General features: G+C 41.0%; 5 protein-coding genes and 1 pseudogene across 10 annotated transcripts in view; all 6 read right to left on the reverse strand.

Annotated features, from left to right (window-relative positions):
- Positions 1–15,529: 15,529 nt before the first annotated feature.
- LOC306798724 (trace amine-associated receptor 2-like) lies at positions 15,530–16,471 on the reverse strand (the record flags this gene model as incomplete). The annotated part of the gene is made up of 1 exon (XM_079298925.1): positions 15,530–16,471. One exon carries the CDS (start codon positions 16,469–16,471, stop codon positions 15,530–15,532), a length of 942 nt encoding a protein of 313 aa, XP_079155051.1.
- Positions 16,472–22,146: 5,675 nt separating this feature from the next.
- TAAR1 (trace amine associated receptor 1) lies at positions 22,147–31,293 on the reverse strand. 2 transcript variants are annotated; one of them, XM_079325310.1, is made up of 3 exons: positions 30,531–31,293; positions 26,694–26,828; positions 22,147–24,521 (listed from the first exon to the last, which is right to left on the reverse strand). In XM_079325310.1, exon 3 carries the CDS (start codon positions 24,415–24,417, stop codon positions 23,416–23,418), a length of 1,002 nt encoding a protein of 333 aa, XP_079181436.1. In that variant the 5' UTR covers positions 24,418–24,521; positions 26,694–26,828; positions 30,531–31,293; the 3' UTR covers positions 22,147–23,415. The 2 variants fall into 2 exon arrangements, with proteins under 2 accessions (XP_079181436.1, XP_079181437.1); XM_079325311.1 differs by lacking the exon at positions 30,531–31,293 and adding an exon at positions 30,400–30,513.
- Positions 31,294–37,323: 6,030 nt separating this feature from the next.
- LOC306811465 (pantetheine hydrolase VNN2-like) lies at positions 37,324–45,235 on the reverse strand. Of its 2 annotated transcripts, none has more exons than XM_079325192.1 (8): positions 45,094–45,235; positions 43,011–43,242; positions 42,776–42,906; positions 41,561–41,753; positions 40,676–40,967; positions 39,424–39,797; positions 39,100–39,270; positions 37,324–37,747 (listed from the first exon to the last, which is right to left on the reverse strand). In XM_079325192.1, exons 2-8 carry the CDS (start codon positions 43,221–43,223, stop codon positions 37,616–37,618), a joined length of 1,506 nt encoding a protein of 501 aa, XP_079181318.1. In that variant the 5' UTR covers positions 43,224–43,242; positions 45,094–45,235; the 3' UTR covers positions 37,324–37,615. The 2 variants fall into 2 exon arrangements, with proteins under 2 accessions (XP_079181318.1, XP_079181319.1); XM_079325193.1 differs by lacking the exon at positions 45,094–45,235 and adding an exon at positions 44,076–44,184 and having other exon boundaries at positions 37,325–37,747.
- A 5,988-nt stretch (positions 45,236–51,223) lies between these two features.
- On the reverse strand, positions 51,224–62,476 carry LOC306811475 (pantetheinase-like). Its single transcript, XM_079325206.1, has 8 exons — positions 62,247–62,476; positions 59,886–60,127; positions 59,651–59,781; positions 57,706–57,898; positions 55,989–56,280; positions 54,470–54,843; positions 52,041–52,211; positions 51,224–51,693 (listed from the first exon to the last, which is right to left on the reverse strand). The coding sequence occupies exons 2-8, from the start codon at positions 60,096–60,098 to the stop codon at positions 51,574–51,576; spliced, it is 1,494 nt and encodes a 497-aa protein (XP_079181332.1). The 5' UTR covers positions 60,099–60,127; positions 62,247–62,476; the 3' UTR covers positions 51,224–51,573.
- Positions 62,477–65,918: 3,442 nt separating this feature from the next.
- On the reverse strand, positions 65,919–68,996 carry LOC306798725 (pantetheinase-like; annotated as a pseudogene). The gene is made up of 4 exons (XR_013777912.1): positions 68,940–68,996; positions 67,765–67,829; positions 66,957–67,149; positions 65,919–66,443 (listed from the first exon to the last, which is right to left on the reverse strand). The product of XR_013777912.1 is annotated as a pantetheinase-like (transcript).
- A 746-nt stretch (positions 68,997–69,742) lies between these two features.
- SLC18B1 (solute carrier family 18 member B1) overlaps positions 69,743–70,753 on the reverse strand; it is a 16,759-nt gene continuing 15,748 nt past the window's right edge. For 2 of the 3 annotated variants that reach the window (XM_079325225.1, XM_079325226.1), the window contains one exon: positions 69,743–70,261. In XM_079325225.1, the coding sequence (XP_079181351.1) occupies positions 70,189–70,261 (73 nt within the window). In that variant the 3' untranslated portion in view covers positions 69,743–70,188. Of the gene's footprint in view, positions 70,268–70,753 lie in introns of all 3 variants that reach the window. The other variant, XM_079325224.1, reaches the window with a different exon arrangement.

Here is a 70,753-nt window from a genome sequence, read left to right on the forward strand (position 1 = left end):
TGCCTTTAAGTATCCAGAAGCAAGTCATGGGGCTTTCCTTACGGGTTTGTTTTTTCCAAAATAAAGGTCACAGTAACAAAGCCTCTCCTAAACAATATGTGGTTTCCTTTATAAACTACCCCTCCCAGGAAAAAAGTGCAAAATTCTTCAAGCAGGGTGAAAACACAGGCAAAATTGAACTGCTGAAAAACTTGAGGAAAAATTTCAGTAAGTCACAATGCGAGCTACAGAAAAAAATACGAACCTACTACAGGTGCTACAGCACCTGAGGGATTCTCACAATTGACTCATAGCAACTGATTTAGTAAGATAGAGTTGAGCATTAAATCTGTCATTATTTTTGTTAGGGGATGAGGAAGGTTTAATTTTTTTCTAGACATACGTCTTTTTCCCTTCATATACTTAAGCTAAAATATTTAGAGATTGATATTACATTTCCCACTTTCTCCTTTTACAGCTCCTAATGTGCTGAAATCCTGGTGCATAGGCAGCCTGTAGGCCCCCATAACACAACTGTGGAGCATAACAAATATGCAAACAAAGTAGCAGTAAAATTAAATTCTTCTTGACTCTTTAAAAGAAAAGTTTCTAGACTTTTTATCCTTTAGTTTCAGGTAGAAGTCAAGCTTAAATCCATATATAGTAGGAAAAAGTAAAGTTTATTTAAAACTGCATCAACACTAAGAGATGTCAAAAGGTAACTTCCTAGCTACTCTGCACAATTCCCTTAACCTTGCCAAGTTACTGATGCTGAAACCTACCAAAACCAAGGTGGCATCACCTAACACCTCTATGTTTGTTTGGGGTTTTTTTAATAATTATTAGATTGTGCTACTGGTCAGTGTTTCAGTCATTTTTCCTAAAATTTATTCTGTTGAACAAAGATGCAATTTAAAGCAGTGGCATTTAAACTGCCCAGCATGAAAAACTAAATTACAGAAGCCTGAAATTCCATTAGGCCTAATGCATCACCAACACTTAGCATATATGGATAAAAATTAACATGCTTACAGTTGTCTGATTCATCCACACTGATATTTATGATGAACTAGCTGAAGGAAGCACACAGCTTTCACAAGCCTGAGAGAACATATTAGTGCTTGGCAAAATGCCTTAAGTAAAAGAAATACGTTTCCTAGGAGTGCACAAGACATTTAAAGGCTTTATGATGAAGCAAAGAATAAGAAAATGAACATTGGGAACTGGAACTGTGGGGGAGAGAAGGAATGGGAAGTCTGAAAATGGGCCTGAGATGACCATTTCAATGTGCCAAGTTTCTTGTGCAGCTGGTAGGCAAACATCTCATGGGAAAAAGAAGATGGATGAGCAGCCTGATATATCTGATGTGCTGTTTGTTCTCCCCCAATTGTCCCTCATGGTACACCTTGTTCACATTGAACCAAGTGCTCAGACCAAGTGCACCAAAGGAGAAGTTACCTTTGCACAAGATCTGACTGCAAAGCACACCAAGTCTCTCTGAGGCCTACCAGGGTGCTAATATACATATAGCTCATGGTCTCTCTTCTTCTCTCAAGAGTTTCACTTCAGTGTAAGCCACCAAGAAGAGTGTTACCTCGTATTCTTCCGAAGACTACAAAAGGCGTTTTCATGAAGCAAACACAGACACGGGTTATAATAATGCCACCATTTAGCACCACTTTCTTCTAATTTTAACATATTTTAACTCTTTTTTTGTCCCCTCTCCTTCTTTCCCATTAAGAGCAATTGCTCAATGCCCAGGCTCCGAGCCGAAGCGCTGCGCTGCCGGCACAGTACAAGCCGGTGTCATGCCCGTCAGGAGGGCTCCGCTCGCCCTGCTGGCACTGGCGGGGGGATCCCAGCACAGGAGCACGCTGCTTCCGGCCAAGTACAGGGATTTTATCACCGGGCTGCTTCAGCTAGGATGCGGTGCCCTGCGCTGCAAGCAAAGCGGAGTGAAACCTCCCACTGAATCGCTGAGTTTGAAGGAGCGCCCATTGCCGATGCAGCGGCGAGTGATTCACCGGGCAAACGATAGCGATAACGTCGGGCCGGGGGCCGGCGCGCCAGGCCCGGCTCACTGTTGACATCGGCCACTTTTATAATGTCCCCTCCTCCCGCTGACATGATCGCCGCGGAACCGGGAACAGCAAGGGCAGCATTTCCCCAAGCCGGGAGTGCCCGTCCTGCCCTACAGTTGACACCACCTGCCATAAAGCACCGGCTGTAGGCCCCGACCCTGCCCCTGCCCGCCAAGCCCACAGCCCAGGCACCGTGGGTGTCACGGGGAAGGGCGCGGGCCAAGGAGCTGCCGCTGACACCGCCGCGCCGCAGCACCGCGCTCCCCGCCCGGCCCCGCCGCCCCCGCCTCGCCCACAGCTCGCCCCTCGGCCGGGCACGGGGGCGAACCCGGCCCCAGGCGGCCCCTGCCCGCCCGGCCGGACACCGCCCTGTCCCTCCTGCCTGCGGCGGGCGGCACCCGCGGCGCCACAGCGGAGCTCCCGCGGCTCTTACCGGCCCCGGCGAACCCGCTCCCAGGGGTGCGGCGGGGGCGGCGGCGGGGAAGGGCGGGCCGGGCCGGGGCCTGCCCGCCCCGCCGTGACGAGGAAGGCGGGAGGAGGCGCGGCCCCGCCCGGGCGGCTGCGGGAGCGGGGCCGGGCGCTCCCTGACGGGCGGCGGCACCCCAGGGGAACGGGGCAGCCCCGGCAGCCGCCGCCCCGTGCGGATGGAAAAAGCGAGGGTGAGGGGTGGGGACAGTGTCGTCTAGGGAAACGGTGCTGTTGCATGGGCAAGGATACAATATTATTGACGTTACTATGTTAATAGCCTGCTTTGCCAGCGCTGCCGTCAGCTTGGGTCATTTATTCTCTAAAGGGGAATGGAAATTCAAAGAGAGTGAGTGGGAAAGTGTAGACCTCTTTAAAGGTGCCTTTGAATGCAAAGATACACAATATACAGCTGGGAGAGGGGGCAAGCGATGCCACGAGCAGGAAAAATGAAGAATGCATTGATATTGTTAGATTAAAGGTCTGAAATAGGCAAGACTACTCTTTACTTTACCTGAGTGGTTCTTGCTGGGTCTCACAGCATATAACTCAAGGTCTCCAAGACTTGTATGCCTACATAGAGTTCTTATGTTAATTGATGGTTGGAAGTGACAATTTTCACACTTTCATGAACCGAAGTTACTAAGGAAAAAAACCATTCTGATATGCCTTTTTGCTGCAGGAGTGCTGTATACATAGTCAATCTATTTCTACCTGGCTATTTTTATTAAGGATGATTTTAGCATAGCTCCATGTGTGAGTGTTTCCCCCATGATCCCACTAGGTGATGTACTAATGAGAGTATAATGCACATCCCTTCCAAATTAAGGGCCTGCCTTGATTACCTCTGTCATATAAACTCCATTGACTGACCCAATCACTTCTGCTTTGTAAAAGTTCACAGAGATCACTGTCAGTTTTCCTCCAGAAAACATCTTCTACTGCATGATTTCAAAAGTGTATTTCTCCTTAAAAGGACCCTTCATCAGTGAGAATACTTTTCCTGCAACTCAGTTACTTTTTTTTACCCTTAGAGGTAAAACCCAGTCATGGCCGATCGATGCTCATTCTCATCCTATGGAAAACATGGTATCCAAATGCTTTTCTAGTGAAGCTATGTGCTTTATGAAGAAAATCCTTCTTCTCACTGGCTGTTAGCTCACTTACCATAAGCACCCACCTTTTACTGATAAATATCTCAAAGTCATATGATTACTTAAAGTAACCAATTGAAGAATAATATAAGCCTGAGAGGGAAAAATGGATTATAAAACAAGCTTTTCAATGAAATGTCTGTACTATAAAAATACCTTAATAGCCTTTGTAATAGAATCATAAAATAATTATGAATGTGCAGTTACTAGACTATTGATCAGAACTGCTAAGAGCACAGTATGTCCTGAGAATATTTTTAACTCCTATAGAAAAGCTATTGGCTGGGAGAACATGCCCTGTTTCACCCTTTGGAATAAAACAGAAAGATTCCTTCAGTTTCCTATTCTAGCAGTGGTGTATGGACATTGTAAAGAAGCCATGTCTAAGTGTTAACAATGATGCTGATGCATTTGTGCCTCTAAATGCATTTCATTGGCTTCTTTCTAGAGCTCTGACGCCAGCATTACCTGAGGATTGAGTTAAGAATCATCATTCAGCTAAATGACTGAATTAAATGTGGAAAGCTCTGGGCAAAGAAAGGGGAGAATGTTGAGCACCTGCTATGCACAGTCACTGTGTACCATGGAGGATGCTCTGGATATTTACTGACTGAAGGTCAGAGTGTTTGCCATTTATATTCTTGTCATGCGTGTAACACTGAAATGAAAGGATTCCTATTTGGGAATCCATGCCCAGTATGGCATGTAACGTCTGAAAGAGATGCAAGTTAAGCCACACCAGCACAGTGTGATTTTGATAAAGCACACCTTCCTCCTAGCCCAATATCCAAATCAGGACCCACCTCCCTGACTGTATTTCTGCCTCCCACTTCCTGCTCCTGCCCTGGCCCCTAATGAGCAGGCACACACCCAGCAGCGTGGGTGGCACAAGCTCCAGGGCCTCCAGTGACACAGAAACCAGGCACTCATTGCCATGCAGCTGCCTGGGCCAGCAGAGTGCATGATGAAATGAAGGGGAGCAGCCCAGGCCTGGCCTCCCGTTCCTGATGAGTGTCCTTTTCCAAGGCATGAGCAGCACAAGTGGTAATTTACCGTATGGGCCAATTTCATTCTCTGCTGTCACATCTCACTTGAGCACCTCTAGCTTTACAGAGGAAGAGTCATGTTTTCAGGATTTGGCAGTCTGGCAGAGCTTCCCAGACATTCATTACTGATGCATTCCACCATCAGCAAGAATTCCTGCTATTATCGTTGTCATCTCTGTTTGCTAATTTAATCAAAATATCGACTCCAGAACCTGAAATGAGATTAAGTTCTTACTATACCCAGTCCTGTACATAATTATGATGGATGATGGCTTCCAGCTTAAACAAATTTAGGGGTTAAATTATACTGCAGAATGACCTGTAAAACCTCTTTATAAAAAAAAAAAAAAAAAAAAAAAAAAAAAAAAAAAAAAAAAAAAAATTGACCATTTGCATGTTAATTAGGAACTGTAATTAACATAGTAGCATATGTTTTAAATAAACAGAAAATTCTATTCCCAATATTTATAATGTTTCCTAAAATAAAGAGAAAAAATTTCACTAGCAACTTATTTTCAAATCTTTCTTTGCCTAACAGTTTATTTTTCAGATGTGTTATACTTTCATTTGCAGTAGTGAAATGAGCTGACATTATTATTTCAGGGCCCAATGTTTAATTAAAGAGTAGCTGAAGATACATAATTTGTCTAACTTCAGACAGACCACTTTGAAATAATAAACATTTATAAAAGGCATAAAATGAAACAGCATTACTTTGTTCAGCTATAGAAATACAAGCCTACAGAAGAAAAAAATATTAAAAATAGAAGAATCTATGGACTGGAAGTTCAGCAGCTAGCTATGATAGAATCCAACAAGTCTTCATTTGGAAAATTATGTCATTGCTAAGCAATCAATGTTCATTGTTTTTCAGCTCATCATCATCTTTCTTCTCCTCTTCATTTTCAATTCATAATTACCTTAATTTCTTTCTGAAACCATGCAAAATAAAAGAAGAAGGTCACACAAATCGGAATTTGTCTAGGTAAACCAAACAGGTATCAAAGGTAAGGGGACACAGGGCAGAGCTATAAAAGTGAGGAAAATGTTGTTTAATGATATTTCCAAAATGCAGTGTCAGAAAATCAGGAAATCTTGGCTACTCCCAGAATTGTAGCAGTATTTCCTCCTGCTCTGCCATTGCTACTGTATGCATCAGTACTCTGGGTTCTGCTTTTCACTTTCTCCACCATTCCAGCATGCAGTTTAGGCAAAAAGGAGATCTAGCAACAATCACAAAATATTATGGCACAATTCTCACACAGCAGGATAGATGGTGGTCACCACCAAGGGACTAAAGCTCATCCACTTCCACAGAAGAAACCTATAAAAGCAGATTATGCAAAGGAACTCAAAAAAAAAAAAAAAAAAAAAAAAAAAGGTGACTCATTGACTGCATTCATGGCATATACCCTCTGTAATCTGTTGATGATGGGTATAAAATATCTCAAAAACCAATTAGCAACTTTTTGGACTTTCCCTTTCTCAATACCCCTGGCTGCAGTGAGTTCTGAGCAAAAGCTGTCCATGTGAGTTAAAAAATGTGTCAATGTTGTTAAGCTGCCCCTAGGACATGACTCAGTTTGAGGCTTACAGATTTCTGCACACCCAAATGTCAAAACTTCTGTTATGTGCCTTTCTTAAGCCTGATGCCCCACAGAGAAACACTTAGTATCATTTTGGATGCCCAGATAGTCTCACCTGGCTGTCAGCTACTGTGTAGGCATCTCAGGTTCCCTATTACACCTTAGGGGGCACTTGTCAATGATTCAAATTTTCTGAATAACCACTGATCACTACAGCTGGAACTTTAACAGCCATTCCAACCGTAGCTATAATCAGGACTTAGACACCTACCAGAATTACAAATGCCTACTTATAAATTTAAGAGTCTTAAGCTCAAAACTCATCCCACAGTCTAAGTCTTCCAGTGTGTACCACAGCTTTCCTGTGTATTTCTGTGGTAATTTGGCACCAGAACTTTTATAAGAATTCTATTCTGTCCTTTACTCTTCAGCCCGATCCTGTGGGTTTGGGAACCTTATTATAGAAAATCTGCAACTAGATACAGTATGGGACAGGTCTTTACCTTCTGCTACAGCATGAATAGACAGAGGAACTGTAGATGCAGCTTTGGCTTCTGTTCCAAGAAACAATGAACATTAATCTAGCAAACTGGGAGGACAGTTCTGGAGAATGAATAAAGATTGAATTAAACTTCAACTCCTAAAAGTTGCAATTTAAAACCACAAAAATTTTACGATCACTCTCTATTCAGGAAATCCCAAAAATATCACATAAGCCCTCTTTCTTGTCTCCTTCCTCCAGATATTTGCTCTAATTTCAAATGTTTTGAATACCACTATTTTTTTTCTGACCAGAGTCTTAACTTAATGGACAAAACTAAAAAGGATTTGAAATAAACAGATATCAGAACAGATTACATTGTCTTAAGTTGTGACTAATTTGTACTAGGAAAGGAAACTGTTATTGACATTAAAAAATTAGTGATAAAACAGAGGGGAAAGAGTTTCACCATTTATCTTATTGCACATATTAAAATATGTAGCAGCTGCAATTACTGTATTGCATTTGATGCCTTACAGAATATCTACTGTGCTATTCCTTTTTCTAGTTCTTACACATGTAGGGCCTGATTCAATTGCCTGCTGCATATTGTGAAAAACTTACCACTTTTCAACAGGCTGTCAAACATCTGCTGATCTCTTGTTCCTCTTAGCTGCATGCTTCCTACAGCTGTTTTTTTTTCTAGTGTTTGCATTTTTTCCCCCTCTCTTCTCATCTGAGCATGGAAAAGGAGACCGGTTCACAATTTTAAAAAGGGTCAAATAATGACAATTTACATCTTTCAACTTTGGAGCAAGACATTTTTATCATATATTAACTTACAATGTTAGAATGCACAAAATTTTAAAATGCCCATCATACTGTTCCTTCTCTTTACCCCTCCTTCTTCAGATGAAATTGCTGGGTACAGTCTCAAACTGAACTTTTGCTGAATGTGCTATGCTGCCTAACAATCCACAGAAAAACCCAAAAAATAGGATATCTGATATCTGATATGGTTCAATCTGCAGTGAAGTCATGCATAGCCAACATCATTTTTTATTGAAACTGCTGCACATAACCTCTAAGATCTAAATACTCCAAGTAACCTCTGAATCTGAGTTCCTTAAAATAGAGCAAGACAATTTCAGAGGATTATCGATTTTCTAAAAGGGCCATCATCTGTGCCCCTTTGCTGTGAATTTTTTTTCCTCACAGCTACTAAAAGTGCCAATCTGGAATCTTTAAATAGGTTATAACAGCTTGAGAAGGCTATGGGCTTACTAAAATGACCTACACAGAGCTAGAACACTCACATCTCAAATCTTCCATCACGTGTATTACAGCCCATAGTGCTGGCTTTTGCTCTCCCTTAATAGTGAGCAGTGACCACCTCTGAAGAAGTTGGTTGAGTGCTTTATCATTAATGTAGAGTTTTGGGAATATTTGTAGAGTAAATACTCTCTCAGCTCTTTTTAAGATCCTGCTAGATGATCTTACAGACAGGGGGTCTCTATAGGATATGGTGTATAATTTTTCTTCATATTTCTTGCACAAATGTAAAGATTTGACCTTATGCTTTGTAGCTGGAAAATTCTAGTCTAAAGCACTTGCAATAAATCCCTCCATCTGCTGCATCCCATTTTTCTGTAACTTTTGCTTTTATGTTTTCCTGTTTTTAGCTATATTGATCTCTTCAGCTGGTCATGTAGGACACACATCTTTGATCAGCTTTAGAAGCAGTACCTCTGTAGGTTAACTGTTGCAATTTAAACCATGTTAAAAGTGAATATGGAGAGAAAAGAAATCACTGCCTTCTCCAACTGTAGCATTTTTGTCCAAATTAATCCACTGAAGAATTAGAGGAGGATTTAAAAAATGAAAATTTAGTTCAGAAAGTTGATAAAAAGAAGAAATTCAGATACTTTGTCTTTTATCTTTGAAATTAATACCTTGTATATTTACTTCACTCTAGGATTGCTAAATGCAAAAGAAAATGTTCTTTCTTTCAATTTATTTGTCTCTTTTTTCATTTATGAAAAAATTTGAAGATAATAATCTCCTAATAAGGTGAAAAATACCAATAGCTCTTCATATTCAAAACATGCTACTTCATGATTTTTATCTGTCCAAGCTTTTTTCTGATTGTGATCTCAAGGTACAGATATTTAGTGATTCTTGATGAAGTAGAGGAATTGCAAAATATTGACAGAAAACATTGAAATGCACATAGAAAAGAGTTGAATAGTGAATGTGACAGTTTTTGGATCAATAGTTTCCTGCAGAAGAATTAATTAATAACATGTGTTAAAAATAATCCCTAAACTGAACAAGAATTCTGCAGGTGCAACCAGTACAGCCCTTCTCCAGAGTTCCCAATTCCCTTTGCTGTTGTTTGCAGTGAGCAAAACACAAGTCATCCAGGAATAATCTAACCAAAACAAGCAAGGTGTCAACAAGACTTGTTAATTCACATTTCAGAAGAAAAATTAGAAAATTAGGCTATTTTAAGCTGATAGAAAATGAAGGGAGAGGAGAAGATAGAGTGGTGTGCTTCACAGCACTGGCAGAACAAAATTAATGAAGAATTAGTATACTGAGATACAAGCCACCAAGTAGTCCAGCCTGTGGAAAGCACCAGATAGCCTTCAGCCACCTGGATGTGGCCCATGCAAAGCTGCCCTTTTACACTGAGCAATATTATAGTGGTTGAAAAAGGGCAGATGTGGTTGACTGGCATGGACAAGAGTTAGGAGACAGCAAGGCAGGTTGAAGCAGACCTCCCCATCCCCAAAATTCTGATGGTTCCAGGCACCTGTGCAGCCCTGACCTGCAGCCAGACTGCTGGTCCCAGGCTGTGCAGATAACACTCCCTGCAATTTCCACCAAAGGAAGCTGAAATGGCCAACATCATTGCCTGCAGTTCCCTCCTTTCCTGTCCAGTGGTGAATCTGTGGGATTAGAGGTGATGTTCTGGTCCAGGACAGTTCCATAGAATGTAAACATAATTTTCAAACTCTGTAGAAGCACATTTTCTTCCTCCCAACAGTGAACCATGAACAGTGAGCCACTGAATGAGATATTGATTTCTGCTAAATTGTCACAGCAAGAAATAAAAATCATTATCACTATTATTATGTGCTGATAAAACAATTGATCAGCCCATAATATTAGAAAAGCCAGGGGCATTAGAAAGTCTTGCATCACCAAATAGGGTCATCTTCCTTCTGTACTCTGCTAAAATAGCTGCAGAGCAGCACCCATCCATCACTTTGGTGTCCTGTCGGTGGGAAAGGGGTGCAGTGCAGTAACCACCGGGGAGACAGAGCTGAAGCTTTGCCCATGCAACCCTTGACAAATATGATAGGACTTCTATTTATATTTCATTTATTCTCTTTTTGAAAATCTGAGGGAATGTAACCACCTTCCAAAATGATAACTTATTTTCATAAGGAATGCAGTATAGCACATGGAAAGGCAGGCAGTTTTTCCAACAGTAGACCATCATACCGTAAATCAACCCACATTTAAAATATTTTTCAGCTACAGAATTAAAAATTACATTTATAAAAGCAGGCTGAGTTTGGTTTACCGTGTCTACAGTCCTGTGAGTAGGCAAAGATGATTGGAGTGTTTTCAGTTAGAAAAAATTTTGGCTCCATTCTCATCTCCTAGCTCATTTGGAGAGATTGATCTAACTAGGGTCCTAATTTTCAGTCAATGATATCTAAATAACTACTTCCACTGACTCATGGATACAATGGTTCTTCATGTAACTTGTGAGTGTGTACACACAGCAGAGAATCTGGATAATGTATCATTTACTTGTTTCAGTGTTCTGGGTCATTTCCTAGAATCCAGCACAACATTTCTTAGATTATTGTATTATCTTGCTGCATCTAAGTCCACTCAGATATTACCTGTTACTATATATAAAAGTAAATGCAAATACTGAAAAGATAAAGGAACATATTTGCAAAGTTTCTGAGAGGAGTTCCTGGAGTTGCTAATTAATTTTTAAAGAATAGAACAGGAAGCAATAGAGTACACTGAAAATAGCAGTCTGAGTATTGCAACTGCAAAGACTATTTTCAAAGTGTTTTTAATCAAATGATAAAGCATAAATTATAGTCCTGCAGGCAGAGCTGAAATAATCCATCCAGAAGGTGTCATTGCAAAAGTCCTTAGGTGCTGAGAAGTTAGTAAAAATAACAAGTATTGGAGAAAGGTAGTCAAGAAAAACAAAAGTATTTAACCCTGAGAAAACCAAGCTAAAGGTGAACAAGTATAAAAAAGCTATATAAGAAAATTACTTCTTTCACAGGGATGGTGGTTTTGGTGATCTAAGGAAATGAGTGAAAGATGGTATAATTAGAATCAAGAGAGAGGAAATCCAATAGGAAGGTGAGGTGCTGCACACAACTGCATCGCAGGATGTGCAGCGTTTGCCAGTCCCAAGGAACTGGCATGATTTCATGGAGCTGGCTGTGCTGTGGGCCATGGCATGACACTGGAGAAAAGTCACTTTTGACCATGGAGCAGACCAGAATGTTGTTGGTAGAGCGGATTTCTGGAGATGATGGATGGAAAAACTCACACACATATTTCCCAGTATTTTGGATAGGATGGTTCCACATTTGTACGTGCACATAGCACAGGGGCAAAGCCCATGCTTTGCATTTCTAGGCCCTGAAATCTTAACAAAGTCACACCAATACTACACCAGCTGTGAGCTCCAGAGCCCGGATGAAGCCATGATTGAGGTATTCAACAAAATATCGCAACACCATCAGTCCTGAGGAAGAAAACCAGATAAAAACATTACTTACACATTGAAGAAGATCAGCTGGGGAAAATTTTCTAGGGAAAACGATGTTCTTTAGTACACAATCCCTTGTTTGGGTCTTTTTTCTCCATCCTGCATTTTGGTGGAAGTGGGTAATTAAAAATAAAAGTGAAAACATTCCTCCTGTCTTACAGGAGAAACTAGAATATTTTTGGTTTATATGCAGCTAAAAAATTTCATGGTTATCTTTTGAAAAACTGCACATCCTTTTTAATGTCAGTGCTTGCTGTAATGCTTCATCAATGGTCTGTTGGTGCTGCAGCCAGGAAGGCTGACACACAACTGATCTGGAAAGAAGATAATTTGATTAGGTTCTGTAAACAGAAGAATAAATAAATCACTGTAACATATTAATGTTATAGCTGTATATGCCCTTTTGTCAGGAATTTCTTGGAAGAGCTACTTTCTTTTATTTAATTTTCATTAAAGGTGATTAAAATGTTGTAATGTTTTTTTGTTAAAAAACATTGTAGCTGAGAAATGGATGCTATTAAGCCCTAATTTACCTGAACTTATCTGACTTCTTTAGCATATTTTAGTTTTGAGTGGAAAAATTAATGCCTGTAAACCAAAATTTGTAATTTGAATCTTGAAAACTTAATTTTGAAACTTCATGCTAAATATTTATTAAGTGCTCTGCAGTGTTAAGGTGTAAAATAAAAATCAACACAGATCTTGCAGAAGTAAACCAGTCTATTTCTCAAAGTTTCTAGATGATGTTTTTGCAACTCAAGGATTTAGGGATTTTTTTGTTTTGGTTTTATTTGGTTTTTTTTTTTTTTCACCCCTGTCTTAATATAAGGTGTTGCTGACCCTTTTTGTTAAAGCTGCTTTTGCCTGTGGATTCCACAAGAGGGTAGGAAATCCTTCCTCAGTGTTTAGGCTGTGACAGAAAAGACTCAAAGAATAAAATAGAATTTAACTATTCTGACCACAAGCAGGCACTGCAGAAATACCTGCAAATTCCTGAGCTGCAAATAATTTGAGGGTAAAAATATGGCATTTTTTTGAATAAAAATTGCTGTCTTTGAAGAGAACTCTGAATGTTGCTGTTTGAGGCATTGCAAGAGGGAGGCTGAGTGCAGATGTGTGGGATACTTTTAACCACATCTAACTGTTCTGCATGTTCAAACTGGGAAGGAAAAAAGGAAAAGGACCATGGAAGTGGTCTGATTGCCTGAATGTGAAAGCTTGAACTTCCTCCTGAAACCAGAATTGTCCTTCCTCTGAGGGCAACGTCAAGTCTTGCTGGAATCATGATATCCTAACCCTTCTGGCTGATTCCCTGGAGAATAATGTTTGATATAGACCATGCTAAAACAGTCCACTGTGTGGTGTGGAAAAATAGATTATTGTACAATAATGTTTTTCAGGGAAAAACCCAACCCCCTCAAAAAAATCCACCAAAATAAAACATACAAACAAAAAAAAACCCTAACACACTTATTTTCTCCTGTGTGCCAGCAGGTGTAGTCTACAGAAAAAAAAAAAAAAATCCCTTTTATTCTGATGCACTAGGTTTTGTGCCAAGCAGTGGGGTATTTCTTAGCAGCAGGTTTAGCACCAGCATCAAGCTTAACAGTAGGGAGAACAGTATGACATGTCACAAAGTCACTCAGGAGCCAAATTACTGTAAGATCTGCAAGAGTTCCTGGCCAGAAGAACTCCTAAAGACCTACTGACAGGTTCAGCAAAACTAGCTAAGTAGATACTCATTTAACATCCAAGGGCATGCACTGAACACACAGAAGGACGTGACAAACAGAGACAAAAGTTGTCACTGTAGGAGATGCGATGTACAGGGTTCACTCTAAATTATTTATGCTCTATGCTAATGAAGTAATTTTATCATTACTTAAATGTCTCCAATTGCATTGTGTGTCATCAGCTAGACATTTAATACTTAGAAGAGCTTTCAGAAATACCTAATGTGTATTTAGAGACTAGAACACCTAATTTTAATGTAGCACATTAGTTTCTTGTGAAACTAACAGAAAGGATTTAAACTCTACAAAATAGTTGAGTACTGTGGAAAATACTGCTGGCAGCAAAGATTGTGAAGACGTTTTAAAAGGTTCTGCAGTTGTCTCTGTAACTAGTGTCATATATAACTTTTTGTGATCTACCATTTGACTCATGGTCTCACTGCTGGGAGGACATCAGGACATCACAGATATATATCAATGTATAATTTGTTAACTTTCAATAAAAACCCATCACTAGATTCAACACAAAGACAAATCTGGCATGCAAATTTCTCTGAAGAAGCCAGGTTGAGCTGCATGCAGACAATACCTGGCACAGATGGCTGCAACACCATCTCTGCTGCAGAGTTTGCCTTTCCCTGCCATTGTTGACACACTACAGGCTCTATGTATCATTCCTAAAAATTGTGTATTTCACGTGGCTCAACTCCAACAGGAGAAGCAGAAAGTTCCTGGTGACATCTCAGATGGCACCTTGGCCACTAAGGTGTTGTGTGAAAGGTGTTGTATGCAAAAGTTGCCCTCTACTTCCACAGAGAGCTGGCCCCCAAGAACACACTGCAGGAGCAAAAACAGATTAAGATGGGTTTAGAAAAACTTGAGGCAACAGTATAGGCTCTGAAATCAGGGTTAGGCTGTTTTGGAGACCCAACTCTCCAGAGCTGAGTCACTGCAATCAACCTGCTGCTTAGTTTCCTTGTTCTCCCCAAGCACTGCTCTGGCTGCCCTTGTGTTTAATCCAGGGGTCTCCCTAGGCATGCATGGATAAATGGGATGGGACAACATAATATCCACCTTGCAGGTGCCTAAAGACTTGATTGCATCCAGCTCTGCTCTGTTCCCTGGTCTGGCTGTTCAGCAAGTGACAATTGTTCACAAAGAAAGAATTTGTGTCAAATTAAAGACCTTGGGGTTTATGTTTCTACTGGGAAAGGTGAGAGCCTTGCATAATATTTCAGACAAGTCTGTGACCTTGCAGATCCTTGCTGTCCTAAGTGTTTTAGGATTGACGTGAAACTGGAATTCTCCAGATCCAAAATAGCACATGTTCATGTTACCACAGATCAATTAAAAAGTTTTCAGCAAACAAAACAAGCAGCCGTCATTGGCATGGCATGCTAGTGCAGATGTGATGAGCCAAGAAGTAGATAAACGTGGATAACTTTTTGGTAGTCACTCTTTATTAAGGGTAGAATATACACTGTAGGCATAGTGGAAAAGCTAACTCAGAGGTACAATTCACAGTAAAAACACTGCAGTGCCTGCATTTAGTAAAGACAGCTCAATTAAACTTATTTTAAACATGTAACTGATGTGAATGCTGACAGTGCCTCTTTCTGATTTCAGAGAGAGGTCAGCATTAAATTAGAGATTCCAGTACAGTGTGAAGGTGCAGTGAGCTGTCAGCAAGAATATTTTATAACATCTGGAGCCTGACATCTAAGAAAAGACCAGATAAGCACAGAGCTGAGTATGAGCCATACTCTGGCTCCTGAGTACTCTTTCCCGAGTACAAAACACACAGAAGATAAGAGCTGAAATGCTGATTCTGTTGCTTTCAGGGGAAAGATTGACTTCCCATTGATACTCCCATTACATTTGCTTGAGAATAGCAAGAGACTATACATCTTGCAATACCCCCTTCACAAAGGGGTGACATATTTCTCACTATAGAAGCGTGGGATAGGTTCAGTTTAGGGTTATTAAGAGTGAACCCTAAGGAAGACTCTCTGTTTAGATAGATTAGGTGAAATACTGAGTTTATGAGCTGTATGTAAATAATTTCTGAAGTTAAAAAGAATTCTACAGGACTGACTCATACAATTCATATTGCACTCATACTGAAAGATGAATATTCAGTAATCCACTGTGTCTTCATTTCTAGAGCTACTTTCACTGGTAGAATCTATGACTGTGACTGCTCTTCAGATAAAACTTTTATTGTACGAAAATGCGGATTTAATATTTTGCCTTCTAAGATATATTTAAATGTTTTCCGAAACCATGGATAGAAAAATCCATATATTAATGGATTGCAGAAAGAATTTAGATATCCAAGCCAGTTTAGAGAATCAAACAGAGGCAAAGGATTGGAAAAATTTAAAAATGGATCAATTAAGATTGCAAAAAAACAAGGAAACCAGCATATTAAGAAACCCAGCATAACAATACTCAAAGTCTTAGCAGCTTTCCTGTCTTTATTCTTAGAAAGCTCATGTTTCTTATTATTTTTCGAGAGCCTGTGTGCCTGGCTCAACTCCAGTGTATGCTTTTGGGAGACAGTAAAAATTTTAACATAAATCCCTATCATAATGCAAGCAGGACCAAATAAACCAACTGTAAATAAAAAAGCCCCCCACAGTTTGTTGAACACAATCGGGCACAAGCCGGAGCATTTAATCAGCATTTGATATCCCTCAATTCCAGAAGCATAAGCTTCTGAGAAAACCACCCCAAAAGCAAAAGCAGCTGGCACTGACCAGCACACAGCCACGATTTGTTTTATGGCCACTGGAGTCATGGTGCTGGGGTAATGCAGAGGATGGCAGATTGCATAAAACCGATCCACAGCAATGGAACAAAGATGGAAAATGGAAACTAGACTGAGCATCAAGTCAAAACTGTAATGAATCTTGCAGAATATAATCCCAAAAACCCAGCAGTTCTCTACAGACCTCACCATGCTGTAGGGCATAATGGCAAAGCCCATCAGAAAATCTGTTACAGACATGGATAAGATGAGGAAATTGGTTGGAGAATGGAGCTGCTTGAAATACGAGATGGAAATGATTATGGCCAGGTTTCCAAAGATGGTGAGAATGAAGATTGTTGTTATGGATAAATACATTACCCCACGTATTCCTGCTGACCTAAAGTTCTCAGGACAGGATCTATTTCCAAACTCAGAGCAATCAGTCAAATCCTTTGAGATATTTGGAAAAAGCATAATCAATCCTTTACGAGACTTTTCTTTTGGAAGTGCAGTTCCATCAGCAGATTTAATTTTCGCAAGTCTCCAAAATATTCCAAATCCTAACATGAGAATACAAGGTAAAGTAAGACATGAGCTTGAACTCCATAACTAAATGAAATGCAGTAATTCAGAGGCAAATTTTCTCTTGGTTTAAATAGGGACCAATTACAACCAATTATTCTTCTGAAATGATACATGAAATTTAGTAACTGGAAGCTATTTTAAAATTAATTGCAAATCACATTTAAAAAAAACCAGTTGAAAGTTGAAAGAGTTAAGTTGAAAATTTAATTATCTTTTAAATTAACTAAATTATATGATAATATGCACTTTATTTTGTATCTGGAACATTTTGTAAAGTATGGTTCTTGTATTTTATATATATATATCATAATAACAGTAAATTTAAACTGCAGAAGAAAAACATGCATAGATAAAGAAATCCCCCAAGTCACTTCAGTCCATGTATATTTTATAGGATTTATGTTTCTTAGAATATTGGGGTTCTTTTTCTGTGGGAGAAATGTTATGGGAGTTGGTATACCTCAGCTTTCTTAAAGGCTTCAGTTAATGAGCTATTCACTCAGATGCTCATCTTAAGAGTCACAATCAGTTGCCAAATACCCACTTCCCAAATTATTTATGCTGCTAAACTCACCTGCTGTGCATCACAAAGTACCAGCAATGAACACATCTGATGGAATTAGGTCGTAAAATTGGTTTGATAAGCAATATTCTTTCCTTTCCCAACATACACACCTGTTTTCTGTCATTATAATCCCACAGACTAAAAGGGTGTGGAGACAGGTTGAAGTTTATCTCCTGTAGTAGACTGTGGTCCAGCTGCAGAAGTTATAAATGAATATACTAGTGAATAGTTTCAATGGGCAAAAAATTCCTTTAAACTTTCTGCAGAAAATCAGACCCACTTCTTCTACCTCTTTTCCTGATAACTTGTTTTGGACAAAGAGCAAATTTAGAAACAGAAGTAGAAAAAGATACTCTTCTCCACAGCAGTTTAACCCACTTAAGTTCAGACCATTGATTTCTTTTTTCCAATAGGTATCACCCTGGAATGAAAAAAATACAGAAATTTTGTATCAAAATATTAAAAACAGATATGGCAGCCAATTTTATAGGCTAATCCTCCCTTCATCTCTTAATAATGCCATAAATAAATTCTCTAAGTAGACATTTTTCTATTTTGCTATTGTCCTGCAAAACTGCAATGTGGAAAACAGGCAGATCCCCTCTGTAACCTGGCTCAGATTAATGAAAGATGGTGATTTATTTTTCTTTTACGACATTACATTTAATTCCCAGTAGATTTTGAGCTAAACACATCTATGCGATTTAGGGATTTACACCAGGAGATAAATTGTCTGTATTCCCAACATAATTATTTTTGTTTGCTGCATTAATTCCTTTACCTTCATGTATAAGGGGAGCTCTTTTGGCGACTTAAGGTAGTCACAAGTAACATTGTGTCTCATTATTTCCATGTTGGGCTTAAATGCAGATTGAAGAGTTATTTGATTATTTATTACTAACTGCTTTTATTCCTCTGGGCTACCTTCACTAAAGCAACAACAGCAAAAGACAAGCTCAAATTTTGTTGAAGAATTGTTTTCTCCTGTTGGCAACTGGAGAAGTCCAAAGGGTATGGGATGCACTCTCTTATCAGTGATTCCTCTTAACTGACAGATACCTTTTAGTTTGTATGCTATGGGCAGCCAATTTTTAAGGAGACTGACTTTTCCTATACCTATGGGAAATAAAAAGTCAAGACATCTAGGAGCAGGCTGTGGAGTTCCCATTGTCCAACTTACTTGTGGATCCAAGTCTCTTAAGAAATTGATTTGTTTTATAAAGACCGTTGCATAATCATTTCATAGAAACATTTTCAATGCAGCTAGCTAGATTTAAAGTGGCAGCATGAAGGTGAAAAGATTTTATTAAAAAACCTACAAAGTAGGAAATTAAATGTTCCTGGTTATGCAAGATAATGTAACATTATGCAAGACTCAGTAAACAGTATGAGAATTGAATTTCATAGAATCACAGTATTGTTGAGGTTGAAAGGGTACATTCTGCCCCATCATCCATATCATCAACAGGGATGTTGAACAGGACTGGACCTAGCACTAACCCTTAGGGTAGATCACTAGCTGCTGACCTTCAACTAAACTTCATGCCAATGATTAGCACCCTCTGGACCTGGCCAGTTTCCAATCCACTTCACTGTCTTCTCATCCAGCCCACACTTATTACCTTCTTTGTGAAAATCTTACAAGAGACAGTGTTGAAAGCCTTCCTGAAGACTAGGTAGACTATAACAACTGCTCTTCCTTTGTCTACCAGGCCAGTCATTTCATCATAGAAATTAATAAACTTTATGTCTAATGAAAACAGATTAGTCAAAAAGTGCTTACAGGTAGACACAGTCTTTTTCTGAATTAAGTCTTCAGGTGTGGTGTGTGGAAGTAGCATCATAGACAATGAAGATGATCAGAAAATCTGCAGAAACAGAAAAATTTCATAGAACTCTGTGTCTAGTGTTTGACTGTATCTAATATTCTCTCCCTTGTTGAATGGATTAACACATTGCAGAGGACAGAGAGTGCACAGTGTGCACTGCCTAGATGAGTTAATGATTTAAGAAAAGCCGTACACTCTGCAATATTTACACATTTTGACTGCTCATTTCTTCTGTTTGAAGACTGCACCAATGTATTTTTTTAATCTAGGAGTTTAAAATACTCCATTTTGTAGTGACTCTTTCCTTTCTGGTTTCCAGAAGGGTCCTGCTTGGACAGTTGGTGCTCTCCCTCTTTTCCCATCCTCCAGCCTCTGGTATCTGAGGGACCATGAGATTTGGACACCAGTGGCAGCACCATGCATGAGATGCTACACCAAAACATGAGGCACTAAGGCAGGACACAGGCAGCAGTTCAGGACTCTGAAAGTAGCTGTCAGTTTTGTACAAATCATGGAAAGTAGGTGACATTGCAAATGGTCTTCCCTGGTGACAAAAGGAACAGACATAAGTTTACTGGCGAAACAGAGCCCTCCATCATGCTAGATAAATTGCTTTGCACAAGTTTTTGGGGAAGTTAAAACATTTGAAATCACCCACATGGGAATATTTTGTTTTGCAAAAGGTAGCCATCTGTGAAGTGTTTAACAAAGTCACTAATTAAATGTGTTTATAAGAAATTTGGCAATACCCTTTGCACTTCATTTGCACTGTTATTCTTTGAGATTACAGTAAAGTATATTCAGCTCCACCAGACTGAACTCATAATCTGATTGGACAGCAGCATGAGACTTTTTTCTTATGCTTCCCTAATTTATTCATGTCTTAGATTCAAATAGGATCCCTGTGGCCTCATTAACATCTCTCATGTGCACATCACCCTCACAGTGGGAAACAGCCTTATGCTGTCTGTGATTAGAGCTAATGAGAGAAAGTAACCTGGGACTTCATTACAGTCACTGTGCTAGAGAAGGCTCTCTGTAAATAAAAGGCAAGGAGGCTCTTTGGGAAAGTGCCACTTTTAGGTAATAGGACACCAGAGGAAAAAGTTTTTCTGAAACTTTCTGAGTTGGGCCACACCCAAAGTGGGCTTATATTATAGTTTATTCAGAACAGGAGGACAGCCTTCCAGGTGTAGGTGAAAGTCACCAGCAACCTGTGTGTGGAAACTGGAAACCAAATAGGTTATGGTGGTCTTATGCAGGTACAATGTTTGGATCCCCTCTCTACTGGTTTTGGCTGGGAAAGGGTTAATTTTCCCTATAGAATGTTGTGTGGTGTTGTGTTTTGGATTTGTGATGAAAACAATGTTGATAATACACATACAACCCCCATTTAAGCTAAGACTGAGCAGTGCTCACACAGTATTAAGGCCTTCTCTTCAAGTAGCAAGGGCTGCTCAACAGTTTGGGTGGGGACATCTGATCCCAGCTGACCAGAGAGATGCTCCCCACTATATGATGTTGTGCTCAGCAAAACCTTGAGGGGGAGAAGGAGGAACTGAGATGATGAGAGTTACAGTGCTTGTTTTCCCAAGAAACCATTACACATGATAGAGCCCTGCTTTCCTAGAAATGGCTGAAGATCTGATTTGAAGCTGGGAAGTAGTGATGAATTCCTTAGTTTGCTTTACTTGCATGCATTGCTTAGACTGTCTTTATCAGCAATTTTTCTTGCTTCAGGAGTGTGCCTCTGGTTTCTATGGGTTTATAAGAATTATAAACCTCCTGCTTTGCAGAAGGGTCTAGGCACTGTATGCAGGGACATCCTCTATTTGAACTCCAGTCTGTCCTGTATGCAAGTTGGGATCCTAGTTGTTCACAAACTCCTCCTGCAACCAGAAAATAATGCCTGAGAGATGCCACAACAAGTTATGGAAAGAAAATTTCCAACTGCAAACTCTGGTAGAGCTGGAATTGTTTGGAAATACAGTAATGTTTTCAGATTTTCAGGGAGATAGGGCTATAAAAAGTAACACTGGTGGTGAATGGTGCTGCATCCAGCTGAGGTGGTGACCTTCATGGGTCTGTGCTGGGGTCTGTTCTGTTCAGAATTTTCACTGTTGACATGGATGAAGGCATTGAGTCCTTCATCAGTAAATTTTCAGATGACACTAAGCTGGGAGTGTGTTTCCATCTATTGGAAGGCTGGACGGCTCTGTAGAGAGACCTGGAATGGTTGGATGGATGGGCAGAGTCCAGTGGGATGAAGTTTAATAAATCCAAGTGCTGAGTCCTGCATTTTGGGCACCGTAACCCCCTGCAGTGTTACAGGCTGAGGATGGTGTGACTGGGCAGTGCTAGGGCAGAAAGAGACCTGGGGGTGCTGGTACAGCTGACTGAACCTGAGCCAGCAGTGTGCCCTGGTGGCCAAGAAGGGCAATGGCCCCTGGCCTGTGTCAGGAACAATGTGGCCAGCAGGAGCAGGGAGCTCATTCTCCCCCTGGACTCAGCACTGGTGAGGCCACACCCTGAGTGCTGTGTCCAGTTCTGGCCCCTCAGTTTAGGAAGGACATTGAGACACTTGAGCAAATCCAGAGGAAGCAACGAGGCTGGTGAGGGGCTGGAACACAAACCCTGTGAGGAATGGCTGAGGGAGCTGGGGGTGTTCAGCCTGGAGAAAAGGAGACTCAGGAGTGACCTCATCACTCTCTACAACTCTCCAAAGGTGTCTGTGGTCAGATTGGTTTCTTTCACTAGGCAGCAGCTGACAGAACGAGAGGACACAGTCTCAAGCTGTGCCAAGGGAAATATAGGCTGGATTAAAGTGCTGGAATGGTCTGCCTGGGGAGGTGCTGGAGTCACCATCCCTGGAAGTGTTTAAAAAGATTGCATGAGGCACTCAACGCCATGGTTTAGTTGAGGTGTCAGGGCATGGGTTGGACTTGATCTTGAAGGTCTCTTCCAACCTTGTGATTCTGTGAATATTAACTACAGCAGGGCCAGACCTACTGGAGATGAAGGAAGAAAATAATTACCCATCACTTATCAGAAAGACTTTGAAATCTTGCTTTATTTTTGTGAGATTAAGTATTAAAGTAGTCATATTGTCATTAGCACAGATCCACAGTAGAAGTGCTGATGTGGTATACTTTCATTGTTCCTTTTTATGTCATTTTTAGGAGGGCAAACTTTACATGACAGCAATGAAAGAGTAAAATGCACAATTTCAGATTCTGATATTTTGCCCTTCTGAAATGTATCATCATTCAACTTTTAAGCTTTTCAGCATAGGCTGCTTCAGTGCTCTACAAAGTACAGAAAACAAAGACAATATAGATACAAGGCACTCTTACAGGGAATGCTAATGGAGGACATACTGCTGAGTATAGCTCTTACTTTAGTACACAGTCATCAATTTCTCTCCATGTTCTCTTCTCAGATACGGATCATTTCCTGCCCACTCCCAGTACTGTTCCTTCATAACCCAGCTGAGTTAAACCACAGGATTTCTTCTCTGCGTGCTTTCCTAGAAAGTTCTTACAGGATTGGCATGAGATGAAATAACATGTTCAAGCTAAAAAAAGTTCTCTAAGATGCAAAGTAGCAAATAATGTTTTACATCTAAACAGATAGACATAATATTCTGGCATTCTCAGGTGCAATGCAGCTTTTTTGCAATTGCTTTTCACTTCATACTTCGTATTTTTCCTTGTCTTTGATCTTGTTAAACATGCTTTTGATCTCATCAAGCAGCAAACCCTTTAAGTGATGAACTCAGAAATGACAAGTGACTAGTTGAAATGGAAACAGAAAGAGCTTTTCTCTGCCTCACCTTCTCTCCATGGAATGTGCTGGTATAGCTAGTTATTGGCCTATTTTGAGCTCTGCACACATATGGAAGGGGAAGGACAAAACTTAGCTTTGGGTTATTAGCCAAGGATGCCAAGAAATTCAAAGGAAAAGGTTTTTCTGCTCTTTCTGGAGGAGAACACAAATGAACACAAATATTGTAATATAAAACAACTTGTTTAAGAAATTAATCTGTTGTGTCAGAATAGTTTTTTAATTATGAAATCAGGGATATAAACTGCTATAAGTTTGAAAATTGAGATCTCACTCTTCTGTGCATTGCAAATAAATAGATATAATCAAAAAACACTGCATACAAAACCCAATCTGGAATGAAAGAATATGTAAAGCACAATGATCGCTTATCTGCTTGAATTAAATTTGGTAAATAGGCAAACAAATAGGTGTTTTCTTCCTTCTCAGCTCTTACATCTGGGAGTTCAGCCTCCAAGCAAATGTTCAAAGCCATGAGTCCAACCATTTAAAACATATTAGTCTGAAAACAAATGAGTCCTGGAAGAGTCCGGTTGAAAAATTTTTCCAAACAGAATAATCTTCAATGCCCTGCGAAACCACATGTAAAAAAATGCATAAACAATTGGGTTAAGTGTGGAATTTAAATAGCCAAACCAAACCAAAGCATCAATGAGAACAGGAGGTATCACATAATTCATAAATGGATTGGTAGCCGTAAAGAAGAAGAATGGAGTCCAGCAGATGAGAAACACTCCCATTATGATGCCTAAAGTCTTAGAAGCTTTCCTTTCTCTGCAGGAAGAAATGTGGTGCTTCATTTCAAATTGCATTTTTTTCCTGCTAATTGCATCTATGGATCTTGCCTGCTTCTTGGCTACAGAGTATATTTTCCTATAGATGTACAGCATAACACATCCAGGAATGTAAAAAGACACTGTGGAGGCCACAATCCCTGAAGTTTCACTAAAAATGAGAAAGCATCCTCCAGCACAGTGGACATGATTGTAAACCTTTTCTGCCCCTCTCAAGTTTAGGTCTAGAAAGATCATCCCAAAAGCAAAAGCAGCAGGGACCATCCAGCTTATACACATCATGACCACGATGACAAAAGTATTTATCTTTGATTTGTATCTTAAAGGGTCGCACACAGCATAGTAGCGGTCGACGGAGATGAAGGAAAGATGGAAGATAGAAGCTGTGCTCAGCATGATGTCAGTGCTCGTGTGGATCTTGCAGAAGAACTCCCCAAAGTACCAGCAGTGCTCAACAGAGCGCACCATACTGCAAGGCATGACGAAGAGTCCCAGCAGGAAGTCTACGGTAGCCATTGAAAGTATCAGGAAATTTGTGGGCGTGTGGAGCTGCTTGAAATGTGATATTGAGATGATAACTGTCAGATTTCCAACCACTGTGGCCAGAATAATGCAAACCATGAAGATGTACATGGGAATACGGATATTGTTTGACCAGCTACTCCTTATGCAAGAGCCATTTACGGATTCACACCACAACTGCATCCTTACTAGAGTCTCAAATACACGTAGGTATGCAGCACAGGTACTGGTTTTCCTAATTCTAAGGTATGCTTATGACTGATTTTCCATTTTCTAGATGGGAAGAGCTGCAGAGAGGAAAACAAAAGCGCATTGTAAACATCTTCTTTTGCTTGGATGTGTAGGAAATTTGCATTCCATTATTTATGAAGGATAGAAGTATTTTGTAATTACATTTAGCAGAATAACACTTTTGTCATCTGACTTCCCTGAATCTCCTTTGATGAAATAAACTGCATAATGGAGTGTCCTTGTAGCAGGACAGCAGTGACTCTGGGAGGCCTGCACTGGGCAGTGCCTTGTCCAGTGGGCAGATGAGAAGCCCTTTTCAGTATTTCCTGTTTCTATTTTCAGCCCTAGTCTTCTTCATCAATGTTGGCTGGAGTCCTATATCTCCAATTTGCTCTTGAAAATCAGTAACTTTAAATTCTGAATCTCCCTCAGCTTCTTTTTGGATACCTAAGTCTAAAACCTGCAAGTCTAAAACTGAAGGCTAAAGCTGAGGTGTCCATGTGTGACCTCTCCTCCAGCCCCATCCTGATAGTGATGACCGGACAGATCAAGTTTTACAGGAAAATCCTTGCAAGCTCTAGCTGTAAATAGAGATGCAAGGAAAATATCTAAGAGAAGTAAAAAAACTTTTCTGCCATTTGCTGACAAAATAAAATGGAAGAATCTGACAAATCTGAAATATCACCTGATGTATAAGCAAATGTGCTTTTTTCTGTTGAGCTCTAGTTTTTGTCAGTGCTAGTAGTTTAACATTACTATGAGTATTGATTATATTAATCTGTTTTTTAGCTAAGGCACAAACATGGAGAGAAACGTTTTCAGGAAATAGCTTTAGTTTTAATCTAAGGACACAAACATCATTGTCCTCTTGTGTAGGCAGTTGCATGCCCCTTTTACAAGTTGCTTTTTTTATGAAAACCTTTTGTGAAAGTACTTAAGCACTTGACCAGCAATATTTACTTTTGAAAAATCTGTTTTTCTTTTAAATAACAGAAGGATGGTGCTATTGTGAAAAATAGAGACCATTAATATGTGGTATTCAGTAGCACTATCATTATGGTATAAAATGGTTGTCAGAAAAATACTGACATGGCAATTTGGCTAGTACTGATTTAACCCATTTGCTTTGGGATTTAGTTACCTCTGGTTATTCTTGATAGAGCACAGTAAAAAAAAACCCAATTTCTTTCCCATACAAAATCAAATGTTTTAGCAAGTACACCATGGCACAGGAAACTGAATGAACATTGACAAAAAGGTATAGCTAGCAAAACCTTGGCAGCTACAACTAGCAAACAGCCTGTGTTATACAGTGGGGTTTTGCAAGTAGGGCCAGACAGTGGCACCCAAGTGCCAGGGACAAAGTTCACCCAAAGGCACTCTCAGGAGTGGGGGACATATGGAGTCTGACTATATTTATGTACTGTTTGGGGTGCTTTTCACTTCCCTTTTTTCTGCCTGCTAATATTTAACACCATCTCTGCTCTTTTTTACCTCGTTTTAATTATCACTTCATATACCTCTTCCTTCTATTTTTGTCAGTATTTTCATGTTTCTTTTACTACCTGTCATTCCTTTTTTCAGCATGTTTACACCCAAGGCAGAGAAAGCACAGCCAGATAAATATTTATTAATTCAAATTTTCTATTTTCACAGTAGAAAGAATTTAACACCAATTTAACTGTATTTACTGGGCATCATTATAAAGATTAAAAGCTCATTAAGATTGTAAATGGGTCACATAGATTTTGAACTTCAATTTTTCTGTATAAAAGTATAAATAAATTACACAACTGTAGTAAAGCATTAAGTCTATTAAGTCAATAAAAAGAATTAACTATCTCTGGTTTTCCTTAAGATTTAAAAGATTAATAACTTCTCTGTTATTTCCTGATAAACTGTTTAGCCTAAAGAAATATCATCTGCCCTGAATACAGGTTTTCTTTAAAAAATAAAAATCAGGAAAGTTTGGTTTTTTTTTTTTACTTTATTTTTTTAATAAAAGAAGGTAGAAAACTACAGCCAAAGGATGGACCAAACTGAGATCAAGTGCATGGCTTTGTGTTACATGGAAACTAAATAAATCAAAACATATGTGGCAAACTGTTCAAGTGAGCTGAACTCTGAAGAAGATTTCAAGAAGAAAGCAGAATGTTTTCCTTCCATATATAGTTACAAAGTTTAAAATACAATAAAATGGAAATATGAAGAAGCATACTCTTACAAACCTCTTAACTTTGTCACTTCATGCTGAGTAGAAGTCTGCTCTTGACACTCATTTGTTTTCTGCTGGTTGAGTGGCACTTCTTCCTTTTAAAGACCATCTCAAAAGGCAGCTGATCCTCTTTACCACCATTACAGTTCTGGGTAACACAAATTTTGAGAGAACAGGCTTTTAATATGTGGCTAGAAGAGCCTCCAGTAATCCCCATGTATTCCTAGGGGTTGCTGGTGTGATGAACAGCAGTCTGGGCAGTTTGACTCAGTGGCAGCTGTCGATGTGAATAGCAGCTCAAACTGTTTATTTTGTCACCCACATAGAGAACAAAATCATGGCTGTAGCACTCTTTCTTGTTTAATGGGCCTTATGATTTGAAGAACATTTACTTATTTGGTTAAATGTTACAGTCATATTGTGAGCAGGCCAGTATTATCTAAGCAAAGAACAAAAGACACAATGTAGCCCACCTCCTGTAAGCTTTTTAAATATAGCAAAATACATAAGCATAGGTTGGTTACAGCAGCATGTAAGATTTCCTTGGAAAGGGATAATGTAGACAGAGTGACACATTGAGTATTTACCAGCCTAGTTATGATTACTGAACAAACAGATTTAATCTAGCAGCTCATCAGTTAACAGCTATTTGCAAGATACAGCTATTGAAAATGTGTTTTAAGTAAACACCTATTATTGGCTGTACCAGAGTCATGGATGAGGAGCATCAATTTTTTGTTCCACAAAGGACCATGCAGCCTTTTAAACCAGTGATACTGATGAATGGAAAAGAGCATTATTGTGATAACCATCAGCTAAAGCCCAGCTAAGCTGAGTGCCTCAAGGGCATATGCAACAAGGTGGGTTAGGATAGTACTTGCAAATTTTTCTGATGACAGGGGTTAGCTAATTTATTATGTTATGTGCACAAATATCAAAATGGGTGCATACAACTCAGTTATTTTAATTTTTTAGTCTGCTCTCATAAATACACTGGGGTTTTGCACTACAAGCTTCTCTTTGCTATAGCAAGAGAGAAAAAAAGCTACAGAAATAAAAAAACTGCAGAAATAGTGATCAGGCTGAGAGAGAAAACACTGGAGAGTGTCGAGAGAATATGTTGAGGAGAGGAGTCAGGTCTTTCTTCAGAGCTGTGGAAAAGTGAAAAAGCACATATTAGGTCCTAGATATTGGTCTGTGAAAGTGGCCTTCACCCTTCTGACATGCTGTGCTCTTCCTTGGAGCCAGGCATTTCTCTTTGAGGAGTGAAGGTTTAGGCTTGGTAATTACTGCCTTGAATACACATATACATTTTATAGGAAGACAAAATCTGGGGGAACAAACCCATGTTACATTACTCTGTACAACTTGTTGTTATAAAGAAGTCTGGCAGCCAGCTCATTATGGGCACTCAGCCCAAGGCCACCCATGCATGCACACAGTGCTCCCCACCACACTCTGTGCTCTCTCCCTTGAGTACCACAGGGCATTTTCTGGAATGGCAGCTCTGCTTCAAGTGTTTGCTCCAGAGGCAGCTCCCTGCAGATCTCTGAGGCAGCCCCTGGGGCTGGGGAGCCCTGCCCTGCCCTGAGCAGATCTTTCCTGCTGCATGGGCAGGCAGCAGGCAGCCATGGAGTGTGGGCTTTGCTTTGCCTCCTCTTGTGCCCAGGCTGTGCATCTGGTCAGGGAGCACTCTCCTCCCTCTCCTGGCTTGCAGTAAAATTGTACAGCAAGACCCACACGCATTTGGAAGGAGTGAACCACAGATCTAGGGAGGCTGTGAGCATGGGAATGGTGGTATTTAATGGTGTGTTGGCTGAAATGAAATAATGCAGGAGATTTTGATATATCAAGATAATTAGGTAATTAAACAGGCCAAATTGTCAACTAATTTAGAGTGAGAAGGAACACTAGTAGCAAGCATTCACTCTGTTTGTGCAGATGCTTCAAACAGGCACTTTCTTGTGCCTTAATGCTGATGTGGATCATGAAAATATTCTCAGACTTGCTACTTAAAATATCAAAGAGAAACATGCCAAACTGTTTCTGTGAGAACTCAAGGCACTTACAAACTGTCAGTGTTCAGCAGTCTTTTGAATCTGTACTAAACTTTTCTCCTTTTCTAGTTGCTGTGGCTTTTTTTTTTCCTAAAAAAATTTCTATTTCTGCAATAAGTAGTTTTCAGAGTTTTGGAAAACCATGAAGGAGAGATGTCACAATGTCCAGACTACTGTGGGTCATCTACCCTCCTTGTTTGTTACTTTAAAACATAAAGTAATTCAAATGGAGAACAGCACAGAAGAGAATGGAAATAGCACTTTTTCCAGACATCAAACCTATTTGAAAAATGTGTTGTAAAGTTATAATGTCCCTCTTACATGAAACTGTGGAAGGAACATTGGTAGTGGGGAAGAACATAAAAAGACCTAGAGAATGAGAGCTTTCACTGTGGAAAAAATGTCAGGAAAGCACTGGTTTCTACTGTGATTCATTTAGCTTGCATTTCTGTGGGTGCTGTTTGGTCAATCAGTAGAAAGTTTCTCATATTCACACAGCTCATTTTAAAAACCATTTCCCTATTAAGGGAACCATGTATTTATAAGTACTGGAGGCTGTAAGGTGACCCTGTGGATGAAGAGGAGTTTTGAAAGTAAATAACTCCACTCGCTTTTATGAAGTTCCCAGGGGGAAAAAAACCAGAGCAAAATATTTAAAAAAATAGAATCCTCCTAAGTTTCCATTCATTTGCTTGAAATCTAGAGGAAACTGGCCAAATTCCCAATAAGCTATTAGTACAAAATAACTGTTTCTTTATAGGAGTTAAACAAGAAGATCTGGCAACTACTAATCTCAATTGCCAATTCTGCAAAGTTGGTGTAATTCCACTGAAGACTGTCTGAAATTACCCCAGATTTGTACCAGAAGAATTTGGAAAATAGATTATATGATAAAACTGTAGACCTTTTCTCATGGTTTCTATTCCTAGTTTTCAGTGGAAAATATCTTTTCCTTGCCAAGTAAATCCAGCTGTTTATACAGAGTAATGCAATGTTTGTGCTCTTTCTGCAAGTATTGTGCTTAGGATAAGGACTATAAATCTAAACTCCAACATAAATGTAAATCACTGAAATGCACAGTGGAGTAAGAGATTCCAAGAAAATAGTGATTTAATAGCAAAGCAAAACACATCCATCCAAAGCCAAGAAGCTTATCTGCAAGGGTGAGGGATTCTACATATTTGGTAGTCATGTTAAGTAAGGCAATAACATGTTCCATTGTCTTCACTCTGTAGCAAATCTCCTCTCTGGGCTCCCGAGGGCAGAAGAGCCCCTTGCCTTTCACTCCAGCAGGGCAAGTGAATCCTTGCAGCTGCTGCACAGAGCAGAGGCACAGTGGGGCAGGTCCCTTGTGCCTTGCCAGTGCTTCTCTGCACCCATCAACCCAACAGGAATGAGCTGCTGCTACTGACTGTAACTGCTTTGCTAGCCTCGGAACACCCTCTCCAAAAAGAAGGCAAACACAGAGGAGGGAAGCACTGAACAGTGGAAAGGTACAATGCCATTCTGCATCCTTATGTCCCTCCAATAACTTCACAGAAAGGAAAGATCCCTACTCTGAATTCATAGCTCTGTGTGAAAAGAGCATTGCCCCCAGCTATGTTTCTCTTTCAGCCATTGGGAATGAATGGCTTCTTAAATCATACTTTAAATCATACTTACTGCTGTTGGTGCTATTGCTGTTCACTCCAGAAAGAACTGTGCAGAATAACAACTATTATCTTCACTGCTAACCGTAGGAGATTCATCTTTGAAAGAAAATTATATCCCAGACCAGCATATCAGCAGCTCACCGTATTCTGGACTGCCTGACTCGGAGATGATACAGGACAGGAGCCACTTCCCCATCACCACAGGAGCAGGCTGCAGAAACAGCGTGGTACTGACTCATCCCACACCAATTCTCCCAGCTAAGTGCTGCATGCTTGGTCTGACTGGTTCACAGCCTGCTGGGAAAATCTCATCAACAGGATGACGTACATCTTAAATATCCAGCAAACAGAAGCATGTAATAAATCTATTCTGACACAAACCCCTAGCATATGCAAAGATGAAGCAATTTGAAGTAAGCTAAAGCCAGGCTTCTTGCATAAAAAGAAGGATGCAAAATGAAGGAAATGTTTATTATGGTCAAGGAACAAATGGAGTTAATAGCACTGAGCTGTTTTTAAGATTACCCACTATTTCACTTCCTCCTTTCAGTTTTGTGTAATGTTGTGTAATGTTGTCAACATTGCAACACTTTCAGTTACCTTTAAAAATTTGATTTGCCTATCTCAGACTGTATATTTTCTAAAAACTCTAAGCACAATACTTTGACAGTGTCTGACAAAAAGATTGATTAAAAGATACTGTTTCCTCCTAACTAAAAATTTTTCTAGCTCTTTATTTATGACACTCAGGTGTTTCTATGACATGCTTTGCAGCAGGTATTTATGAGCTGTTGCTTTTCTATTTATATACTTTTGCCATACCAGAGAACCATACCTACAGCTCATTGACAGATTCCCCCATCTTCAAATAATGATTTTAATATTGTTGTGGAATCCAAGAAGGAGCATCCTTCCAGGAAAAAAGTAACCCCAGAGGAAAAAGCTGACCCACCTTGGATGAGTTTGTGTGTGTCAGTTGGTGGGCTGCATTGGTGGAGAGCCTTTCAGCTCCTGCTCCCCAGAGGTTTCTCTGAGCCTGTAGCAGGACCTGTGGGGCTCAGGCTGCAACTTCTCCCCTGGGTATTTGGGGTTGGGATAAGCTTGGGATTTAGGAAAGCATAGCACTGGCAAGGTGACACAAAGGACATTAGGCTGGACAAGAAGGACAACTGATAGTGAAATGAAAGTATTGAAATGTCACATTCTGGTCTGGAAGTGTGGCTATTCTACTGGAAGACACTGAGAGCTAAAATTGCTAATGAAGACTTATATGTCAATAAATTATGTTCTCTATCTTGCCTTCTGTTCTCTGTTCCTTTCACAAATGCTGGATTTGACTACAGAGGATATTTCCCCAGAAATATTGAATATAACTGTTTCTAGTAAACCATTTGCAAGCCCAGCAGACTGCAGATGCCAGAGCTAATGCACTGTGGGTCATTTTTAAGGGGGTAACCTGCCAGGGCCATCTCTGGCTTCTGCAGTCATTTCTTGCTGCAGGAAGCAGCAATGCTATGCATGGACATCAGTGGCATCATGACCCTGCAGATACAGCAATACAACTAGCACAGAAATTACCAGTGACAGAGGCTGTATCTTTCTTGCTGACCCTCTGCTCAGGAAGACATGCCTGGGCAGCCCATTTATTTCACCTGAAAAGCTTTATTTATCTTGTCAGTATGTGCTGTGCATCAATTGAATACTGGGTCACTGAAGAAGAGGTAAGGGTGCACTGAAGTCGATTTGAACTTGATTTATGACTTGTTATCAAGTTCTCACTGACTAGCTAGTTCCTGTCAATACGCATGACACTGAGAGGGAACAGATGGCAACAGAAGGTTCAGCTGTTTAAATGCTCCTCTACTACCTTACATAACTTTTTGTTCATGCAGGTGAGGATTGGTGAAGAGAAAGCATCTCTTCTCCTTCCTCCCTCTTTCACCCTCTGTAGTCCATTTTGTTCTTATCTGCAGTTGTTATCAATTCTTCCTTCCATTTGCAAATGTTTGTAAGTCATCAATATCTAATGATGAGCTTTGACAAATCAGGGAGGAATACAGGTCACTTCCTTAGTGACAGAAGGGACAACAATCCATAAGAAAAGGCTCAGCAGAAAACAGCTGGCATTGTAAGACTCCCTTACAATGGCAAAATACAGGTGTGGTTACATTAAATGTTATACAACCCTCAAGTACAAGAGGTTTCTGTTTGTGATTAGTCTAATGCTGAATTTGGAAGAATTCCTGCAAACAGAGGTTTATGCCAACATGCATAAACAATTAAAAGGCCTAGCATAACATTAAAGATAGTCTCATAAACTCTTCAACAAAATAAATGTTTAAGCCTGTTGCTAGGCAATGATGATTGATTAAACTTAAGCTCTTATATATACACAATCCTCATATATACAGCCATCTGATACTCTTAAGGTACAGCTAATTGACACTAGTTATGAAAAGATCACACATATTTTTTATTCACACCTGCAAAATCTGTCTATCAGCCTAGCTACCAGGAAGTACCTCATTATCTATTAATGGCTGTGTTTACACAGTTCACTCTTCCCTCCTGTATCTCAGGGTATTTAATTTCATCTTAGGCAAGAATAATTCTTCTGTTTAAAGAAAATGTTCCCATGAATGAATTACAATGTGTTTTCACCATTTGTTTATAACAGCTACTGCAGCCAATTTGGCAAAAGAGCATCTCTGGGAAAATTGGAAGCAACCACTTAACAAGAAGAGGATGGAAAGAAAATGAAGGTTTGTACATATTTTGAATCAATTTTTGTACACTTTGTCAGCTGGGTCACCAGCTAAGGCACTGGGAATTTCACAGGATCAGTGCACCTAACTTTTGTCAGGATGGGAGCTGTATCAGTCACTATCTCTGAACTCTTTGGGGCAGAGTGGATGATTTTCAATCACAACTAAACCCAGTCAAGTTGAGACCCTCCATGCAGAGGGAACTGAAAAAACCCCACAGGTTATGACTGAGCTCAAAGCTAAATGTGGAACAGCTCTGTTTCTGCAGACACACAATCAGTAGATTGTGAAATCACTGATTTCATGGTAGTACAGCAAAGTCACTGCCCCCATGTGATTTTATGGGACCTCAATGAACAGAGCATTAAGTCAAGATTTCTGGCTCCCTCCTAGTGGAGACAAAATGAAAGGGAGAGCTATAGGTTTTATATAGCAGCTCTTTGCCAGTAAGGGAATAAATGTTATATGGAAAACTTAGAAAGGTCTCTAAAAACTATGGGAGAGTGTAGTCTGTAAGTAACATGGCAATGGCACAGTCCTAGATTCACTGTATTTTCTTTGCTCAACTTAATGGAAACTGTCTGTCAACATTATATTTTGTCTAAGAATTTCATAAATGTTGTAGAATAAAGTTTTGATTTTCCAAACTCATCCATAAGTTTGACAAGAAAGTTTTGCCTGAACCACCACTCCATCCCCCCCTCAAATTAATTTTCCTTAGAGAGCCCTAAAACTAGAACTGAATAGACCTTTTTCAGTGTACAAAAATCAATCTCAGATGGCTGGAAAATACATCAAGGTCAATTGCAGAATAGAAAAATAAACATCTTATAAAAAACTGACCTTAATGTTTCCATGTATTTCACTTGATAATTTCAAGTGTGTCTCAGACTTCTAATGCTCATTTAGAAGTAAATGCCCAAAATTGCTGTTACAAAAGTCATCACTTGCTCTTGAAGACTATCTCAAAGGTATTAAAATTATTTTTTTTAGTTTTACGTTATTCAGTTTTTCATTACATAAGCTGGGTGACTAACTGTATGCAAATATACATTCCCCTTTTTTTCTGAAAGGGGATTTCCTAACATTGCCTGTATGTTTGACATTAAAATCTATCCCTACTTTGTATACCCCCTGCTAATCTTGCATCCTGACACTATCATAGCTCCCAGACTATGAGTTCATCAGTTAACTTTAACATTAAAAGCAGCAAATGAAGATGGATAGACAAAGTCAAAATCATGCAGTTACAATGCATTTCCTATACTGTACATATTTGTAGTAGAAACTCCCTGCTGCCATGAGAATATCTGAAAATTGATTATTTCCCTTGAAATTTTATAGTATTGAGTAGCTTCAGGAAGTATTTTAATACTTTCACAGCTGCTAATTTATTTCTTTTTTCCAGACTGAAAGAGGAAATAGCACAGTGTTGTCAGTATGCAAAGTTTCTGTTTCACTAATCAGCTGTGTCTGATTCACAGATAGACAACACTTGGTAGTATTGTCATGCTCATCTGTGGCTTCAGTAGGAGGTGGTGTCCACAGAGTTAAAAGGTTAATTTTTAGGTGTACTACAATTACTTCTCTGTTGAGGCTCCATGACATCTCATGGTCCATCACAAGCCACAGAGAAGCATTCCTGTATTAGCTGTGGTAATCCTTATAGCAACTGCTGCTCTCTTTATTGACCTACTCAAGTTATTTCTCTTTTTCAGCTCTGTTGCCCTGATGGTGGTCAGAGGCATTGCAAACACTGTTTGGATTAAGTGGGGTTATAATTCAATTGTGGGTTAATTTTAAATTCTGCAGTTCAGATTCAGGTCATTGTCATTCTGTCTGTCACTCACTATACCTGCACTGATTCAATGTACCCAGGAATGGTGCCCCATAGTGTCAGTAATTCACCCATGATAACATGACTTGTTCATAAACATTTAGCTTTGAATTACTTGGTCTAAAAGTCACACAACCTCTGATTGTACCTCAGTGTACCACACTGTTTAATGCATTACTTGAGTCCTAAATACATGTTCAAGGACAGGGCTGAAGAGTCCATCTCTCTTCAAAACTCCAGATTATTAAGATGTTGTTTCTCTGTTTTTTCCCAGGGCCTCCTTACTTTGATTCAGTATGTAAAATAAAGTACATTAGATTTTACTCAAAGTTTCCCCAAAATTGTTACCAGTTTTACTTAAGTTAGCTGCAAGGTTTGGATCATATTTGTTTAAATGGATTATTTTCCTACCTTCATCTGAAGTCTTGCATCAATAACATCTATTATGAACTTGTTTTTCTTTCTGTGAGGTTAGAAACACTGTGGACAGGTGGGTCTTGTTTGCTTTGGCCAGCATCAAGGTGTAAGAAAGAAATATTGATGTATGAAGAGCACACTTTTCCAGCTCAGAGAGGGATGGGTCTCATTAAGATACCATCTGTAGTAGCTTTTGGGGTGGGGTCATTGATGTGAATTACTTATAAATTAATTTGACTTTTCTACTCTGGCACATCTGTCCCAGAGTCAGTAAATACTGATGCTGTTAAAGATAAATGTCATTTGCTGTATCAGACATTCATTACCTCTCAGCTTCTCTATTCTGAATGTTTCTGTAATTTGCATAATTAGAAATTTTCTTTTATTACAAAACCTCACATTTCTTAAATGAATTTTGTCTAATCAGATGTGTCCGCCAGCCAGTAAGGTGAAGATCTGCTTGGTTTTTGCAACCCCCCCAGGAATTCCTCTCCCAAAATCAGGGTTGGTGGTTCTTGTGTATGGAAATGATGGAGCTATTCTGAGGCTGCTGCAACAGGCCACACAACTTCATCCTATGCTTGGTCAAATTCTTTCTTTGTCAACAAAAATGGGAAAGGGCTTAATAAACTCCTCAGTGGTTTATTGTATGGCACCCTTGGAACCCTCTCAGGGAGAGGAAAGTTGTGCAGAACATCTCAAAAAGTGCAGGTCAGTCGTTCTTCAAATTTGCTTTTAGTGTAATTTTCAAAGAATCCTGGATTTCTGCACTGGTAGATGAGATACGGGAGTCTTTTCTGATATCCTATATTTATCTATCAATATCTATTGCATCCTACCTGTGTCCAGCTCTGACAACTCAAGACAGTCAGCTCTGCATATAGCTGGGAAATACCCAGAACTTCACAAATGCCAGCAAGCAGTGCATGAGAGATTTTTGTGTTTGTTTGGGAGGTGTTGAACAAGGAACCAGCAAGCACAACTTAGAATCCCTGTCTGAGTAACTGCTCCCAAGTGATACAGTTCTCCCATGGAATGCAAGTTCAGCTATTTCATTTCCAGGATGAAAAACCTCCCAGAAAGAGTCCCTAAAGAGCTACAGCATGGGGAAAAATAGAAATCATGCAATTTCAACAACTTTTGGATAACATACATAGGTGTGTATGGGGTGGGAATCCACTGAGTGTTTCTTCCATGCCACATTTAGCACAGCTCAGTGCTAACTTTGGTGCAGGCTGTAAGAATGGCAATAGATGCAAAATACTATGGGATAAGGGTGGAGGCAGGGACAAAGGCATATTTGATGCAAACAAAGCTCATTTACTCCATAACATGATAGACAGAAATGAGGCCCAGGGCTGCCAAGTTTGATATATCATTGCTAGAAATCCAGAATAGTGCCCATTTCTCATGGTACAGGGTGAAATGTGTTTCAGGTGCTAAAAGATTGCCTATTTCATATGTCTTAACCATTTTGAGGAAAACATCTGTTCACCCAGGAGACAGTGTTGGAGGACTGTGTTGATATGGTAAGCTGGATATGAAGTGCACTGGACCAAACACCTATCTGCCATCTACAAAGAGGTGCAAGGTCAGAGGGACTGCAGAACTGGATGTGCTCTATGACCTTAGCCAGACCAAACACCTGGTGGGCTGTGGAGGGACAACTTTCTCTCTCTAAGATTGCACCTAAGATAATTTCAAATCTGGTTTTCTCTTTATTTTACTGTACCTTGGTCAGATTGGGGCCAAGGCTGACTGAATGTTCAGTAGATTGATTGGGCTATAAGGCTGAAAAATGTGAAAACATAATGATTATGCAGCCTGAAAATCATGAAGGGGCAAAAGGGACAGAAAGGCTTCCTTGGAGACAACTCATTTCCCAGTAAAATGACAAACCACATTTCATGAGATTTTGGTATCATTCTTTCTACTGTAATCCCAGCAAACTATATGATATCTTGGGGAAAACAAAATTTCTGATTAAAAGGTTCATGTGACAGATCATGCACACTGAAAACAATTGCACTGGCTGAAGCACTGTAAAAAAGGCATGCACAGCAGAGTGAAGACATCACTTTCTCCCAAATGAGCCCAACTGCCACGGCTGCTGAGCAGAATTGCAATACTGCAGAACAGGAATCATGCAGGGTAACTGTGACAGCTCAGGAAGAAATTCCCTTCTGTCTCTGGTGAGTCTGTAACTCCTAAGGAGAGACTTCAGGGGAAATCCGCAGAGGATGTGGCGGGTCCTTCTCATAAAGCCTCCCAAAAAGTGTCGCTGTTACGAGTGGTTTCGACGTGCCATTCTTGCTTATCAAACGCCCATCACGAAGCACCTGGTGGAAAAAGGAAAGAGTGGCACTAATAGTCAACTAACAGAGTAGCAATATTGCATAGTACAGAAAAAATAGACCTTAGATGCTGAATGTTTCGATGCAACACTTTTAAAAACAGTCATGATAGTGAAAGAATACAGAATTCTCTCTGGCTTTGCATAGCCTCCCTAGTATAGCCTTCCCACACTTCCTTGGACCCAGAAGTCCTTAAACCTTCCTCTGTATTTGGAAAAAAAATAATTTTCTGCACCTCTTAAAAAGGTGAGAGTGAAAACAACTAATTTGTTAGGTTCTTTTTAGTTACTCATACAAGACAATCAAGGTTATGTACACATCTAAGACACACTTGAAACATTTTTTGATTTGTAGACCCCAAAACAATTTTCAGATGGAGATAGAGAATTTCAAGTTACTAGCCATATGGCACTTTTCTTAGTCACTTTTTACATATCAATTTGAAATCACTGTTCACCAACTGTGAACACCCTTAATGACATTTTTTTTTTGCCTCTGTGACAAAAGGTTAATGACTTTTTTTTTTGCCTCTGTGACAAAAGGTAGGCATTTGTTAATATTAAGTAAGTATTAAGTAAGTATTTGTTAATACTTTTAGCATACCAATAAATTCGTTGATGTGTCTATTTTTCAGAAGTCTCATTCAAAAACAAGTATGAAAGATGAACAATGCTTTCCAATTTCCTACTTGTAAAAAAAATACCGTTGTTTCCCCTAAAATTTTTCAGGTCTTTCTCCCTGTCTTCATTGTCTTTTGTAAGCTGTTAAATACTTCTTCCAAATCAATTTATCTAGTCTATTTCATAAAACTAATATAATGAATAACATAAAAACTAAGAAGATCACAAAATCTATGACTAAAAACATCTTTTGGCAAAAATAAAAGATGAACTTCCAAATAAAATAAAAAAACAAAACCTCACAAACCCCTCAAATATCACTTTTAACATTCTTAACTGCATAGAATCTCTGCTATTATGCATGATGCTTCGAAGTAATTTTTCTTGTTCAGACAATTTCTCAGAGTATTTTATTCCATTTTCTCCTAAAGTGCCATAATGAGAAAATAGCTCCTTGAAAGCTGTGGTTTATTCATTTGTGATCTGAAGTGGGAAAGTGATTTGCTAAAGAAAGCACTGAAGAGATTTTTCAGCTCCAGGACTGGTATGTTCTCATCAGTAAGGATTGATTCAATGCACTTGTTTAAATCTGTCCCCTCGGGTTGCTGTCTGCAGAACCAAAGAAAGTGGTTCTTGGGTGGGACTTTGCTGCCAGATCAGTTTTCAGTGCCATAGCGTGAAAAACCTTGCAACAATCAGTTCCAGGGTGTTCATTACCTGGAACTCCCCGGGGGCCAGCTGCACCCCGCTGTACAACACTTCTGGGAAGACGTAGCTGGTGCCAAACGTGCCACTGAGGGAGAACATCTCAAACTTGGTCTGAGCCGTCTCCACAGGCTGCCCACATGTGCTCAGGTTTGTGCTTGGGCACTTGAGCAGAGTGCAGATCTGTGGGGAGGAGGGACAGAAAGGCAAAACACCTCTAAGCTTTCAGAAACTATGAGCTGGATTTGACAGCAAAATTTTCACAGTATGCAGTAATGGAGAAATGTTTTTAGATGGTTGGCATGTGGCCACACTCACCACTAAAAATGGAATTACCTGCCAATGGTATTTTATGAGAGAACCATGAAGCCCATCAAATGCACCCAGGACATAAACTTCATCTTTCCTCTTGTCTGACATTTGGTAGACCAGATGACAGCAAAGGTCTCCTTGGCAAACAGTGTGATTTCCATCCTTGTGCCTGAGTTCACCGAAAGTGAATATATCCCTCCGGACAGCTCCCGAAAAAGTGTCGTTTTCTCCAGGAAATTTCTTGATGCTTGTGGCGTACGAACTCCAGTTGATGGCGGGAGGGTAGGTGGGGGAAAGGCGTGGGTGTGTGCTCAGCTCTGCTAGCAGGAGGCGTCCCTCCTCGGTGGCACTGTCGTAGTGGTAGGCGGCAGGTCCCTCTGGCGTGAACAGCCCGCTGCCTGCCAGGACACACCAGCCTCCTCAGCCAGCGCCACGCAGCACGGCCTGGCAGGGACACCTGGCACCCCCACGCCACGCTGGCACTGCTTTGGTGATGTTCTCTTCATTCAACACGTTACTAAGAGTTTTGGAATAATTTTAAAGCACAGAACAGCTAAAATACCCATCCTGGCGTTAAAACTTAGGTTCATTTGAAAATAAAGCATAGCTCTCAGAGTGGCATATTTGGCAAAGGAGGCAATCTTGGGGGCAGTAATGTTTCAATGAAGGAAACACAGAAATGTGGCTTAAACTCATCTCAGTCTATTTAGGGCAGGCAAAAATGTTCCTTTGTAGTTTGCACTGCTTCAGGAGAGAGCAGAGATGCAGCCACGTCCTTTTCTCAGTTAAGTGAAAAAGACAATAAATACATACTCAGAGCAAAGCAAAACATAACTTCTCTATGTCTTCAGCAGCCCCCCAAAAAGAGACTGTTTTGTTCAGTATGCAAGTATACTGAATAAAATATACTTCATACAGCATACAATTTAGTTTTACACTATTAGGTTCTGATTAAAACATCATTTTCTTCATTTAACTGTTGATTGAATTTTAAACAGAAAATGCGAGAAAGATGTGAGACTGAAAATTTAAGTTATTTTTGAAATAAAACTTCACTTTTGAGTTATCAAAACGTAACATAATGGGCTTTCTTTTTTTTATCTTTTTCAGAACATCCAACATTTTCTTACCTAAAGTTGTTTGTTACATTCAGTGCCAAAACACAAAGATATTTAGTGAAATTAAAACACTGTCTTTCAGAGACTTCACTATGTCTAAAACATTTCTTCCTGTTCTAAATCTGGGAACAAATTCCCTATTCCTGAATGCAACTCACCTGTCATTGCCATGCTGGTGTTGTGAGTATTTGCTGAAAGTAAATTGACACGCATGCCCATAGCCCAGGCAGAGTGAAACTGAACTGCAGTCAGAAAGGGCAGGACATTCATCCAAGCTGTGGGGAAGAGCACGGTGTCCACCTGCATCTTGTCCACCAGGACCACAGCAGGCTCGTAGAAAAGGATGTCAAAGCAAGTGAAAATGCCAAACTTCCCAAAAGGAGTCTCAAAGGTGACAGCTTCTGGCTCTTTAGGATAATTAAACTGAGTTTCACCTCTAAACAGATTGTACTGCAATTGAAGAAAATGGTATATTAGAAACTGAAAATAAGCCAAGGCTACAAACAGCTTTTGTGTCTGAGATATGCCTTAATGCAAAATTGGGAGTTGAGGTACCTGAGCTAGATAGCAGAGCTAATTTGTGCCCATCCAGCTGAACCTCCCCTCCAAAAATGGGGTGGCTGTGCCCCATCTACCTCCTGAAAGCAATACCCATCCAGTATTAGCTGTTAAACTCCAAGACCAAGAGCCAACATGTCCCCTGCAAAAGCACTGTCTAAACTGGCTATGAATATATCAAGGAAAAGCTAATATTCCCTGAGTATGGAAAATTCTGTCACTGCTGCTTACTGTTGTAAATGTAGTTCTCAAGTGTTTGGCAGCTGACATGCACTCTGCAGCTGCAGTGCTCCTGGGAATTATTTGCCTGAATGGTCAAGCTATTGCTTGGTTTTCCTTCAGGCCATAAGATCACCAAATTATCCTGGATTGATTTCACTTTAAAATAATGTAAAATTACTGTATAAACCATCTGAAACTGGTGCTACAGAGCTGAAAAATTTACTGATAATAAATTAGAGATGGGTGCTGAAGCACCTCCTTACCTTGTGGTACCGAGCCACCAGTTTCCCGTGTGTGTCAAAGACGACATCCGTGTTGAACTGGTAGCGACCGTCCCCGGGGCAGCTGGGATCGCTGGAGGCACACGGCTTCTTGTCCCCCATATTTGCAACCACATAGATGGAGTTATTTCTGGCCATGCAGCTGAGGCGTTCCTGCACTGGTGCTGGACCAAATCTAATGTATTTTCATTGAAAGAAAAAGAAAATCTTGTAGAAGTTTAAGTCCCTTCAGAATTGCTACTCCATTAACTGCATCCCAGATGCTGAAAAAATAATAGATCAAATTACAGCTTCTGTTCATTTTCTTCACTGTTCATAGCATCATTTTAAATTGCCAGTCTCTTTTGTCTTTAAAAAATGGTCTTCCTCTGTTCCTGTACAGTTTACAATGTTATTTTCTGTGTGGATAAAATTCCCAGCTAACATGCATACAAAGATGTGGAGAGCTTCACAAAGCAAAGATGAGAATAAATCAGTACAGAGACATAAAAAGCTTAAAAGCAAATTATTAAGCAGCTCTAAGCACTGATTCAGAAGACAATTTTAGCCTTTTCTAATAACTGTTGTCTGTAAGCTTTTAGTAAAAAGTGGGCATTTACAGAGCTGAGGACTCCTGGAATACAGCTTCATAAGGCCTCAGAAGAGAACATAAAATCTTAGCTTAGACATGAACTTGGTCTTTTTGGTGTCCCCAGTTGACACGCATTGGGACCACCTCTGTGTGCAACGCAGCAGACTGTGCAAGTAGCTGCATTCCCAAAAGATATTTCTTTCAGATCTAGATTAATATTTTTGTGCAATTTGGTTTAGAAATCACTCAGCCAGCTGAACTGAGGACTGAATCAACTTGTCTGATGTATGCATGAATAGTATTATCTAACATGATAATAAATTAGTATCTACTGACAAGGTTTTCACAAGTGATCTGAATCAATAAAGCTGTATATATTTTTAAAATAATTATTTTCCCTACAAGTCCCCATTTTTGTCCTTCAGCAAGTAAATCTGTCTCAATGCTTTTTATCTGACATTTTCCCACTAACATTTAAGAATTCTTTTTGAGGCATCTCATTTCTACAGTACTTGTGATTTTCTATAGATGAAAGAATTACCAGTTCTTAGTCATTTAGTGCAAGCTGCTCAAGACTCCATGAAGTAATAGGTCAAAAGCATCTAAACCCCTGCAGAAGGAATCACCTTGAGGGGTCAGTGCAGGGAATCCAATTCACCACCGGGTCGGGGATATCCTCCAGGTAGGGGTAGATGGATTCTCTTGTGAATCGCCAGCCATAGATGCCGTCTTCAGGAGTCACAATGATGTGTGCACCCTGTCACAACAGGCTCTGTTTAAAGGCCACCCATGCACAGCCAGCCAGCAGGGTCAGCAGGAGCAGCAAGCACTGCTGCACAACCCTCACAGTACCCCTCGTACCTGCCGGGCAGCTTCCTTGACGGCCCCTTCCAAGACATCCATGTTTCTGTGCATCAGGGCCAAAGCGTGGCTGGCAGGAACGGGCTGGGTGGAGGCATCTGGCAGGATGACAGCGTGCTCGTAGACGGCTGCCAGGAAGGTGTCGGAGGCAAGAGCCTGAAGGGCTGCGAGTGCAAACACCACCGCGGGCAGGAGGCACTGGCAAGGGAGCATGGCTGCAGCCTCCCAGCTCCTAGATCAGCATGGGGCATATAAACCAGAAAGAGGAGGAGTAAAGACTAATACGTTTGCTTTGGAAATAATCTTCTGTTGAGTAATCTGAGTACATTTCTGCCAAAAAAATCAGTGAAGCTGTTCTAGGAATTTGATCCTGTTTCCAATATGAAATGTTTTAAATGAAAGTAGAACAAAAGGCTAGAAGAGCTTGTCAGAAGCCTACAAGGGGTCCACTGGAAGAAGCACTTGAACATTTCATTTGCACATCCCTCTCCAGGTTTTTAAACCCATCTCGTGTCAAGCCCAGACTCCTCTGGTTAGGATACACTACCCCATATCACCTTAGTGCACGTGGCTGCCATCAGTGAAAGTTTCAGCCAGTGCTGAAGACACAGCAGCTCTGTTGGGTACAGCCCTGTTGCTCCAGAGTGCAAATAATTCAGCGATGTTTATGAGACATGTGGTCCCACCATATGTCCTGCTTTTGGTCTATGGTTTATTATAGTTCAAGTGTGTGCCATGAGAGTGTCCTCCCCACTGGGCTCACACTGCAATAAAAACTATCCCTTGAATTGTGCTGACGTCTCTGCCTAGAGCTAATAGACTTGCTTGTTCTGTGAGAATAATTTTTTTTTAGATGGTCCTTTCAAAAGGAAGTTTTTGTACAATAAGCAAATTGAAATTACTCAAAAAGCAGCAGTATTTTCTCATGGAAATAATTTTTTTTAGCATAGTATTTTGTAAATAGAATACTTTTACTTTAGTTTCAGATGATCCCTAGAAAAACCTTAGTCAGGACCTGTGCTGTATCAGTGAGAGTAAACGAACATAACCTGTCTCATCATTTACCAGTTAGCAAGAGATCAAAAAAACCCTTCTTCCTCCTCAAAAAATCTTCGCCTTCACTATATAGCTTCACCCAAAAGAATGATTCTTCCCCATCAGCACCAAGGCTCCTCAGGTGAAGCCAACACTTCATCAACTCTATGATTCTAAGATGTCATGCTTGCAGATGGCTGCTACATCTGTGTCCAGGGCACAGGCCCCCAGAGCAGACAGCACCAAAAGCACAGCAGAGGCACAAGTTTTAGGAAGCCCCATGTCTGGAGCCTGAATCACCCAAGAGGAGGCTGCAGGCAAGCAAAGGCAGGGGACTTTAAAAAGAGGAAGTCTTGCACAAAACCTGGGAATTCCCCAGGGTGGCTGAAAGCTGACACCCATGTAATCAGCCTGTCGGGAAAGACTCAGTATCAAAGCCAAGAGAGCTGCCAGCTTTGAGCAATTCTGCCTTACAGCACCATGGCAAGGAAGTCACTGAGAAGTCACCACTGTGCTGCAGCTGAAGAAACATTTTACTTACCAGGTATACAAAAAAATCAGGCATAGTATTGCTATAATAACACAGTTCAAGGCAAGTCTGGGTCCCAGAAGGAAAACAACTTTGGGAAATCTCAGCAGAGACCAGCATGGATACATTCCTACTCAAACTCAAGGGTGTGAGGCACAGGTATGGCTGGGGGAGGCAGGTGGCCAGGCTCCAGTATGGGTAAAGCTCTGCCAGCCCAGCTCAGCACAGCACAGCACAGCTTGGAGTTGCAGTGACTTTGGGGGCTGCTGCATATCCTGGGGGGGAGCTGCCGGGCAGGCTGGCTGTCTGAGCAAAACCATCAGCACACCCACCTCTCAATAACCAAGCTTTGAAGATCTCTGTTCCCCAAAGGTCTCTGTAGGAAGACCATCATGAATAGGAGACACAATTTCTAGATTTTGCCTACTTTCTTATATCCACAGATCCTTCTAGCAGAAATCTTGAATCTAAAGCTGCATATGCACAAAAATAACTTGTATCTGGCACCCAATTTCTTACCTTCCTTGGGTCAGACTGACTCAGCAGTCAGGTAACGAATGGGTTTTTTCTACACTGTCCTCGATGAAGTGTTTATTGTCATCGGTGGTTACACACAGCCTTGTCTTTATACAGACTGAGTTGGTATGTGGGTAATGGGTGGACTTGCATAGGATTACTTTCTGTATGCTTGACTCACTTCTCACAATAACACATTTCACAATGATAAGTGTTATGCAATCTCTGTAGCAAGAAGAATTCAGTGTCATTATGGCTTCTGCCATAATGACAGTTCTGTAAGAAAATACTCAACATACAAATATATCTTAACCACACCACAATAGTCTCAAACCAAATCCTGGATACTCACCACATTCAGGGCTGGGATCCTACACTACCTGCACACACATTCATGCCATTATCCAGAGGACTGGTATCAGTAGTGAACAAACCTGAAGAAGCCACCTCTCAGATTTGAGACTGGCCACACAGTCCTGCTGAATCCCTTCTGCAAGATGAGACCTTCCCAGGTGCCATAACGTCCCTTAAATCCAGATCCTTTCCTTGGGAGAGAGTTGTGGTATCACTCACCAGGTTCCCTGGGGACAAGTACAGAGTCTGCACTGAGTTTGTACCCATGGGAAGAGGAGCACACTGGATAATCCCTTGCTGGACTGAGATCAGTCTGTGGTCACACAGTAACTGACTCAAATAGTGAACAATGCTTTAAGACAGTGTGGCTTTAACAGCAATAATGTTAAACTGTCAGTGAGTCAGAGTACATTGTCTGGGGCTTTTGATAAACATGTCATTATGTGAGACATGTCACTGTTATGTCACATGTGAGTATCTATTTACATTTGGAAACAAGAAAGGTCATATGGCGCACAGCAGTAGGTGATCAGTGCTGGAGTTTGGGGAGTATTTGCACTCCCAGTGTCTCACCAGCTCCAGGAAAGTACATGGGATTGAGGACCTTGAGAGCATCATGGTGAGGTGCTGCGTCCTGCACTTGGGTCACAGCAACCCCAGGCAGTGCTGCAGGCTGGGGGAGGAGTGGCTCGAGAGCTGTTTGGCAGAAATGGACTTGGGAGTGCTGGCTGACAGCTGACTCAGTATGAGCCAGCAGCATGTCCAGGTGGTCAAGAAGGTGAGTGGCATCTGGGCCTGTATCAAGAACAGAGTGGCCAGCAGGACCAGGGAAGTGATCATCCACTGTACTCTGTACTGGTGAAACTGCACTTGGAGTGTGGTGCTCTGCTCTGGAACTCTCACTTTAACAAGGGCATTGAGGTGCTGGAGCCTGTCCAGAGAAGGGCAGCAAGGCTGCTGAGAGGTCCAGAAAACACGTTATGAGGAACAGCTGAGGGAGCTGGATTTGTTTGGTATGGAGAAGAGGAAGCTCATGGGAAATCTCATCACTCTCTTTTTTTTTCAGTGAGGTAAGGGCTGGTCTTTCCTGCTGTGCTGACTAGAGGTAATGGCCTTAAACTGGGACAGATTAAATTCAGATTAGCAAAATTCTTTTCACTTTTCAGGTGGTCAGGCATTGGAATAGGTTGTGCAGGGAGGTGGTGGGGCCCAAGTGATGTTTAAGAGGAGTCTGGACCTGGCACCACATGATGGTTTAGGGATTTAGGGGTTACAGAGGCAATGCCAAGTTTACAGCTGGACTGGATGATCTGAAAGGTCTCTTCCAGCCTGGAAGATTGTATGATTCTATGGTGAGACCAGGAATAGTAGCAATGTGGGGAAAAGGAAGGAGAAATTACATGAACAGAAGTCTCTAACTACTCTTAAGGGCACAGCCACAGAGCATGCACATCTTTATACACTGATGTGCTGAAAGAAGGTCACTAAGGTACAGCAGCATCAACAAAACACATGTCAACACTGGGGAGAAGAGAAAGAGTAAATGTAAACAGTGCCATCTCACCAGGAACTAGCTGGTCTGAAATAGAATTCTAAATCCCAACATTCCTAAAGAAATTCATCTGCAGGGCAGCACAATCCAGCATTAACAAGAGGGAGCAAAGGGCAAGGCTTATTTCACAAACATTGGTGTTACATGACTAGAAAGAAATAAAGAAGATGAGAGGGAGGAGCTGCTATGAGATACCAAGTCACTCAGTGACTTGTTTACAGGTTGCAGTAAAAATTCTGTCACTGAATAGCATTCAGTGCAGGAGGTGTCATCAAGATGTCATCAAGCTGTTTTTCAAGCTGACAACCAGAATAATTTTAGATTTTAATTCTAAGTTTTGTTTCATATGAATAATGATTCAAATCATGCTCTGACTGAGAAGTGGTGGCATGTTTTGTTTCAGGAGGGTTCTTTGACTGGAGTCCTCATTCAGCTTCCATGATGCACTGTGTTGCCATTTCCTACATTATATGCACCAATGGCATAAAGGATATAAAATCCAAGCAACAGAAATAGATTTAAAAATGCTCTAATTGTGATAAAAGAGCAGACTGGCACAGGTCAGCACAACCTGTATTCCAGACAAAGAAATAATGAGCATGTGTATAGACCTTCCACAAATCACATCTTTTACTGCTTTATTTACTGGTCCTACAATAATCTGCAATGAAAAAATATGCAATGCTGTTTTAATAAGAAAGTGCACTCTGGACTACAATTCAGGTTTTCTGAGCATTAGAAAAATAAAAATTCAGCAAACAGAAAAACAACTGCTGTTTTGTACTAAAAAAATGTAAGTAATGTTATGACATAGAAACAGATTCTTCTCAATAAATTGTAGTAATAATATAATGTTTATTTATTTATTTATTTGTTTGTAAACCAAATATATTGATGAGATTTTGCAACTGGAAATGAGAAACATAATTGGGATGGTTGTTGTAGATGATGCTGTATCTCATTTGGACATAACACCAGAGTACAGCTTCAGTTATAAAAATATAATCGGAAGGGATGTTGGTTGTGGGTCTTGTTTCAGATGATCCCTTTCATAACACCATCCAGAAACCATCACAGAAATGACAGGTTTTGTTGGTTCTTTCTTACTTATCAAGCATCCATCATTCAGGATCTGAGTGAAAAACATGAAACAAGTTTAATAGAAGAGTATCCCATATGAACACACTAAGAGCTCAGTAAAATGTGACAAAACAGGAAGAAGGTATGTCAGATCATATCTCTCATTTGAATGAGTGATTTCATTAAAATGTATTTAATAGGTCTGATTAATCACTATTAATAGGTTCACTTTGGCTGCTTTGAGACAGTTGATTGCATTGCTATCCTCCAGATGACCAAGCAGTTCACAGCTCCAGGATGTCTCAGAAACTTCTTTACTCTAGTATCTTCATATTCCTCAATTCCTGTGCTGTCAGTATGTGCAGCTTGCTTCTGAGTTTCTCTAGACCAAAGAAATTGCATTAGCATCTCACTGTACTGAGATGTCATGCAGCCAACATGCCAGCAACAGAATCGCCTCTTGAGTTTATCCCAGTGTCTCTGCCAGTCACTTCTGTCTTGCTGGGCATCACTTTCCAACAGCCTTGCACCAGAAAATGTGAATCAGGACAGAATTCTTCCTCTGAAATAAGGCATAACCTCATTGCCTGGCTCTTGCTAGGCTGAAGCAAATAAGCAGGCTATTTCACCAGGTACAGTGGCATGCCTGCCCCTCTGCACACCTTTCTGTCTCCAGGAACATGCTGAGCATTGAGAGCCTTCACTTTTAATCTTCAACTCGTTTCAAATCCATTTGTTGCTATGACAGTTTCCGTTTTTTTCACTTTCTAGTATTTGCAGTATTCTCATTTGGAAAAGGCTATCTGAGCAGTGGGAAGCAGAATAGGCTGCCTACTTCCAGCTACAGCAGACTGTCACTGTTGAGCTGGTTCAGAAAAAACACACCTATGGATGAATGCAGATACCACAGAGTTCTCTCACACAGTAGTGCTGACTGAGAGCTTCAGTCATTAGGAACATTGATTTTTATCTGGTGATGTTCATCCCTAAGTACTTCTCTACACACATTACTAGATCCAGCATGCTCATTCAGTAGCCTAAAATACAAGCCTTTTAAAAGCTGTTGTAGAGATTTCAGTGATAGTTGAACTAATGTAGCTTTGAAGCTTTCCTCCTTGATGGGAGAACAAATGGAGGACAGAAAATAGCACAGTTATTGAGAAATTCTAGCCTTGGTTGGATACAGACCATGGAAAAATCAACCAATGATATGAGGGAAGAGCTGGGAAAGTACAGCATTTGCAGCTACCAAGTTTTTTAAAACTCTGTTGTTTTGTAAGGCTGCCAAGTAATGCAAACAATAGGTTGTTTCTGTAAATAAGGGGAAAATCTGGCTTGAGGATGTGGCTGCTTTAGAGCTGTAAATGCTTGGGGCTGCAACAATATATAAGGCTGAGCGGTGAGAACAATCAACAACTTCAATGACTTCAATAACATCAGTGACTTCAATAACTTCGACTCCGACTTCTTTTTGCTTGGGCTTTGGCTTCTTGCTTGGATTATTTTTGCAGCTCTCCTTTGAAGTCCCTTATCTCAGTCACAAGGAATTCCTCCTCTGCCTCGCTTTTTTACCAAAAAGTCACACGAAGCACAATGAGAACATCGGTGTGAAGGAGGAAGTAGCAAATGCTCCCTTGTTCAGCCACAGTGAGAACATCGTTCAGAAAGGTGAGTGCCCTGCCAGGGCTGAGCAGAAATACTCTCAAGGACAGTGCTGGGGGAATTCCCCGCAGAATTCCAGTGCCCCTGCCGGGAAAGGGGCAGTGGAGTTATCCCAGTTTGCCCCCGTACCAGCGGGCACCGCTCCCCAGTTCCTGCCCAGCCGGGAGCTCGCCACGAGCGAGGAACTGACACTGTTTGTTAAACAAACAAATCCACCCAATGAACTGGAGAAAACTGCAGCGCTCCGGCCCATCCGTGGCTGTGCACAATGCAAGGGGACACTCATCCCGAGGTCCGCCTTCTCTGCACATCTCTCTCCTCCCAGTCCCCTCTTCCCACCCCTGCACTGCACCCGCCCCGTCTCTGCCACTGCCCCTGCTGGGGCTACCCGAGCACGTACTGTGAAAGCAGGACGCAATTTGGTGCTAAATCAGCGTAGCTGTGGACGGAGTCTGTCAGACTGGGGTCCGGCTCCTGTTCCCGTGCCCAGCGAGAGCCCAGTGAGGAGACTAGAGCGCGTTCCAAAGGTTAAGCCCGCCTGGAGAAGGCTGTGAAAGGTCACTGGAGCAGCCACGGCAGCGCTGCCAGCACCGAGTGCGTGTCAGCAGCAGGCAGGAAGTCAGAAGGCGCTCACTTCTGCCAGCAGCACAGAGTTATGTTACTTATGCCGTGAGACAGGACGCCTTTTCCTAGGGAGCAGATGGATATTTAAAGATACAGGGCTTTTCCTCCCCCAAAAGCAGAATGTTTCCCATTATTTCTACTATATGAGTTGTAGAGGGTTTCACTTTGATACTTTCACAGACTACAATCTTATTTTTAAAACATTTCCTTTGTTAAAAAAAAAAAAATACAAAACCAGTGTGTTTTGCCTCCTACGAGTCTGTATTTTTTTAATGGCATTGGTCAGATTAAATGTAAACAATGTCTGTGCTTCAAAACGAACCTGCAGAACAAACAGCAGCATTAGGCACACATAGAAATCTTAGCTGGGAAACACAAAGTGATCCAGTGCACCTGCCTAAGAAGCACAGTCTGCAGGGCCCACATCTGCACAGTGCCAGCATGTCCCAGCTGCTCCAGCTGTGCACTCCCCTCAGCCAACACCTGCTGCACAGTCCCGACTCTCCTCCCACTGGCAGGAGCAACCGCTCCATGGCAAGACAGACAAGCTCCTGAGAAACTGCTTGCTTTGAGCATTTGTGATACAAACCAGTCTGTGCTAGGGAGATCTTCCACATCCTAAAAATGTGGGCAGAAAGATTCAAGTAGACTCTTCCAACTGAGTTAGGCCATGATATGATACCACATTGCAGTGTGCTGAGTTGAATAAATGTTTTTTGAAGGAAAATGTTTTTAGGTTTTGTTTTCCTTTTCAAAGGAAATTAGAATCTTCAAAGGTTTTGGTAATCTCTTGTTTACAAAAGTATGTTCAGAAATGGGGTGGGAATAGAGTTGTGGAAATGGCTGTTTATACTCCAAAAATTTCAGATATTTGAAAACTGGCTTTATTGGGCACAACTCACCAAATCCTACAGCATTAAAATCAGAGAAATATATTTTCTATTGTTCCCAGTGTTAAGGCCAAGCCTATGCCAACCAAAGTGATCATATAAAAACATTCACAACATTCCAGCAGATTTTTGCTGCAAAATCAAGTCAATATATTTTTCTGCAGTGACTGTGCTGTTAGATAAGGCAAATTGAGAAATATAATGCCATTTTAATAATGAATATTAGTATTATTTACCATTATTTGTATTAATTACCATTATTGTAATTAATAAATTATTACAGAAACAAAGAGATGAAAGCTTGAAGGATCTGCCGTGAAATCACGGTGAAGCTTGATGTGTCTGTGGAGGGTCCTTTTCATACCACCTCCCAAAGAGTGTTACACTCAAAACTGGCTTTGACGTAGCATTCTGACTTATCAGACGTCCATCACTTAGCACCTGGTTATGAAAAAGTAAAATAAGCAGGAGCATCATCATAGCAGTACTATTGTATGGCAAACACAAAAGAATATACTCATTCATGTTGATCTAGTTGAGAGAGCTCCAATCTCAACTGGAGCTAGCAGGAAGTCTGAGAAAAACTACATTTCTGTCTTGAGGGAGATGTTGTTCTAGAGGATTTTGGGGAACAGGGCAGAAGAGAATTGGCAAGCTGCATTACTCTATGAATGCAACCAGGAAAATCAGGCAGAAAAAAAGGCAGAGGACAGAGGATGCTGATAACAACTAAGTGTCTCTTGCCTTCTAACCTCTGATGTCTGACAAATCACAAGGGTGTTCATTACCTGGAACTCCCCGGGGGCCAGCTGCACCCCGCTGTACAACACTTCTGGGAAGACGTAGCTGGTGCCAAACGTGCCACTGAGGGAGAACATCTCAAACTTGGTCTGAGCCGTCTCCACAGGCTGCCCACATGTGCTCAGGTTTGTGCTTGGGCACTTGAGCAGACTGCAGATCTGTGGGGAAGAGGAGATAACCGTGTATTTAGCAAGATGTGAACACTGATAAGAAAGCCTTGTGCCATCAAAGCTAAAGTGTGTCAGAGCAGGTGATTATCACAGGTTCTTTTTCATAACCCTTGGGCAACTCCTTTTCAGTTGTAAATTCTTTTTTCACCCCTTGATCTGATTGGGAGTATTTCAGACCTGCATTGCCTTAGCATTATAATTTTATTAATGGATTGTCTCTGAGATAAGTGCAGCCAGACCACCTTATTTCATCTCTGAAGCCCAATCCTGTGGCTTCCACTAATTCTTTCAATCACCAGTTGTCCTTATTTGAAGGCTTGTTTCCCACGTCTTAGTAAGATGAGTTTGTGAATGGAAATTTTAGGCAAATGAAACCAAGTTCTCCACATAGGTACACTGTACAAGTGCACATCCAAGTCCTCTTACTGCTAATTGTACAAGTTGCTAATGGCACTTCATTTGATGGCCTAGTAATGCTGGAAGACTGAATTTGATGTTCCCTACTCAAATCCTAGTTAATTTAGGCCAAGGAGATGAAATTAGCATCTTTTCTTACAGTTCTGTGTTAGTAGTTGCAGCACACAGAGGAAAATACTAATCATAATATTGTTTCCCTTTTGTCATGGGAGTTAATTATTCAGCTGATAAATGTTTATGGTCTTCATGAGGAAATATGAAATAGACCTAGCACTCCTCTGATTTAGGAATGATTTGAAGGATGATGTCTGGTTTCACTGATAGGTGATGGAGTTTTTCTATATTTCTGGTATTGGGGGATAGAAGAATATTTGAAAAAAATCAAAAGTATTCATCAGCAAATATGGGTTTGTGCTGAAATGCAAATAAGCAGAGAAATAAGGAATATGTCATGAGGAAATGAAAAAATACTGAGGGTCAAAGGAAGAGTAGAAATTCCTGTATTCTCTAGAACTTCAATAATGGTAGAGACCATCTGGCAGCTTCCACAACCACTGTAATAAATTTTACAGCCAAGCTCACCAAGAACTGAATTTATTCAAGGTACCTTCCTAAAAGTATTAGATGAGCTATTTGCTGGATAACACCTCTCCTCATATTCCAGAGTCTGTACCAGCTGGTACAAAAAGGCCATGCTGACAGACAGAAGTAACTAAAAAAGTATAATCTGCTGGCACAATAAGTTAATTATGAAGGCAAAGGATGTTTTCAAATATGGCTTTAAGCAAATTCAACCAGGATGTAACTCACTGTCTTCCCAAATATTTGATTAAAGGAGAAGAGAATATTTCCATTAAAAGTCATGAGCCATTTAAGCAAGCTTCATTGCTATGATTTGAATAATGACAAAAAATTAACATTTCTGTGACCCTAACTTATCAGAGCATCTCATAAATACAGCTGATTTTTAACAGTAACTCTTTGATGAAGATACAGTGAAACCACATCTGGAGTACTGTGCCTGGGCTCCTCAGTACAAGAAAGAAAGGGAGCTACTGGAGAGCGTCCAGCTGAGGCCACAAAGATGATGATGAGTCTGGAGCATCTTATGAGCATCTTATGAGGAGAGACTCTGGGAGCTGGGCCTGTTAAGTCTAGAGAAGGCCAAGCGGGGTCTCATCAATACATACAAATATCTCAAAGATGTGTGCCAAGAAGATGGTGCCAGACTCTTTTCAGTGGTGCCCAGCAACAGGATCATGAGCAATGGCCATAAAAACACAAGAAATTTCACCTCAACATGAGGATGAATTTTTTTACATTTAGGGTGGCAGAGCATCAGAACAGGCTGCCCAAGGACGTATTGGATTCTCCCTCTCTGCAGACACTCAAAACCCACTCAGATTCATTTCTGTGTAATCTGCTCTAGGTGGCCTTGCCTTGGCAGGGGGATTGGACTATGTGATCTTCAGATATCCCTTTCAAACCTATTCAAAACTAATCAGTGATTCTGTAATATGGAGGAGATTCAGAACACTTACTGCAGACATTCACAGAAGAGAACCTAAATTTAGGCCATATTGCACATCACCAAAATAGTGAGTGCAGTCTGGGCATTTAAAGGAGGTTTAGAGAGCTCTCTGCTGCATTTGTTGGACTTGAAGGCAAATAGGCTTGGAAGTTTTAGCAACTCCTTTCCATTACTAACAAACAGGGCACTAGGACTCCAGCATAGATGAGTCATTGTCTCTTCTTTTTCCACCACAGAGCTGAAGGTTTGTCCCTACAAATAAGCTTCCTAAAGTAAGTAAGCCCTTCCAAAGAATTACCTGCAGATAGTACTGTCCTTCAATAACATGAAGGCCATCAAAAGCACCCAGGACATAAACTTCATCATCTCTTTTCTCTGCCATATTGTATGTCAAGTGACAGCAGAGGTTTTTTTGGCAGACAGTGAGATTCCCCCCAGGCTTAGTGAGCACCGTGAAAGTAAAGGGATCTTCAAAGATGATTCCTGTGAATTCATGGTCATTCTGTGAGAATCTTCCAACACTCAAAGCATATGAGCTCCAGCTGACAGCAGGTGGGGCAGCAGGAGAAAGACGAGGGTGTGCATCTAGTTCAGCAATGAGGAGGTGACCATCTTCGGTTTCCATGTTGTAGGAGTATTTTCTGGCTCCAGCTGGTGCATAAATGCCACTCCCTGAGGAGAGCACAGAGTCAGTCCAAGAGGAATTTTTAAAATCATGTTGTCCTTCTAAGTGTCTCTACTGATAGCTTATCCACTATTCTACACAGATTAAAGTAATTTTAGTCTCATCAAAGGTGACCATTAGCAACTCAGTACACAGAGCTCATGCTCTGGCAAAGATTAGCATTTATTCCCTTAGATGAGGTCTGCTCAGTGTAGCCAAAGGCAGAGGATGTTTGTTTTTTCATGTTATGGTATGATTATATTTGTGGCCTCCTCAGTTCTCTTTTCTCTTTTATGCAATAGAGTTGATAACTATTTTTTTCTCGGCTGATTGATGTGAAAGGACCATCTACTGACTGAGACAATCCAAAACACAACACAGGCAAGTATCACAGGCCTGTCCTGGTGAACAGGAGACAGCAATTGTCCAGCCCCCTTTACACTGGCTGTACTCCCTTCATGGGTGATTCGCACCTGACCAGCACCAAGCAACACAGGAAAATCAGAGGTCTGTCCGACCCATCACTGCAGAAGCCTGTCAGGCATTTCAGATGAAAAGTCCCAAAACAGTACTGTGGTCACAAAGCTTAGTGAAGATACTGGTCTAACAGAAATATACTATTCCATAAGCTGAGCTCTAAAAAACTCAATGTTACATTCTAATATTAAGATGTGGATTTCTTAGCAGTGTTACTACAACAGGCCTGAACACGTGTTCTTAAAGGTTTTCCGTGACAGTGTTAAATACAGCTATACAAATAAGTCTCTCATTTGGCAGAATAAATGTAGCCACATATATGGTTTACAAGTATATTTACAGCTCAGTATTCAATCATAGATTTAGAAGTGGAGAGGAAAAGAGTCTTAAAAACCTCAAAAATTTCTATTCAAGTATAAGGGTAGTAACCTACTACCTGTCTAGAGCCATTAAAAGAAAAAAATAATCCTAAGAAGCTAGGGCAAAGAAAACACTACAACTTCTGTTGTGTCTTGTATGAAACCAATAGGAAGAGGATCCATCAGCTTTAAAGTTCAGTGACTAGAGTCTAAACCTTCCAGATAAATATACTATATTCCTCTGCAAAATCACTTTGTGGAGCAGGGAAGAAATTTGTGGTTATAGACATTTTTGCACGCAGTGAAAATCAAGTTACCTGTCATTGCCATGCTGGTGTTGTGAGTATTGGCAGCTAAGACATTGACACGCATGCCCATAGCCCAGGCAGAGTGAAACTGAACTGCAGTCAGAAAGGGCAGGACATTCATCCAAGCTGTGGGGAAGAGCACGGTGTCCACCTGCATCTTGCTCACCAGGACCACGGCAGGCTCATAGAAAAGGATGTCAAAGCAAGTGAAAATGCCAAACTTCCCAAAAGGAGTCTCAAAGGTGACAGCTTCTGGCTCTTTAGGATAATTAAACTGACCTTCTCCTTCAAAGAGATTATACTGTAGGGGAAGAAATGTAGAGCAACCAGTTAGAGGCACTTAGTAACCATATGTCTTGGAGTCATTCCCTAAAGCTGTTCAGAATTACTAGAGGGGAATTTTTGACCTGTGTTGGAAGCCCTCACAAGTAGGAAATCAGATTAAAATTGTATGATCATCGTACCCAAAATATGGAACACATATTACATATTGTCCTGGCATCTAGCTAGGAAACCAGCCAGCTGCCTTCAGGTCTGTTGGTGTCATCTGCATAAGAATAATCTCTCCACTCCCCCCACCTAGTTTATATTTCTGGTGACCCAAATGCAACCAGAACAGAAATAGTAATGTAAGAAAAGCATGAGGGATCTGGTGACAAGAGACAAAATTGGTGCCCTTGGTGTGGAGATGCCCAGAAGCACTGGAAGTACAGAACACCAGCATGAAGCACGGGACAGTATTTGGGACACTGCAGAGTAGAAAATAAAGGCTATGTTGATGGGGGCAGATAATCTCAGCCAACAGAAAACCTGAAGTTTGTGAAATTCTTGTCTTTCCAACATTTTCCTTCTTCCTTCACATACGTATTTATCAAGAGTCCTTTACTAATGTCCTGGTAGTCTGAAAGTAAATATGGACACCAAGCCACAAACTTAACTTATTATTACTTAACTTGTAATTCAGCACTTGGGCCATGGCAGGCTGGGGGACAGACAGGCATTATCAGTGTTTCACTCATCCCATTTGCTCACGAATATGTATCTTGGCATTGTCTCTAAACAATCAGATAAAATATTGGGCCCAAAGCACATTAAATAAACTCTACCCACTTTGGCTTGATATCTGGCACGATTCATAAACAGCTCTGATGGAACTTGCAGGTAGGCACATAATACTGAAAGAGGAACTTCCATTGGGTTCAAATGTTTCAATATCCTTATCTCTTTTTACACCCATCTTAGACCATGATTTTGTCCAAATAATTCCCATTGTGCAAAAAACATGCCAAAACAGCATCAGAAAAAAAGGTCCTGCCTCTCTGAAATCAGTCTGCTCATCTACAATGAAATAGAGATGAACATTGAAATCCTGGAACATGAAGTGGTAGTCTGGTGAAAAGCTGGCATTGAAAACTGAAGCTGCTCAAGCAGCAGAATTTACAATAGTAGCGAGCTAATGAACTGAGGAAGTCAACCAAAAGCATATGCCACTAAATTGCATCAGAGCAATAATTTTTCATTCTAATCTGTTTCAAGAAACATGACAGCAAGTGCAAATTCAGCATTGCTGCTTCATAGCAAGGGAGATATTCTTATACGTTATAAAGAAAAGCAAAACTCTGCTAGTGGACAATAATTTAATGCAATTCTCAATTTAATTCTGTTCCCAAATTGAGACATTTTGAAGTAGTGGAAAAGGGTTGCTGTCTCTCCAAGGCCTCCCTACCTTGTGGTACCGAGCCACCAGTTTCCCGTGTGTGTCAAAGACGACATCCGTGTTGAACTGGTAGCGACCGTCCCCGGGGCAGCTGGGATCGCTGGAGGCACACGGCTTCTTGTCCCCCATATTTGCAACCACATAGATGGAGTTATTTCTGGCCATGCAGCTGAGGCGTTCCTGCACTGGTGCTGGACCAAATCTAATGCATTTTAGGGAAGGAGAAAAATAAATAAATAAACAAAACCTGTGCTGTCAATGGTGTCCATTTCCAGAGTGCTTGAGGTTACACCAGCAGCATCTCCAACCCTGCAGCCATGGCAGGGTAGGCAGATACAGAGTTGCTCCAGTGCTTCCTCAGATTGCTTCCTGCACCTTGGAGCCCCTGGAGACCTCCCATTGGTCTCTGCAGGGACATGCCTGCCAGTCCCCTTCAGCACCTGGAACATGCTCTGCGGTAAACAGATAATCCTTGTGCTGGGAAAGGGCAAGAGAGCCATCTCTGGGCAGAGTAAGACACTAGCTTGGTGTCACACAAGCAGATATTTTAGCATCAGGCATACTGGCACCTGAGGACTGTAGCTCTGGGCCCTTAACATGCTAAGCAGAGTTGAGCTGTGGGATAGTGCAGATGATACGGTCAAGGCAATTAAGCAATTCATTTCCTCCCACAGACAGGAACATAGACCTGTAACCAAGGCATGAAGAGCAGTGGACTATTAATTTTGAGATATGACAAGAGTCCATGTGCCAGAAACTGGCAGCACCTCTGAAGCACCCATACCATGGCCACCCATGGCCACCCAGGCCAGAGCAGTCATCCTCCTTTGTAGTGTGGCAATGCCTGCAGCTTTGCAAGGTGTGTGTGGGCCATACAAGGAGGACATCCATGCAAGATACACATACAGCACTAGGAGTAATGCATGCCAGAACTGATGGCAAATGTTATATTCCCAAAAGCCACTATTGAAACCTCTGATTTGGAACAGAGAGGAGGCACTCAGATCACCTCTGCTAAACCTGTGTGATGCACTAGAATAAAGATCTGCTCAGACACAGTGCCACCCCACACTTCAACTTCAATGAATGACTGCATATTTTAGCTATTAATATCTCAGCAAAAAGTTGCATATCCTGCACTACTCCCCAGTGTGAGTCTTCTTGGAATAACTGAGTTATTATATCCTCACAAATATAATAATCTGCTCCTCATCAAGCAAGTGCAGAAAGCTGTGGCAAAAAGGGAGGACCACCGCTGTAATTCCATGGCTGTACACTTACTGCTTGCTATAGGAATCTTAAGTCCAGAGCTCAGCTATAGTTTAGTTTATCATTGCTGGAACATGCTGCTTCAATGACAGATCATGTTCTACATCACAGAGACTCTAGCAATTCAGACTTTATCTTACCTTAATTGTGAAAAAACAAGATTAAAAGTTCCTGGGTTTATATCATTTAAAATTTTGGACTTTAACTACTGACCTCATTACCTCTTATTATCTGCTCAGAGACTATTTCTCAGGTGTCCACAAAAATGTGTGCTTTTGTTTCAACATGTTATTTGTAAAAGACTAACCAAAAAACCAAAGAAATATTAGTGTTCATAATTTACATTCGGTTCTATTCAAAATAGTGTGGAAAAATTGTAAGTAGAATAAGAAGCAAAATATTCTGGCCTCAAAAAAAAAGACAATTCCTCAACTTTTAGTAACCTAAATTCTGTATATTGCTTGAATTCCTCCTTAAAGTGTCTAATTAAAAAAAAATATCTTAATGTTTCCCACATCACTTAGTCATGGACATGCTATATCTAACCATGTAACTACTTTTATACTCAGTTTTAATTAAAACTTATGTCAGAGTCATTAGCAGTTCTCAGTAATTTAGTGTGAGCTGCTCAAGACTCCATGAAGTAATAGGTCAAAAGCATCTAAACCCCTGCAGAAGGAATCACCTTGAGGGGTCAGTGCAGGGAATCCAATTCACCACCGGGTCGGGGATATCCTCCAGGTAGGGGTAGATGGATTCTCTTGTGAATCGCCAGCCATAGATGCCGTCTTCAGGAGTCACAATGATGTGTGCACCCTGTCACAACAGGCTCTGTTTAAAGGCCACCCATGCACAGCCAGCCAGCAGGGTCAGCAGGAGCAGCAAGCACTGCTGCACAACCCTCACAGTACCCCTCGTACCTGTCGGGCAGCTTCCTTGACGGCCCCTTCCAAGACATCCATGTTTCTGTGCATCAGGGCCAAAGCGTGGCTGGCAGGAACGGGCTGGGTGGAGGCATCTGGCAGGATGACAGCGTGCTCGTAGACGGCTGCCAGGAAGGTGTCGGAGGCAAGAGCCTGAAGGGCTGCGAGTGCAAACACCACCGCGGGCAGGAGGCACTGGCAAGGGAGCATGGCTGCAGCCTCCCAGCTCCTAGAGTGCTCTGGACAAACAGTGCGGAGAAAAGAGAAGGGGGACAAAGTTTACTTTGAAAGTGGGAGGAATGAACTGTAGGTCTGTTGAAGCATTACCTTGGAACCAAGTGTGAGATGTATGAAAGTATTGCAGTTCACATTAAGGACGTCACAACTGAACAAACCTAAAATGCTCAACAATGCCAAGACTAATGGGGCCAGTAAAAAAACAAATAATTAAAAAGATATCCAGAAAGAACAGTCCAACTATTATTTTTATACTTTTCTGTCACTGCTTAAAGCGAGACTTTTCTATCAGATCTGATACACAGGTGTTTATTGTCACCTGTGGAGCAAGTCTTTGGTGAATTTTGAGTGGCAAAATATTAAAAAATTTTTTACTCTAGTATCTTCATATTCCTCAGTTTCTGCGCTGTCAGTATGTGCAGCTTGCTTCTGAGTTTCTCTAGACCAAAGAAATTGCATTAGCATCTCACTATACTGAGATGTCATGCAGCCAACATGCCAGCAACAGAATTGCCTCTTGAGTTTATCCCAGTGTCTCTGCCAGTCACTTCTGTCTTGCTGGGCATCGCTTTCCAGCAGCCTTGCACCAGAAAACATGAATCTGGACAGAATTCTTCCTCTGAAATAAGGCATAACCTCATTGCCTGGCTCTTGCTAGGCTGAAGCAAATAAGCAGGCTATTTCACCAGGTACAGTGGCATGCCTGCCCCTCTGCACACCTTTCTGTCTCCAGGAACATGCTGAGCATTGAGAGCCTTCACTTTTAATCTTCAACTCGTTTCAAATCCATTTGTTGCTATGACAGTTTCTGTTTTTTTCACTTTCTAGCATTTGCAGTATTCTCATTTGGAAAAGGCTATCTGAGCAGTGGGAAGCAGAACAGGCTGCCTGCTTCCAGCTACAGCAGACTGTCACTGTTGAGCTGGTTCAGAAAAAACACACCTATGGATGAATGCAGATACCACAGAGTTCTCTCACACAGTAGTGCTGACTGAGAGCTTCAGTCATTAGGAACATTGATTTTTATCTGGTGATGTTCATCCCTAAGTACTTCTCTACACACATTACTAGATCCAGCATGCTCATTCAGTAGCCTAAAATACAAGCCTTTTAAAAGCTGTTGTAGAGATTTCAGTGATAGTTGAACTAATGTAGCCTTGAAGCTTTCCTCCTTGATGGGAGAACAAATGGGGGACAGAAAACAGGGCACAGTTATTGAGAAATTCTAGACTTGGTTGGATACAGACTATGGAAAAAGCAACCAATGATATGAGGGAAGAGCTGGGAAAGTACAGCATTTGCAGCTACCAAGTTTTTAAAAAACTCCGTGGTTTTGTAAGGCTGCCAAGTAATGCAAACAATAGGTTGTCTCTGTAAATAAGGGGAAATTCTGGCTTGGGGATGTGGCTGCTTTAGAGCATTAAATGCTTGGGGCTGCAACAATATATAAGGCTGAGCGGTGAGAACAATAAACGACTTCAATGACTTCAAAACCATCAGTGACTTCAATAACTTCGACTCCGACTTCTGTTTGCTCGGGCTTTGGCTTCTTGCTTGGATTATTTTTGCAGCTCTCCTTTGAAGTCCCTTATCTCAGTCACAAGGAATTCCTCCTCTGCCTCGCTTTTTTAACCAAAAAGTCACACGAAGCACAATCAGACATCGGTGTGAAGGAGGAAGTAGCAAATGCTCCCTTGTTCAGCCACAGTGAGAACATCGTTCAGAAAGGTGAGTGCCCTGCCAGGGCTGAGCAGAAATACTCTCAAGGACAGTGCTGGGGAATTCCCCGCAGAATTCCAGTGCCCCTGCCGGGAAAGGGGCAGTGGAGTTATCCCTGTTTGCCCCCGTACCAGCAGACACCGCTCCCTAGTTCCTGCCCAGCCGGGAGCTCGCCACGAGCGAGGAACTGACACTGTTTGTTAAACAAACAAATCCACCCAATGAACTGGAGAAAACTGCAGCGCTCCGGCCCATCCGTGGCTGTGCACAATGCAAGGGGACACTCATCCCGAGGTCCGCCTTCTCTGCACATCTCTCTCCTCCCAGTCCCCTCTTCCCACCCCTGCACTGCACCCGCCCCGTCTCTGCCACTGCCCCTGCTGGGGCTACCCGAGCACGTACTGTGAAAGCAGGACGCAATTTGGTGCTAAATCAGCGTAGCTGTGGACGGAGTCTGTCAGACTGGGGTCCGGCTCCTGTTCCCGTGCCCAGCGAGAGCCCAGTGAGGAGACTAGAGCGCGTTCCAAAGGTTAAGCCCGCCTGGAGAAGGCTGTGAAAGGTCACTGGAGCAGCCACGGCAGCGCTGCCAGCACCGAGTGCGTGTCAGCAGCAGGCAGGAAGTCAGAAGGCGCTCACTTCTGCCAGCAGCACAGAGTTATGTTACTTATGCCGTGAGACAGGACGCCTTTTCCTAGGGAGCAGATGGAAATTTAAAGATACAGGGCTTTTCCTCCCCCCAAAGCAGAATGTTTCCCACTATTTCTACTATATGAGTTGTAGAGGGTTTCACTTTGATACTTTCACAGACTACAATCTTATTTTTAAAACAATTCCTTTGTTTAAAAAAAACCCCGAAAACAGTGTGTTTTGCCTCCTACGAGTCCGTATTTTTTAAATGGCATTGGTCAGGTTAAATGTAAACAATGTCTGTGCTTCAAAACAAACCTGCAGAACAAATAGCAGCATTAGGCACACATAGAAATCTTAGCTGGGAAACACAAAGTGATCCAGTGCACCTGCCTAAGAAGCACAGTCTGCAGGGCCCCCATCTGCACAGTGCCAGCGTGTCCCAGCTGCTCCAGCTGTGCACTCCCCTCAGCCAACACCTGCTGCACAGTCCCGACTCTCCTCCCACTGGCAGGAGCAACCGCTCCATGGCAAGACAGACAAGCTCCTGAGAAACTGCTTGCTTTGAGCATTTGTGATACAAACCAGTCTGTGCTAGGGAGATCTTCCACATCCTAAAAATGTGGGCAGAAAAATTCAAGTAGACTCCACCCTCAGGAAATACCTATTAATGTATGATAACATTATAATATGTTGAGGCGAATAACTGTTTTTTGATGGCACATAGTTTTGAGGCTTGTTTTGGTTTTCAAAGGAAATTAGAATCTCCAAAGGTTCTGGTAATTTATTGTTCATAAAAGTACCTTTTCAGAAATGGGGTGGGAATAGAGTTGTGGAAATGGCTGCTCACACTCAAATAATTTCAAATAATTATAATAATTAATTAAAATAAATAATTAAAACCTGGCTTTTATTTGGGCACAACTCACTGAATCCACCACTAAATGCCACCACTGAATACACCACTAAAGTCAGAGGAATTTATTTTCTATAGCCTCCGGTGTTAAGGCCAAGCCTATGCCAACCAAAGTGATCATATAAAAATACGTTCACAACAGTCCAGCAGAGTACTGATTTTTGCTGCAAAATCAAGTCAATATATTTTTCTGCAGTGACCGTGCTGTCAGATTAGACAAATTGAGGTATGGAATGCTATTATAATTAGAAATATTAGTATTATTTACCATTATTTATATTAATTACCATTATTTGTAATTAATTAGTATTACAGATACAAGCAGATGAAAGCTTGAAGGATCTGCCTGAAGTCATGGTGATGCTTGATGTGTCTGTGGAGGGTCCTTTTCATACCACCTCCCAAAGAGTGTTACACTCAAAACTGGCTTTGACGTAGTATTCTGACTTATCAGATGTCCATCACTTAGCACCTGGTTATGAAAAAGTAAAATAAGCAGGAGCATCATCATAGCAGTACTATTGTATGGCAAACACAAAAGAATATACTCATTCATGTTGATCTAGTTGAGAGAGCTCCAATCTCAACTGGAGCTAGCAGGAAGTCTGAGAAAAACTACATTTCTGTCTTGAGGGAGATGTTGTTCTAGAGGATTTTGGGGAACAGGGCAGAAGAGAATTGGCAAGCTGCATTACTCTATGAATGCAACCAGGAAAATCAGGCAGAAAAAAAGGCAGAGGACAGAGGATGCTGATAACAACTAAGTGTCTCTAAGCACCACATCGACACATTCTTTAAATACCTTCAGGGATGGCAACTGAACCACTTCCCTGGGCAGCCTGTTCCAATGCTTGACGTTATTTTTCCTAATAGCAATCTAAACCTCCCCTAGCACAACCTGAGGACATTTCCTCATGTCCTATCACTTGACAGAAGTGATCCACCCGACCTCCACCTCACCACAACCTCCTTTCAGGTAGTTGCAGGGAGAAATGAGGTGTCCCCTCAGCAATAAATCCTGACAAACCTACAACCTGCAAAACCTGTAGAGCAAATTGTGCAAGATGTGTTGCAGATGCACAATCAGAACAAAGTTGCATGCATACTTAACTGTCCTGTCCTTGCCAAAACTGCTGGGTGACCTCACCTTCAAGGGTGTTACAGCAGAGGGTCAACCCAAGGGCTACTCTTCCAGCATTTATAACATAGAAAAGAAGATTAACTCCCCTAATGAAGTCAAAATGCATCATGAAGAAAACAAAAACTTGGGGGGGTGGGTGGGCCCAGTTAAAAAAAACAAACAAACAGACTGTAAAGAGAATATTGCAGCCTTCTCACTGTTCAAATAAGAACAGAAAACTCTTATCTGCAAATAACACTGTCCTTCAACAAATGTAGCCCACCAAAGGCACCCAGGACATAACTTTTATCTTGCTGCCTCTCTACCATCTTCTAAGTGAGATTTCAACAGAGGTCCTGCTAGCAGATGTCTCGAATTCCCTCAAATTCAGTGAATTCCATGAAGGAGAAGAGGTCATGGCAAACAGCCCCACTGAAAGAGAGTTTGTTTGATGGAATCTGTTTGATCTGGCTGGCATACAATGTTCAGTTAGCAGCAGCAGGATAGGCAGGAGAGAGATGTGGGCATTACCTCAGTTCTGTCACCAAAAGGTGACCATTATCCATTTCAGTATTGTAGTAACATGCTCTTGGACCATCTGAGGCATAAATACCACTCCCTGCAAACACATAACACCAGAAATTTTCTAATCTGAAAGCAAATATATGGAACAGATAAGCAGTAGTAACTAATTACATATTTGCAAAATTTAATTCTAACATTTACCAGACTGTTTTGAAACTAAATTGAGCCTTCAGAGATTACAATCTTAATGTTTTTTTGCCATCAATGGAAAGTAGATCTAATGCTGATGTTTCATGTATTGTAAATGACAAGATTAGTGTTCCTGATTATATATGATTTAAGGGGCTGAAGTTTTGTGTTCTTCTTTAACTGCATTAGAAATCAGTAATTCTGATTAAAATGGGTAGTAATACAGCCCAATCAATAAGTTCTGTAAAGAAAAGATATTACCAAAATTCACATCTTTATGCAAGTGCTTCACATAAATAGAGAAATCTTTAAAGCCCAGAGTAAAACCTAGTCATAAAGAATATGACCTGTATGACATAGGCTCATCAACACTTGAGAACTAAAGGAATAGCTCACATCTGCTTTTATTTGGATGGCAAAGTTTAGAGCTACATTTTAGCAATAAATTTCTCTCAGTTCTGCAAACACATACACATAAAATTTGTGCTTGACTTTTAGCATCTGCTCAGGAAAAATATACAAAGAACAAAGCCTACAAAGAAAATGTGAGACACAAAATCTCCAGCCCAGAAGTACTATTTGCCGAACTCACTCACATTTCACAGAGTTAGGGTTCCATCTAGTGGAGAAAATGAAGTTTGGATCTTTACATGGCCAAAGCACCAGTGAAACACCAGGGTCAGAAGATGAAGAAAAATGCTCATAAACTCCCAGAACTGATTATTTAACAACGACTAGAGGTTTTGTAGTCGACTTAAGAATTTCCAAGTTCTTGAATAGCACATTTTTATTTCCTTTATACCAAGAACATTACAAGTTCTCATGTCCTAGTCCCTATGACACAAGTGTGCATGCTTCAAGCTGATGGGAATTTCTGCTCAGGTCAGCTGCACTACACAGCTGCCCATGAGAACAAGGATCAAGCAGAGCATTCTCATTACCTGTCATATTGGAGCTGTGTGTATTTGCTGAAAGGAAGTTCATTCCCCTGGCCCACACTGAATGAAACTGGATAGCTGAAAACCAATGGAAGGGTATTCACCCAAACAGTTGGGAACAGAATGGTGTCAACCTAGTATCTGCTTGCCAAGACCACAGCTGGGTCATGGTAAAGTATATCTGCACAAGTGAAAATGCCAAAGTAGCCAAAGGATATATTGGAAGTCAGAAATCCTGGATCCTTGGGGTAATGAAACTGTTTCTCTGTCACAAAAAGGTTGTACTACTCATGGAAAAGAAAAAAAAAAAAATAATGGAGAAAATAAAATATTAGAAAATAAATCAAACCATTCGAGTTAAATGGATGTTGAATCATTCACATAAATACAAGTAATGGAGAATATGTTTTGTGAATATGCTGTATGTTAATTTCCAATAGAACTCATATCAGTGCAAGAGAAGTCAACCACAAATATTTGTTGCTTCTGATTTGTACCAGTAAAAGGGATTAGTATTTAGTTGGGAAGAGTTTATGTAGGATGTTAATGTTTAAATATCTTATGTGTCTCTTCCTATTGAGATGCAGTAAAAATTGAGGGTTTATTGAGCTTTACTTCTCATTTAATTACTTGCTTTTAAATTCAGAATAGTGGCAATAGTTTCCACCTGCCCTCTGACAATTGGTCTATTATGACTCTATGTAGAAATACATTTAAGTCCAGGAAGCAGCTTCTGTTTCACATCTCTAATCTCCTGAGAATCATGCACTTCCTTGTAAATTGTAAAATTCTCTCACGTTGTGAAAATGAGCCACCAGTTTCCCTTCTGAGTCAAAGACTACATTGGCATTGTTCTGACAGTGGCCATCACTTGGGCACCTTGGGTCACTGGAATTACATGGTTTCTTGTCTCCCATATTAGCAACCACATAGATGGAGTTATTCCTTGCCAGACAGCTCAGTCTTTCAAGCACAGGTGAGGGAGCAAGCCTTATCAGGAGGGAAGAAAGAAAGAAATGAAACATCAAAACCATTTAATAAAAAAAATTTCCAGTGTTAAGATTACAGATAATCAGACTGATAGATCTAAGTTAGTAATCTACAAGGAGACTGTTGCTTTCTGTTACTTGACAGAAGATTTGTGCTTCAGAGCTTAGCAGCTGAAATGCTCCCATCACTTCTCATTAACTGAGGAAAGCAGGGGCTTCCTTGCAGTGGAAGCAAATCTTCACACCTCCAAGTCTCCATTCTGCTGCCAGCCTGTGGCACAGGGCTGAAGTTACACCCACACAAGAGCTAATCTCAGCCATTCTGCTCCAGCTCTCCGTGTGGCTGGTGTGCTGTGGTATCTTAGGATTTGTTTCTTATGAGGAGTGTTTTGTTACCTGCCTGCTTACTGCAGCTTCAAAAAATGGTGCAATTTATTAAGCAAAATATCAGAATAAAAAGGTTACCATATCATGATTCAAAAATCTAAGTTTTATATTGCGCAGTATATTCTTTCAGTAGTAGCTGTTATTTTATTCACAAATATTCCTAATAATTCTGTATCAAACATTTTCTACAACATGCATAGAATTCCTTCCTGAAACACAGATTCTGTGCATTGTTTCCCTTGTGGAGACCCATCTGTAAATGCCATCGTCAGGAGTCACAATGATATGGGCACCCTGGTACCAGCACACAAACACCATTAAGACAATAAAAATGGTCAGTGTTTATTCAAACAAATGTCTCTAATGACATAATGACCTTTCTAGCTGCTTCCTTGATGGCTGCTTCCAAAATTGCAATATTTTTCTCCATCAGCATCAAGACCTCCTCATGAAAAACTGGCACTTCAGTGTCCTCTGACAAGACCACATTGTGCTTATAGAGACCTGCTAGACAGCTGCTACATCTGTGTCCAGGGCACAGCAGAGGCACAAGTTTTAGGAAGCCCCATGTCTGGAGCCTGAAGTCACCAAGACAAGGTCACAGGCAAGCAAAGGCAGTGGGCTCTAAAAAGAGTAAGTATTGCACAAAACCTTGGAATTCATTCCCCAGGGTGGCTGAAAGCTGACACCCGAAGATGCAATGACCCTGCCTGGAAAGTCTCACAGTATCAAAGCCCGGAGAGCTGCCAGCATTGAGCAATCTGCCTTATACCGTGGCAGGGGAGTCAGCACTGTGCTGCAGCCAAAGAAATGCATCACCTGCCAGACTTGGGAGTCAGCCAGGCTGTAGTGACAGAGCTTGAGGCAAGCCTGGGTCCCAGGAGGAAAATGGCTTTGGAAAATCCCAGGAGAGACCAGCACTGCCCAAATTAAGGGTGCAGGCAGGGCTGTGGAAGGCAGACAGGCAGATAGATGATCCTGAGCTCAGTGCTGCCACACTGGGCTCCTGCTCGGGACTGCCCTGGTCCAGCCAATTGTAGTCTTGCTATACCTGGCACAGTCTCTGCCCATCACAGCTTCTACAGCTGTGCCAGTAGTAGCAGGTTGGCCACTGCATGATTCAAGCACAGCATTAACCAGGGGTGTGGCTTTAGCTTCCCAGAGAAGCTCTCACTACTCTATTAGAGGGGTTGGTTAACCCTGTCTAGTTTCTACTGGTGGTCTGGTGAAGTTCACACATTGTAGGGCAGCTCTCAGTAATTTCAGTGACATTTGTGTTGTTTTGGTCTTCTTGTTCCTCTCAAGTCCTAACACACCAGATCGGTGAACAAATTGCACAGAATATCTACATGTCTACAGATCTGTATCTTGCATCCAACTCTAGTCCTCTCAGCTCCTTCTCACCTGGCTCACCACCAGCACTGGCATGGTCAGCATTTCCTTGTAAGGTGAGGTGCACATTCCCAGTTTCAGTAAAGTCTAACATCTGATGCAAAAAGGAAAGAAATCTATGTGGAAGCCTGCCCTTTGGTACCCTGAAGTTTCACATCTCATTTGGGTACCACAGCAGTTCTTTCTAGTCCAAAAGAGTTCTACAGAGAAAGAAGTATTTCATATGTAAAATCCAAGAAATATTCAACAAAAGAAACTGACTGGAAGTCACTAGGACAGATCACTTGTCTTATTTATGGGGGAAAAGCCATCACAGAGAACCCCTTCTAAAAGCCAGATATGGGCTCAATGAAAAATTAAAAGACTTTTGCCACAATCAATGTCAAGAAACCTAGTGTGAGTTTGTCAGCAGTGTCCTTGTCTCAGGTCTTCTTGAATATCTTTAGATGAGCAACTGGAAGAGATGAGGAAATATTTTTTTCTCACATAGTAGCCCTAGACTCCTGATAGGTTTGCTGTTGCAGAAGCAATTAGTACAAATATTCCAGCTAGCATTTATTAGCAAAATAAATCCCCACAATCACCAAGTTGAGTGTTCATATATAACACAAACATGCATTTATCTTTCGTGTATGTATATCAATGTATACACCAGATGCCAAGTCTTCCTCAGGACTCAGAATCAGTTTTTTCTGGGTAGACATAGCAAATGTTCATTATTTTTGCATCTCATTTTCAGGCGTTTTTCAAGAGAACACAAGTGCTGGCAGACAAAATTATTTTAGACTCTTGTTGTCTAAGAAAATATACAAAACTTAGGAAAAAAATTGCTTTATTGAAAATAATATTGTATTTAGCCCTTTATAATTTCAAATTCTGTTTTTACAACATAATGAACTTCCTTTAAAAAAGTACAGCAAATCATGGTAGCAAAATATTATCCAAGAATAATGCACAGCATACAGAAGTATGGAAACCAGACATTTGAAAACATCATTTGCACATACAGTGTTGCACTGTACATGGAACACAATTAAACAGGCTGACAGCTGAGGGTTACTCATCATGCAGGAGAATTTCCAAAAGAAAGGCAGTCAGTGTTTAGTGTTTCAAAACAGTAATGCCTCTACAATTAAACCACAACTGGTTGTTCACTAAGAGATCATGTCCCAGCTCCAGAATAATGAAGCACTGTTAAGGCCAGTCACCTCAAGAGTTGGTTAAACCACAACAGCCAACAGAGAACTGCAAGTATGTCTGGCTACATTTCATTCCCCATCAGACGAGTCCTTTCTTCATTATCACCAGGAGGATTTTGCAGGCTGGAACTGGAACTGGAACTGTTTGCATAAGGAAAAGAACAGGAGAGAAAACACAGATTTTATATTCTCTAGATATTTGTGATACCAACATAATAGGCAAAAAAGCACATTACATGCAAAGAGCTACATGGATCACTGGATTTGCTTCCCTGCTACTGCACAGAACCATGTACTGTTCATTTCCATGATCATACAATGGTTCAGATTGAAAGGGACCTTTAAAGGTCAGCTACCCTGCCATGAGTAGGAGCATCTTAAAGTAGATCAAGTTGCTCAGAACCATGAATGTTTCCAGGGATGAGGCATCCACTACCTCTCTGGGCAACCTGGCCCAGTGTTTCACTACCCTCATAGAAAAATTTTTCCTCATATCTAGTCTGAATCTACCTTCTTTTAGCTGTTGGTGAGGATACTAAACAGCACTGGTCCCAAGGCAGACCCCTGAGGGACGCCAGTTGTCACTAGTCTGTGTCTGGACACTGAGCCATTGACCACTGCTGTCTG

Source organism: Erithacus rubecula (assembly GCF_903797595.1).
Source record: "Erithacus rubecula genome assembly, chromosome: 2".
Classification (NCBI taxonomy): Eukaryota; Metazoa; Chordata; class Aves; order Passeriformes; family Muscicapidae; genus Erithacus; species Erithacus rubecula.

Excerpts from the sequence above, each read along its gene's own strand:
- TAAR1 (XM_079325310.1), bottom strand. The coding sequence starts at position 24,417 with ATGCAGTTGTGGTGTGAATCCGTAAATGGCTCTTGCATAAGGAGTAGC.
- LOC306811465 (XM_079325192.1), bottom strand. The coding sequence starts at position 43,223 with ATGCTCCCTTGCCAGTGCCTCCTGCCCGCGGTGGTGTTTGCACTCGCA. Across the intron at positions 39,798-40,675 it reads CACCAGCATGGCAATGACAG|GCAGCGGGCTGTTCACGCCA; the intron begins GTGAGTTGCATT and ends GTGTCCTGGCAG. Across the intron at positions 37,748-39,099 it reads TGGCCCCCGGGGAGTTCCAG|GTGCTTCGTGATGGGCGTTT; the intron begins GTAATGAACACC and ends TTTTTCCACCAG.
- LOC306811475 (XM_079325206.1), bottom strand. The coding sequence starts at position 60,098 with ATGCTCCCTTGCCAGTGCCTCCTGCCCGCGGTGGTGTTTGCACTCGCA. Across the intron at positions 59,782-59,885 it reads TCAAGGAAGCTGCCCGACAG|GGTGCACACATCATTGTGAC; the intron begins GTACGAGGGGTA and ends CTGTTGTGACAG. Across the intron at positions 51,694-52,040 it reads TGGCCCCCGGGGAGTTCCAG|GTGCTAAGTGATGGACGTCT; the intron begins GTAATGAACACC and ends TTTCATAACCAG.